The sequence below is a fragment of the Cryptomeria japonica genome, chromosome 8 (assembly GCF_030272615.1).
Source record: "Cryptomeria japonica chromosome 8, Sugi_1.0, whole genome shotgun sequence".
Lineage (NCBI taxonomy): Eukaryota > Viridiplantae > Streptophyta > Pinopsida > Cupressales > Cupressaceae > Cryptomeria > Cryptomeria japonica.
The window spans coordinates 538,727,916-538,800,004 of NC_081412.1; the positions used below are offsets into that span (position 1 = coordinate 538,727,916).

The 72,089-nt window shown below is 35.5% G+C and overlaps 3 protein-coding genes across 6 annotated transcripts; all 3 read left to right on the forward strand.

Moving 5' to 3' along the window:
• The first annotated feature begins 25,947 nt into the window (after positions 1 to 25,947).
• Positions 25,948 to 27,917, forward strand: LOC131027677 (UNC93-like protein 3). 4 transcript variants are annotated; one of them, XR_009102525.2, is made up of 4 exons: positions 25,949 to 26,549; positions 26,803 to 26,966; positions 27,283 to 27,450; positions 27,668 to 27,845. XR_009102525.2 is itself a non-coding variant. In XM_057957758.2 (3 exons), the coding sequence occupies exons 1-3, from the start codon at positions 26,964 to 26,966 to the stop codon at positions 27,858 to 27,860; spliced, it is 450 nt and encodes a 149-aa protein (XP_057813741.2). In that variant the 5' UTR covers positions 25,948 to 26,963; the 3' UTR covers positions 27,861 to 27,917. The 4 variants fall into 4 exon arrangements, 2 of the variants coding, with proteins under 2 accessions (XP_057813741.2, XP_057813742.2); XM_057957758.2 differs by having other exon boundaries at positions 25,948 to 26,966; positions 27,283 to 27,536; positions 27,668 to 27,917; XM_057957759.2 differs by having other exon boundaries at positions 27,283 to 27,845.
• Positions 27,918 to 31,246: 3,329 nt separating this feature from the next.
• LOC131027658 (TMV resistance protein N-like) lies at positions 31,247 to 33,149 on the forward strand. Its single transcript, XM_059210856.1, has 3 exons — positions 31,247 to 31,818; positions 31,915 to 32,918; positions 33,020 to 33,149. The coding sequence occupies exons 1-2, from the start codon at positions 31,536 to 31,538 to the stop codon at positions 32,850 to 32,852; spliced, it is 1,221 nt and encodes a 406-aa protein (XP_059066839.1). The 5' UTR covers positions 31,247 to 31,535; the 3' UTR covers positions 32,853 to 32,918; positions 33,020 to 33,149.
• LOC131857777 (disease resistance protein RPV1-like) lies at positions 32,883 to 34,413 on the forward strand. The gene is made up of 3 exons (XM_059210496.1): positions 32,883 to 32,918; positions 33,020 to 33,307; positions 33,404 to 34,413. Exons 1-3 carry the CDS (start codon positions 32,883 to 32,885, stop codon positions 33,998 to 34,000), a joined length of 921 nt encoding a protein of 306 aa, XP_059066479.1. The 3' UTR covers positions 34,001 to 34,413.
• The last annotated feature ends 37,676 nt before the right edge of the window (positions 34,414 to 72,089 follow it).

Below are 72,089 nucleotides of genomic sequence, written 5' to 3' on the forward strand. Positions count from 1 at the left end.
TGAACATATGTATTATATTCTAGCATAAAGTGCATCTACTACTCCATATCCCTAATCCTTGATCCCTTTCCTTTACCTTTTTCATACTATTTAGTGGTATCGAATTTTCCCTCACTTTTATCCCACTTCTTCCATCAATATTTGGTATCTCTTTCACTGATCCTTGCTCTTATTTGCATGTTTTTTCTTTCAAACTTATAAGATTAGTTATACAATCTTCCCTAAAGTAAATTAGTATGTGGTAAGCCTAAAACCTACTTCCCAAATACTCGATGCAACATAGGCTTTTATAGATTCTACCAACCAAATAAACCTCACCACAAGATAATCCTTTAATGACAAAGCTAATGCCATATGCTGATAGTGGAATTTTCTTATGTGTCATCTACTCACTTTCTTGAATTAATCACAACATGATACATGTCTTACATGCACCTAATCACCCAAAGCAAGTGGAAAAGTGCATGTTTTGATGTGATTAAATTTGATCTTCGTATCCAAGCAATGATTTCCATAGGGATGCCTTTCTAAAAATTAAAAGAGTGACCAATCAAAAGGCTTCCATATCCAAGAAAACTCTATCAATATCCAAGCAAACTATGTCCCTTTTCACAACACAACAATACATATTTAGTTTATAGGAAATCTACACTCAATTTATATAGATTTTCTTTCAAGTACCACCCTCATCAATGATCTAGATTACTTTGATAAGATTCTTTTATTCCTTAGTCCTATGCAACACATTATCCCTTGGAAAAGGACTTTATATTGAGCCATGATATCGCCATGAATGCCTCTCTAAAAATTCTAAAGGTTGGTTGGATCTATCCTTATTAAGTTTAGAAAAATAAAAAGAGTAAACTAATAGAGATTAATGATGAAAACCTATAAGTGCACTAAAACCTATAAGTCATGTAAAATTACTCTATTAGAATATAAAATAAGATAGAGGTCATTGTAGATATTAAAAAGAAAGATGTCGTAGCATTACATGTCTTATACTACCACTTGATAAATTAATGTACTAACAAAAGCAGAGTTAATGATGAATACATTAAATCAATTAAATATTTATGGAAAAAGTTGAAAGAAAGAGAGAAAGAATACGTATTGGTGAGATGATCAAGATATGTTTTGAAGATAATTTAATGATCATGATAGAAAAGAAGGAAGAAGAAAAAATGTTGAAACAATCCTAGGACTGATAGGAAGGATAATGAAAAATGTTCAAAAAAGTGTTAGAAGCATCAAGAGAGATGAAATATATAAAAACCATAGTAATGAGATAGATATATCCTCAATGGACATGTAAATCATGAATATTAAATAAATAGAGTGGTTTATAATGTAAATTAAATTTATTGTGAAAAATATAACTAAAATGATTTATGCCAATTGAAAGAAAATAAGACAACAATGAAATTAGAGAAGTTTGACCTTATTTGTAGAGATATCGTAGGTGGGGTTTCCATGAGGAAGAAGAGGAAGTAAATAAGGGAGGAAATAAATTTGTTAATTGCTGAAAAGTCAAGATAATATCTAGCAATAGAATAAACTTAGAAGTCACCAAAAAACTATATTTTTCCAAGGAAACATTCGAGATAATAGATGCTCAAAGGATACTAGAAAACATCTCTTTACATTAGACAATCATTAGAGTACGGTTGACATTAATGATAATTAGAATCAATGATATGATTTTGTTAAGACCCTCAATAACAAGGCACTAATATGGTGCATTAAAGAATGTCCAAAGCTTGATATAACATAAAAATAATTGAGAGTCTTATTTTTGAAAAAAATCCATTCACCTAATGTGTGAACAAAAATAATTAAGAAAAAAATGAAGATGAAGAAAATTTGAGGAATCAAAAAAATATTCTAAACAATAATTTAATAGTGTGGTTCGAAAACTAGAAGAAACCTTGACATAAAAGTTCAATAAAATTGAGTGGTTTATCTTAAGTTTAACCCCTCATATTATAATAGAAGTAGATGAGAAGATTTCCGCTTCATATAGGGATATATTATAATAATTTATCATACTAGAATCCTAGTCAAAGATATGGGAGAATGATTTAGTGAGAAAAGATAAAAATGGTCATTTAAAATTGGAATTGAAACATAATGTTGGAATAAGAATTCCTAATGAAAGGTGAAAAAGTCAATACCTCTACCTAGCTTAGAAGAAGTAAAAATTGGTTTTAAAATTATAATATAAAAATATATCTAAGGAATGAATATTTGATCATCTAAGGCACTAAGAGAGATACCACACTAACAGGGTTAAGTTTTTTCAGAAATATAGTATGTATAAATTATAAAATATAAAGTGCGACAAACATGACAAAAAAAGGTGTTCAATTTTTCTTCATGAAGAAGATAACTATGCACCAACGGTTCATGGATTGACTAGAGAAGGATTTTGGATAGGAGTATGTATAGAGCATATCATCAAGCTATGAGAGCACTGAATGTTTATTTGGCACATGGATAGTGGGAGCTTCAATTGAGAGAAAGTATAAGACCATTTAGAAATATGCACTATGTAGTACCATAAATTCAAGGTGTAGGACCCTATATGAGCTACCGTGATAACTATAGAGAAGGAGATCGTAGGGGAAGCTACCACATTAATAATAGAGGTGTCAAAGTGAGAGGAAGGACCAAAAGGACAAAATCATATAACTATGATAAACTGGGACATTCTACTAACGAGTGCAAAATAAAAATAGGAGAAAACTCCACCAGTTATTTTTGTGGTGATAAATGACATGATATTTCTTGTTGTCCCAAATTTAGTCGCTCTATAAGAAGTGTTGGCACCATGATTAAAAACTGAATAATTGTCCAGTCTAAATTTAACACATGAGGCTAAAGTAGTAATGAATAGCTAAAGTAAAGGAGAAAATGTTAGAAAATCTAAGAAATCAAATATAGAATAGGAGAATCCTCAATGAGAAAAGATAAATTGGAAAAATAATAAAAAGGGAAAAAAGAAAAACTCAAGAAAAAGGTCATGTAGAAACTTAAGAAAAAAGATAAAAATGAATTTCAATAATTTCTAGGGGTTGGATTAACAGAAGCATATCCTAGGAAAATCTTATGAAAGTGAAGAAAAATATTTAGGTAAGGGTGAAAATGATTTGGTGAGAAGGAAATTCAAAGAGATAACTAAGAAAAACTAAAAGGAGAGGATGATAGTAAGGTAGTTTCATAGTGAAATAGGCCTATAGATTGAAAGAATTGGAAATTTGGTACAATAAGAAGATGTTATAGTTCAAGGGTTGAATATCATGAAGTTGGATACGGTTATTGGAAATAAATTTGTCAAAGATGGAATAGGGAGTTTATCTAGCTTCATCCAGTTAGTGTTACCTTCTACAAAAAGGGGGAGAGTAAGTTTAGATGACAAGGAGTAAGGCAATTCAAATACTCTACTTAATTGCTTGATTAGAGTTGGTTTAGGGATAAAATTATAAGTTTTTGATTAAATGAAAATAGGTTTTGAAGAGGCCCCAAAACCCTTTACATTAGATGAAAAGAAATATAAAACTTGAAAGCTTGGCTAGATAGATCAACCGAAAACAAAGACAGGGACTGTTGGTGTCCTTTGTAAAATTATTGGTTTTGTTGAGAAGAGAATGGGGATAACTAAATAGAGGCATTATAGGTCAAAGATGACATGGCCTTAAAATTATCTATAGATCACCTATGTATAATCATACAAAGTGGTAAAAAGCATTATAAAAAAGAGATATTTATGCAAGAATTTTTTATTACGAAGATTTGGGAAAATATCATAATAAATACCCTCTTAATATTAGAATTGAGAAGAAGATAGGAGATCTATGAAATAATGCATTGATAATAAAATATTAAATCCATCACCTTCTCATTTGCACCTTGATTACAATGCATAAAAATTGGTAAAATTGACTTACAATCCTATGTTGAGTTGAATGTGTTCCATGAAAAGATGAGAGAGATAAATGAAGGAACCCATATAATAGGTAGATAAATAATAAAACCATTTTATGCTTTCTTCTTAATGAATAGATAAAGGATTAGCTATAGACACATCATCAAAGAAATAGTCAATTCATATTGATCTATAAAGGATAGAACATGTATCTTAAGATCTCTTATCCAATGATACACATGTTAGTGTTTAATGTGATGAACTATGATACTTGTGGCTGATTTATTATACCCAAACATATTATGGTGTGAAGGAGGTTTAAAGTTCCATCTCCTAGGGGTATAAGTTGATGGGAGAATAGATAACTAGTATTGCATCACCGATATTTCATGAAGTAGGTTATAAACAATAGAGTTAAGGACATAGGTTGGGAAATCGAGGGTAGGAGATGTAAAAACAAATCACATTTTGACCTAAGAGTGTGGCAAGGGTTGTGAGGTTCATGGTAAAATAGGAGGGGGAGTGAAAGTAGTGTCGAAAGAGGATCAAACAATATAAGTGAAGGGTAAGGGTTGAAAAGGTTGCACATAGTGGTAGGAGGTAAAGTATTTTCCTAAAGGAACGTGATCATAGTTAAAAGGAAGAACGAAGAGAGACACACGTACGAACATGGTTTGGATAAGAAGGTGTAGGCATGTAAATTTAGGTGAAGGAATATTAAGTGGTAGGAAAAAGAAAATAAGTTGGCTAGAAGAGTGGGTTTAAGGTAGGAGAGCTAGACTATAAAGGGACATAATTTTAGATCATCTTTCTTATACCTTGTAATATCTCTAGTCCCTCAAGATGGGTGATGATGATATTTATTAAGGAGTAGGTGATATCATCAAGTGTGATACTTTGGAGGAGAGGCAAGAGGTAATCAATTTTGGTGAGTGACAAACTTAGCATCATCTAATAGGGATTCATTATCAAAGTGTTCATCATTGTGAGACATGTAGACTTGACATGTGGGTTGGATGTCTTTGGAGGAACGAAGGTAATGAAAAAAGGAAGAGGAAGGAAAATACATGGATGGTTAAGATAAGGGTTCCTATAAGAGATAATGTATAAGGAAGGAATATTCAAAGAAGGAAAGATAATAATTTGTATCAAAGAACTGAAAAATGATTCATCCTCATATGCTATAGGGAATTTGAGTAGAAAAATTTAGAGTTTTTTCAATGAAAATAAAGACAAACAATAGTGTGGCAAATGGACAGTAACCTAATTGTTATATAGTCTATATATTGTGACTATGTTTATTGTTTACTAAAACATAGAGTTTCATTGAATGACAACAAAATTTTAAAATCAATGTAGAATAATTAACTTCCAAACATTAGAATGAGAGTTTGGGGTTTAGAGAGAAAATATCTTTTAAGGATGAAGAGAGGAATAAATAGTGAAGGTTAGGATTCACATGAAGTTCACTACAAATATAAATAGAATATAGATAGCCTACATGATTTAAATGTAGGAAAGCCTTTTTCAATTATCTTAGGATTCAAGCAATAAATGGATTTATTTAAGTTAACACAAACACATAAAAAACCTTTACCAATTAAATAATAAATTAGTTTTCTTTCTAACTCAATTTCTTAATATGTCTCAAATGAAATTCTTAATCTAAATGAGACACTATTGAAAAATGATTTACTAGCAGCTAAATTTATGGATGAAAAAATTATTTAAAGACATTTAAAAGATTGAGAGAAAATAATAGAACCTATTGAAAAACCAAAGTTGCTTATTGAAAGAACAAAATTCATTTTTTTATATAAAGATGTTTGCAACCATACCTCTATTATAGATAACAACAAACAAAAAGAGTGCTAAAAGTTTAGAGAAATGCATAATAGAATAGGGATGTCCAATTTCTTCTAAATCAGTAATAAATGTCATCTCAAAATAGTTCGTGACCCTTGTTATGCTTCCACATTTTGCATACATTTTGTACCAGAGTAATTCCAACTACATTAGACAAAATTGCTCTATCCTTAAATATGCTGTAATGGATGTCCAAGGATCCCATTTTGGCACGGGCTAGGAGGATGCTAGAAAAGGTTGCAGAGTCCAGCTATACACTTGCGAACTGCAATTGCTTGAAAGTTCCTCAAGCCTTTTAAAAAAAATGATTTTGTGAACCCACGAGAGCACGTTTCTTTGAGGCATTATGTTCAAAAATTCACATGACTTGTCTATAATTCTGCATATCCCGCAATCACAATCATGGCACATTCAATGAGACTAAAATTTTTGGAGGCATTTTCTCACAAATCAATCTTGTGCGTATCCTGCAATCATGGCATTCCATGAGATCACATTTTTTTGAGGCGTTTTGTTAAACAGTTACTGCTCCCTGTCTATGCATCCACATTTTGCTACATATCTACCAGGTCAGTTACAACTACAGCATCTCACAGAATTCCTCTATCCTTTATCATTTGATGGATTCCATACCCTGTTCCGAAGCTCCCATTTTGGCATAGTCAGGGAGACTACTAGCAAAGGTTGCGGATTCCAGTTTTACATCTGCCGGTTGCATTCGCTTGCAAGTTCCTGAAGCCTTTTCAAAACTCCAGTTTGCATATTATCTAGAAATCATGGCATTCCATAAGACCACATTTCTTTCAGGCATTCGATCAAACTGGTTCACGTCCCTTGTTTTTGTTTCCACATTTTGCATGCACGTTCTATCAGAGCATTTCACATGGCTTCCTTGGCTGCGATGACAACATTCCATTAGAGGCTTTCTCTCTCTCTTATGTGATCGAACTCTTTACCAGCACCCACCAAACTTACGCAGCGCGGGAGCGATTTTGAATTCGGTTTGGATAATAGACTGGAATTTGGCAGTTAACTACTGACTGCAACAGTTAATAGGGCTGCTGCGGAAAACGGAAACGGACGCCGGTGAAGAGAACGGACGGATTGGAGACCCCACACGAGCCACGTAATCGTTGCAGTCAACGCTTCGAGTGTGCTCGTTAAGCCGCGCTAGAGAGATGTACTCAAATATTTGAAGCTTTGGAGACGGGAGAGGATATCAAAGAAGAAAATCTGAGTCAGCGTATGGTGACTTCTGTGTATAATGAGCTGGCACCGTCTACGCGAGAAGTGTTTTTGGATATTTGCTGTTTCTTTGCTAACTGGTGTCGTCGAGATGTAGAGTACATTTTGGCGCTCAGGACGTCACAGTTCTTCAGGAGGCGGCATTGATGAAGATTTCCAGCAAAGATGAGTTTATTGTCCATGACATCATTCGAGCAAAAGGGCGAAGCTTGTCTAAAAGCAATAGAATTCTTGATATGCAGTCCTGGAGGGAAATAGCACATGACGATCAAGTATGTTATAATTGCATTTGTAATTTTGTATACAGCTACAGGATTAATAAATAATTGCTGCATCTTTCTTTAGTAGAATTATTGAAATATGTTCCCTCTTTGCAGAAGCTCAAGCAAATCAAGGGGGTTTGGCTCGGCAAGGAGGAGTCTGAATCTAGGCATGAAGTTGATGAGAAGCAGTTGCATTCATTGAAAAATTCGTTGAGAGTTCTTTGTTTGGAAAGCCACATAAAAATATCAGGGTCAAGCCAAAAATCAACTGAATTCTAGGAACTTAGATTCCTCCGTTTGGGTGGTGACATTTCTGCTTTATGGCCAGCGAATTTGGAGTTGCTTGAGCGATTGACTGTGTTCCATGGCCCTGTCTATAAGGATGGTGTCACTTTATATCAGGCAAGTCTTCACTGCTAATTCAAATTTATTTTTCTCTTTAATAGAAGTGAATCCTACTACACCACAACCCTTGTTATTTTATTTATGATCATGTTCGAAAAACATATTGTTGGGTGCTCATAAATATACATGTTTTTACATCTCTACTATTCCAATAATTGGATAGAAGAGTGCACTTGAAGCCATTGAAAATACGTAACTAACAACTATGTCATTTCCTTGAGCTAGTCTCCTTCTACTAATACTAGCACTAATATTTTATATTTTCCTTAGAATATATTTTTTATGACCTCGATCATGATAAATTTAAGGCCAACACATCCCGTCAATTATTTGAAAGAAACTTTTTTTTTTAATGGTAAAATAAGGATATAATGAAAACTTGGTGTATTAGTTTTATTTTTTTGTCTCCATATTATGTTGACCCTCTAGATGCTGTAAAGGATTTCTTATGTGATCAGGTGGAGTGTTGACTTGATCTATTTACCATGGTAGCTCCAAAATTTGTAGGTAACAAATAGAATAGTGACAACCACATGCCTAATAAATTTCAACTTAATCATATTATGGAAGAGGTAAAGAAGGTTTTATTTGAATGCTGCAAGAATTGCAAATTATAGTCAATGCATTTCTACAATAATGGGCATGCACATCACATGGCAAAAGGGATCTTAAAAACTTTATATTTTTATTATATTGAATATATTAAAATTAAAATTAGGGTTTTAGTTAGCTTAATATAACAATAATACATATATTTTAAACCAAAAAAAATGTTTCATTTGGAGTATATGATGGGTGATACCTAACACTCATTGTAATAAGTTCAAATTAAGGGGTGATAATATATTATTTCCTCAAAATCAATGAACTAAGTCTTGAAATTCAAATTTGTTAAGTAGAAATTCATTTTGAGGGTGGAGGGACAAGAGGTTGGAGGATATTTAGTGACCTCCCATTAGTCACTAGTAGTGGGGTTACAAAAACAATATTGATAAAACTACTTGTACCAAAATGATTATTGCCAAGATTGTTTCTACATGGTAGATGGTAATAATCTCATATGGTTTATGATCAATATGGTCGTGATCTAAATTGACAAATATATACGTGATAATGAGGACTTAGTCTGAAATATTTTATGTTGTGATTGGCATTGTATGTGCCTTATCACACTTATTAAATGATTGTACTAGATATGTTTGTACCAGATCATAACTATTGGTTGTTAATGATTGGATGTATTTGTCCCCAATCATATTTTTTTGTTAAGTGATTTAAAATATTTGTCTTCAATCAGAAAAGTTGGTAATTATAATTAGATGTGTTTTTATCCCTAATTGTAATTATTTATTAAGTGATTAGATGTATTTTTGCTTAATCATAGAAGCCGATAATTGTAATTGAAAGTGTTTATCCTAAATCATAGTTTTGATTAAGTAAAAATAGGTTTTTGAAAGGAACCTGAACCTTTTACATATCAGGAAATAGATAAAGCATTAAAGCAGAAAAGAGCCAAGCCTAATCACCCCAACAAAAAAACTGATCTCATCCAAACCAAAAAGGGATCTCAAAACACATAGAGCCGCATAAAGACAACAAAAAGATAGAAAAAGGATAGCACAAAGACAAAGACAGAGACAGCTAAATATTTTTCATAATGTCTTCTACATGGACCACCATCTGCTTCATGTTGTCCACAGATGTCTTCAAATCATCCAGCTCTTGTCCCTTGATGTCACCCTAATTCCTGGTATTGGCTCTAGTCCTCTTCTCATGACCTTTTTTCTCCATCTGGTCCTTGTCGCCCTCTTTGTCTTTAATATTACCAAATCTGTTAATCAGAATATTCATATTGTCCACAGAGGCTTTAAGAATCTAGAAGTTCTATTCACCTATCCTCTTCACGGTTAGCTCCATCTTGTCGACTCTATAGCCCAAATTATTCATGGTAGTTTCTAGCCCACTCGCCTCTCTATTCTCTTCCATTTCCTTAACCTTGTTTTCAGTTGCAAGAAGTTTACCAACCATGTTTTCATAGCTTCAGCATTATTGATTGCCACTGCCAATTCTTTGACATTTTCAGAAAGAGGCTTGTCACCTATCGTGGCATTTTTTATAACATTCATATTATTCTTCAGGTTGCCAATATCTTTCACAATTCTGTTGATAGTATCACAAAATTCCTTAATACTATCATTATCCCCATGACAATCACTAGGATTTCCCCTTTTATTTTCTTGGTTGTCATTCTACAATCCTTAAGTACTCAAATCCTCATCATGACCCACATTCGGAACTTCATCCCCCTCCTTACCCTTCACATTGTCATTTTTTTCCTCCTCTGCATCCTCATTAGAAGCTATCAAAATCTATTTTTAATCTTTGTTAACTCCCCTGCTGATGTTCTTGTTCCTCTGTGTTTGTTTTCCAACTCCCTTACCTTTCATGCTTTTGATGAATTTTTCCTCAAAGGACTCATTCTCAGATTTTGAAATATCAAAATCAACCACAATCCTCTTTCTTTTCCCCTTTTTCCTCCCCTTTAGTTTCTGAGTCAAATTTGAAACCACTATACTCACTTTCTATGTCATCATCCCTGTTATTTTTACCTTTAATTGGTTTCTCTATGCATTTCCCTTTCAGCAATTTATACACTAAAACCATGAGACCCTGATGAAGAGCATGGTCGCCCTGAGGGTCTTTCTGCATTTCTTTAATGGTGTGCTCCATGGAACAAGCTAAATAATAGGCAAAGCTTACCTTTTCACCGTGGCGAAAGTGGTTGAGTAAAACGAAACGGTTCCCGTAAGCTCTCATAAATCTTGCATCTAGTGTAATGTAGGTTATGGTAGAAAACAACATGAACCTCCATGGCCTACAGATACATTTTAGGGAGTGACAGGAGTTGTCCACCTTCACCATTTTCTTCTTTTTGCCATCTGTAATTGGAAATCTATCCGTTGCCTTATCAGAAATGCTACGATCTCTATAGAACTTAATACCCTCTGTCATCATCCTCATAGCCTCTGCGATAATATCTTCATCCACCGTCATCATCTGGGTGCCCACCAAAACTTTGCCATTCTTTCAATTCTTTATAAAGTGCTTGGTGACTGTTGGGTCTTTACCACAGAGCCTCTCCATGAAAACACTTAAGCCCCCCTCCTGTAGAATCTCCCAAACCTCTTTGTTCTTCTTCCAATCCGAACATAAGGTTGGTTCAAACCTTTTTTTGTTTCCTCCCATTTTTCTGTCACAATCCCTGGAATTCCTAATCTCTGCTCTTATTTTTCTTCTCTGGTTTCTATTCTTGTTCTGAAAAACAACAAAGAATCTGTGCCCTATTAATATGATAAGACTATTAAATAAATGGTCATCACCACCACTATAAGCCTTCACTGAAAAAAGTGGGAAAAGCATTAGGAATTATGATTGATGATGCCACATTGCCTCATCTGGATACGGTCCAGATCGAACAAGGATTTTGCCTCACACGTAAGTTTACTCTCCCCATTAATAGTAATGATTTCCCAAGTTGGGCAGGCCAGGTTAGCTGCCCAGTCAGCACATGAGTTAGCTTCCCTGTACACATGTGTGAAAACACACATATCAAAGGTTTCACTTATTTTCTTCGCTGCTTTAATAGAATTGTTTATTGACCAAGAAGGCGGGAACACGTTATTCAAATAGTCTATGATATTCAAAGAGTCACCTTCACACCACACTCTAGTACAATTGTCTTCCTTTGCTCGCACCATCCCTCGATAAGCCGCCATAGCCTCAACAACATGATTAGTTTCACTTCCAATAGGAATATATTTAATGATTTTACCTTTTCCCCATTCATCCCTTAAAACTGGTCCACACCCCACATTGCTAGGGTTACCTTTTGAAGCACCATCAAAGTTGATTTGCGTCCAGCCATGAGGAGGGCTTTCCCATTTCACACCTTCTCTAGGCTTATCCCGAAGGATGTCTCTTCCCTTTAATCTCCAATTCTTTAAGATAATATGATCATCCTGATCTTGGGGATTGGCTATTCCACCTATGATGTTAATATTCTCCACTATATTTCGTTTAATTTTCTCAAAAGTTATTTGAGCCTTAGATGCCTTCTCTCTGAACACTCTCTCATTTCTCTCTTTCCATATTCCCTGACAAATATGGGGTAAAGACTGTCGCCATAACAAAATTATTATCTTATTCCTTGAGGGATGATTCCAGGAATTAAAAACCTCTTGAACAATTTCTGGTAAGACCCAACTGATATTGAAGTAGTCCAGACATCTAGCCTAGATATTAGTAGAGAAGGGACAGTGGAAGAACAAGTGGTTAATGGTTTCCTCATTCTGTATACAAAGAAAACAAACACTAGGCATACATATTCCTCTTATTCTGAGGTTATCAATAGTCAAGATTTTATCTTGAAGGGAAGTCCAGAAATATATATTGATTTTAGGAATTAGGCCCTTCACCCAGGCCTTATCCTAGCAAGGATTCTCCAAATTAGAAAACTATTGATTATAGAGAGAGGCAACAAAAAATTTACCATTAGTTGTTAGTTTCCAGATCAGTTGATCATCATCATCCACCACCACTATGGAGTTCATAATTTTGTTCAAATTATGAAGGGGGGTCCAACTTGGGATAATTCCTTCCACTGTCCTTCATTTCAGTAGTCACCCACCATAGTGCCATATTTTTCCTTACATTGATTCTAAAATTTGCCCCAATCAAGACTTTCACTCAACGAGGAATCAAGCAACCAAGAATCTTCCCAGAATTTAATGAAGTTTCCTTTCCCTACCTTCCATTTCACACCTTTGGCAATTATCTCTCTTGTTCTTGAAACATTTTTCCAGATATTAGAGCCAATTGGGATATCTTCAACATTGAAGAAACTTTCAAGGGTAGGATACTATCTTTTATACTTGTTGTCCCATATCAGTTTCCATTCTCCCTAGGTGTTATAACCTCTCCATATCTGCTTCGCCATAAGAAATTCATTCATGTCTCTTATTCTTCTAAGGCCAAGACTTCCCTTCCTTATAGGTTTACAAACCTTATCCCATGCAATCAGATTCATTCTCTTCTTCTCCTCAACCCCTATCCATAGAAAATTTCTTTGAATTTTTTCAATAGCCTCCACAAACTTGGCAGGAATTCTGAAAAGGTTGATGGCATAAAGAGGAATACTCTGAAGAGTATATTTCAAAAGCTGGACCTTACCAGCTTGGCTGAGTAGAGATATCTTTCCAACCAGCTAAATTCCTATCAAATTTATCCACAAGAGCACTCCAGAAAGTATCAGGAGGGACTTGACAGAAAGGGAGCCCAAGATAGGAAGCAGGAAGGATCACCAATTGACACCCCAAAATGTTACTTATTTTTCTCTGTCTTCTATCCAACGTGTTGATGAAATAAACAAAACTTTTAGACCAATTTATCAGTTGACCAGTAGCTGCCCCATAACTATCCAAAGATTTCTTTAAGCTCCTAGAGTCATTCACTGAAGCGTTCCCCATAATAATAGAGTCATCCACAAATTGCTGATGGGAGAAAACATGATCCACTGAAGAAGGTTTCAACCCACAAAACTTTCCCTTCTCAGCAAGCTTTCTAATGAATCTTCCCAGACATTCTGCCATGATAATAAAAAGAACTGGGGATAGAGGATCCCCCTATCTGAGACCCCTTGAGGATTTGAAAAAGGGGGAAGGATACCCATTGATTAAGACAAAGAAAGTAGCAGAAGAAACCAATTGCAAAATAAGACATATACTTCTAGAGCAAAAACCAAAATTAGAGAGAACATCCATCATAAATCTCCAGTCCAGTCTATCATAAGCTTTAGATAAGTCAAGCTTCAAAATAAATCCTTCCTTTTTAGCACTAGAGAGTGAGTGAATATTTTCATGAACCGATATTATCGAATCAAAGATTTGTCTCCCAGGGACAAAGCCACTTTGTTGGGGAGAAATGATAGATGGGAGCAGACTCAAGATTTTAGAAGTCAAAACCTTATAAATGATCTTGTACAAAGAGTTGCAAAGGTTGATAGGTCTAAAAATATCCATGGAATCATCACCCATCTTTTTGGGAATAAGGGCAATGAAAGTGCCATTTAATTCTTTCAAAATTCTTCTAGCCCCAAAGAATTCTTTTACAGCATTGGAAACATCACCTCCCACAATATGCCAATACATTTGAAAAAAGAACATGGGAAAAACATCCGAGCCTAGGGCCTTGTTACCTTCAAAGGAGTTGACAGCTTTCAAAATCTCATCATTTGAAGGAATAGCAGTGAGATATGAATTCTCATTCACATCCAAGATAGTGGGGATGTAGTCTATAAGGTCCTTTTGAGCTTGCAAGTTCATATTTTGTTCCTTAGTCAGGAGGTTGGAGAAAAACTCCAGAGCTACCTTCCTCATAGCCTCTTCATCTTCAACATTTCTAGCATTAACTTTAAGCTGGGATATCCTATTGATGGCCTTGTGTTGCAGATTGGACATATGAAAGTATTTGGTATTTCTATCCCCTTCCTTCAACCAAATATTTCTTGACCTTTGTTTCTAGAAAGTTTCTTCTTTTGCTATTATGTCATGATATTTTATGAGAATCTCATCTTCACCATCTCTAGAGACCTTTGCATAGCCATTATTATGAATCTCATCCTGGATATCTTTCAGATCTAAGAGAATGGTAGCTTTAGAAGCAAAGATGTTCCCAAAGGGCTCCTTGTTCCATCTTTTAACATTATCTTTCACAAACTTCAACTTTTTGACTACCTTGTATATAGCATTTCCTTCAATTCTAACCTGCCACCATTCCTTGATTTTTCTTTCCATATCTGGGTGTTTAATCCATATTCTCTCAAATCTATAAGGGAAGTGTCTTCTTCCCTTCTTGGCATCTGCCCTAAAAGATATATGATAATGATCTAATCCTGCCCTAATATGAGCTGATAAAGAACAAAAATAAGAATTAAACCAGTCCAAAGAAATTAAAGCTCTATCAAGCCTGACCTAAATTAAGTCTTCACCACTCCTTCTATTGGTCCAAGTATATTTCACTCCTTGCAAATCCAGGTCATGGCGAGCTTTTTTATTGATAAACTCCACCAAATCCAATCTACTGTCCAGATTGGTTTGGCTCCCTCCCTTTTTCTCATTTTCTTTCAAAGGGGTATTGAAATCCCCCATAATGATCCAACTATCTTCAGCAAACTTACTTCTAAACAAATATAAGCTTTCCCAGAAACCACTTCTACCAGTCTTGGTATTAGGGACATACACATTAGTCAATACCCATGAAGTACCCTCTTTCAAATGCTTAAATCTAATGCAATCTGGATTGTTGTCTTGAATGAACACTTCACCTTTTACATTATTTTTATTCTAGAAAGTAGAAATAGCTCTGGATGCTCCTCCTGAACTACCACCACTAACTCCTCCATTAAACATTTTCAAACATTCAACCTTATCCTTAGGCATTTTGGTTTCTTGAATCAAAAAAATATCTAGGTTTTTGTCTCTAATCATACTTTTAATTAAATCATGTTTGTGAGGATTATTCAATCCTCGAATGTTCCTAGAGATAATCTTCATGATTTTTTAGAAATACTTGCCTCAAAGATAGTTCTTTGAGTCCCATCTTCTAGATTCTTGCTTGTTTCCATGGTCCTCTTCTTTGCATTTGAATGTCTTCCAAGTGATGTATGCTGGGCTCCCACATCCCTTGGCCTACTTCTGGGATTTCTAGTGGATGTATTATTGTTGTTGTTGTTATTATTTATTTTTTTGTTCTTGTTCTTTCTTTTATCCTCCATTATTTCTTCTTCCTCCTACTTTGTCCCACTCTTTCCCAAAGCCTTTTTTATATCTACCTCATCTCCCCATCTTGGTTCATTTTCCTTCGGGCAAGTCAATTTGACCTGAACTGGGGAAGCTAATGATATCTTTGGGAGCCCTTGCTCAAAGATATTGTCAGGTTGTGCATCTTGGATCCAGTTTGCTCCATTTTCTGACTCGGATAATTTTGTTACTAAGTTAAAATTGTCTCCCTCTTCCTTATTATCTTTGGATTGACTAACTCCCTTATCCATCTGACTACTATTGTGATTCTCACTCTAAACTAAATTTTGATCTGTCTTATCCTTTTGCTTGTTTTGACTGCTGACTAGTGAGTTTCTTTCTCCATCATTTGAATCCTTTCCACTATTCTCCTGTTCTTTTTCCTGATGGGAGATCTTATCATGCTCTCCTTTCTTAGTTTCATTTCCCAATTCTCTTACTAACACCTCCTCTGTCCTTCCTACCTGGGGCTATTTCTTCTGATCTGAACAATCAGAAGGAGAAACTTTCAAAGGGTTGTCCAACTTTTTTCATACTTTAGTTTGGGAATGAGATTTGAGCACATATGATTATATGTATATTTTCTAAATAAAAAAGGATTGTAATTAATAATCATACATGTATATATTTCTAAAAATAGTTTTTGTTAGTAGAAATGTGTTACCCTATTCATAGCTTTCATGTTGTATGGATGTGTTTTTACTTGTTCGAAATTGTTGTCAGACCTTGGATAATTGTGTTAGTGCCTATGCTTGGTTGCATGTGTAGAAGTGTTTGTCCCTATCCTTGGATAAATTTTAGAATATTAGTGAGGTGAGTTCCAGTATTATTTATCTTGAGTAAATGTGTATGACCCTAGCCATACCTTATGTTTTTTATGAACTATTGAACATGCTCATCAAGTATTGTTATTCCACCTATCCCCATTTGGATACTGATGTATTGTGGGGTATTTTATGAATAATACATCATTATCATACTTTTGTTGGTGTATCATTATATTGACTATTTATTTGTATGAGTTCTAATCCTCTTTGAACTCTAAAACTATAAAGTACAGTCATGGTTGAACATGTGTACAAAACATGTCATAATTATTTATGAATCATCAAATATTGTTTCCCCAAGCTTCTCCAATATTAATTCACTTTAATAAATCCAAATACATGAACTCATGAAGAGGTGGAAGAGTCCAAGTTGAATTAGAACTCAATCCTTGACTGCTGCTTGGAAATCTGCTAGTTTGTCTCAGTCAACTTGTGGTGAATGCTAATAATGAACTATTGTGAATCAAATCAAATGGTTTAAACCCTTTTTAGATATCCTTTTAATCTATCCAGGTCATTTTTTAAATATAAATTTAGTTAAGAAATGAGTGAGATATGTTTGTTTTACTGAAACTAATATTTTGACTTTTTTTGCACTTTCAGTAAACTGCCACATCTGCCAATTGTCAACTTGCTCCTCCTTTCTTCTAGATATATGAATGACTCAAAACACTCAAAAAATAAATGGTAATCCTTCTTAAGTACTTTACATTCAATAATAACCACTTATTAGAATATGTTACATGTATTTAGCATCAACTAGCTAGACACACATATGCATATCTAACACCATTAATCCTACTTAATGCTTTACAAAACCAAGGTAATGTTTGGAAATGACTTGGAAGGAAATTATAAACATGAGTTAAAGTATCATAAAGCATGAAATAATATGGTCAATTTATAGGCTCATCAAGTTTGATAGTGACAAAGTGAAGATTGAATGGTTTGGTCAAATATTTGGTCAAATTTAGGAATCTTTTGGATGTCATATACTCTTGGCAAGAGAAATCAAACAATTAAAAGCACATTGGCTAAAGAAATGCTTTATGACAAGCGTGAAAGTGAAGGGGGCCTAGTTTAGCCTAAATAAAATTTCACTGGTTTTGTACAAGATGAAGACATGCATTAGACATATAACTTAGGTTGTAAAGTGGAAACCATTCAATAGGCCTCTTGCACAAGCGATACCTCAAACAAGCAGACAGATAAAGATTCTGGTAGCACTGACTCCCCCTTACAATGCCCTCACTTCCCAGGCATACCAAATTCTCTTACCCCAAAGATCCAAGGATCTATTATATGAGGAATTCCAGTCTCATCTTGAGTGGGTACACGAGAGGTAACTTTGGGGTATGATCTGCATCCGTTGCACTAAGAATGTGGGATATTGGGCTACTAAAACAAGGCTCTTAGTGAAATTTATGGGAGATCACCAATCCAATGATGGATTCTCGAAGCAAGTCACTTAAGGCTCTAAATAAGCTTATTGGTGTAGGGAAGGCCCCCACATACGTTGAATTCACTCAGCATTCCAACCACCTGACCAACTTATTTATATAAAAGCTCAGATATCCCCAACATATCCCAATTTGAGATAATATTATGGGGTGATGAAATCCCCAATCAAGAAATACCCCTCAATTACTAAAATGAAAAAGAGGGTCTTATTGATCACTCATTGTCTTACACCCAAGATCCATGAAGCCGAGGGGAAAGGATACTAGAGTGCAACGGTGGGTCCACCCAACACTTAATATGGTAGTGCATAAGACATAAAAGATAATTGTTTATTTTAGTCTCACATATATATGATTTTCTAGCTAGAAATACAACAAAAAATTCTACTTTATTGGAAAAACATATCTTGGACAAGCATGCTGCAAGAAAGTAGATTAGTTGTTCGGAGATTATGCCTTGGACAAGAGAAAGTACCTAAAACCACTCAAAATTTGATTAATAATAAAAAATCCTAAGGACACAGTGCAGGCGCTGATCCACAGGTGGATGCGCTGAAGAGCTTACGTATGCATTAGAGAATATCCGCGCACCTAACAAAATAGAAAGGAGGAACCTTTGAAATTTGAAAATTTATAAAACTTAAATTCAAAATTACCTAACATGCATGACCTGAACTATATTGCAGGCGTTGATGTGCATGCGCAAGCTCTGATCAACAGAAAATTAGTTAACCGACTTTGAAAATTCAAAATTTGAAAAATGTCAGGTCCACTGGCTCAACTAAGGCACTGAACCAGAGCACAGGCACTGATTCGCCTGTAAATCCGAGAATTTAACTAATAGCCTAAAGTTAAAAAATAGACTAAGAATCTAACCTAGAATTGTCTTTAAGTTCCTTTTTAGATCCCTTTTTACTGTTTTTGTGATTTTTCTGTGATTTTTGACTATTATAAGAATTAAAATTGAAAATTTAATCTTAAAACTAAGTGTCAAAAGACACTGGTGGGGATGCGCTAATGCAAGGGAGGATGTCCTGATCTACAAAACTTGCAAAACTTAACAATTAGAAAATTCAAATTTCAAATCGGAGGTGCTGAACCATGATGGTCATGCTGAAGTAATGGAGTGGATGTGATGAAGTGTAGATTGATGCACTGAAGCAACAATTTGCAAACTAAAAACACTAAAAAATCAGAAAAAGGTTAGAAATAGGGATGTGGGTCCCACCGAGTGTGCCAAAATGAAGCAAGGGAAAACCAATGCAAGGTTAGATGGTTAGTTTAAATCCAAATAAATATAAAAAATCAAGTAAAAAAATTAAACCAACATATCATATACCTTGCAAGAGAGAGTTCTCTCTTGTTCCTCTGATAGAGCCTTTGATGAAGCAAAAGATGTGCTCCTCCTTACTTTGTTTGGGTTGACTCTAATATAGGATATCTAGAATGATCTCCACTACACAACAAGGTGGGATTGGATTCAAATGATGTGCACGAGTGTGATAGATTGGATTATGAGGCAATATTTTGACATTATGATGGTGTGATGGATGATTTTGGATTCTCAAACGGACAACATAAGACTGGATGAAAGTGGATGATTTGTGACGAGAGGAGACTCCAATTTTTAAATTGGAGGAGGTCAAAATGAAGGGCCAAGATTGATTTTGGGATGAAGGGTTGAGATCGATTTGAGAGGGAGAACATGGATCGGGAGGACAAGTTGTAGGATTCAAGAGATATGTCATAAAGGCATTCCTTGTCTCCACACATTTCAAGGTTCATGGGGAAGAACTCCCAAATACATTGGGAAGAGAAAAAAGGAATATAAAATTCCTTGGGGGGAGGAAGGGTGAATTAAAAATTCCAAAATAAAAGGGTTTGTGGGAAGATTCAAAAAATTGATTTTTTTTTAAAGGATCGAGGTGATTAGGGATGTGCAAATGATTAAGGGGGTTGATTAAGTGGCTTAATGAGTTATTAGAGTGCAAGTGGGAAAGTTAGGAGGATGTGACATGGGGAGAGATAATGAGTGGGGGAAAATAAAATTGGAGAATAATGATAATCATGCTTCTAGAATAATTAATTAGGCTAAGGGAGGATTAGAGAAAGTGATTTGTAGGAATCACTTTAGTTAGGTTAATTAATTAACTAAGTGGGTTTTAGAATAAATAATGGTTGAGGTGAGTTTAGAAGAATGGGGAAATAACTAATTTATTGATAAATTAATTATTGGACTATAGTGATAAGATTGATTAAATTTGATTTAATCAACCTTAAGAAGAAGGGATTAACACATTTACACTAGTTAATTATGTTGACAGGCTTAAATTATTTAAATATCAATTGAATTAATTTTAGGTGTCTACACTATTGACAAACACTTTGGAGAGGACCTTGTAAATTGTGTTACAAAGACTTATAGGCCTAAATTATTTGGTGAAAACATCATTATCATGTTTAGGAATTAAAGACATGAAAGTAACATTGATCTGTTTAAGGAGTTTACCAGTTCTGAAGAAGTCCTTAACCGCATTCAAGACATCGACACCCACAATATCCCATTGATCTTGGAAGAAGGCAAGGGGAAACCCATCCAGCCTTGGGGCCTTGTAAAGGGAAAAGGAGAACATAGCAATCTACATCTCCTATAGGGTGACCCTTTTAGTTCGCTTAGATAAGTCCTCGGCCTTAATAACATCAATGATAACATCCAAAAGGTTGTCGAGGTCGTGGAGACCTCTTTGGCCATTAGGATTGTTTAAGCTAAGGAAATCAGTGAAAAGAGCAACCATTTCATCCTCATCCTCCATCATAATACCATCCTCTTTGAAGAGTTTCCTTATTCTATTGGTACTTTTGTTCTTCATAGTATATTGGTGGAAGAACTTAGTGTTATTATCTCCTTCATTTAGCCATTTTATCTTTGATTTGTATTTCCAAAACACCTCTTCCTTTCTGTTAAGGAGAAGCCTTTGATTTATCAAATATATTTCCTCTTTGTACTCCTTTTTAAGGCAGTCTTTTCTTCAATATTAGTTTGAATATTCCCCAGGTCAGTGATAGTGACCTTTTTTTGTTCAAATATATTGCAGGAGTATCATTTCCAACCCTTAACCTTGTGTTTGTGAAGTTTAAGCTTTTGTGCAATTTGGTACATAGGAGTGCCCAAGATTGGAGCATTCCACCACTGTTCCACAAGCATTATGAAATTAGGGTGATGAGACCACATCATCTCATACTTGAAAGGGTAATATTTATGGTCACAAGGGCCATCCATCACCAAAAGGATAGCATTATAATCTGACCCCAATCTAGGGAAGGAGCAAAGGGAGAGAGAATCAAAGTTCTCCCAATTAGTAGAAACCAACACCCTATCCAACCGAACTTGAATCAAATGGTTCCCATGATGTCGGTTAGACCAGATGAACTTAGAACAATTGAGGTTAATCTCCATCAAACTAGAGGAGGAGATGAAATCAGCAAGATCAGTCATACTGTCTGAGTAGTCCTCACTACCATCTTCTTTCTTAGAAGGGTAAAAAAGGGGAATCAAGATCTCCCACAATGATCCACAAGTCATTCTTGTAATTCCCAATGAGACAACATAGAGTGGACCATAGGTAAGTTCTAGGAGATCTAGCATTAGGGGCATAAACATTAACAAGTTACCATTGGAGATGGGACCTAAGATCTTTCATCCTGACGATCAAACAATTTTTTCAGAGTGAATCAGCTAGCCGTAAAGAAAACTAGAGTTCCAAAGAGTCGCAATTCCCCAAGAAGCACCATCAGAGTTACAATTTAGGAAGGAGGAAGTAGCCCAAAAAAGAGTTAGTAGCCTTCTAAAAATTCTCCTTATTCATTTTAGTCTCTTGAATCATTAAAATATCCACCTTTTGTTCCATTAGCCTACATCTTAACATATATTATTTTATCAGGCTATTCAAACCTTGAACATTCCATGAGAGGATTTTCATAAAAACTGAATCCAGAAAAAAGCAAGTCTACTCACCTGAATAGAGAAGAACCCAACTCAGGGGTTATTAAGTTTCTTCTTTTTATTTTCTGAGAGCCCATCTAGGGTTGTATGTTTCCCTACCGCTACCTCTCGTTCTGCATCCTTTTGTCTAGTGTCTATCTGAGAAGGTCTTCCAACCTTACTGTTGCCTTCCACATCCACTTTTTTCTTCTTTTTGTTCTTAGTGGCAAACTGTATCTACTCTTTATATTCCTTGACACCTTTAGGTAGCTATAACTTAGACTTAGTTGGCTGAGGGGTGGACGAGAATCCCAGAATGTGTATATTTTCCTTGAGGTTACCAAACCCTCCATGGTTTTTCTTTTTAAGAGAACATTTGATTTTCCTGATTAATATTCACTTTGTTTTGGGTGAGGATGTGTTCTCCTAGAGCTGTAACTGAGTTTTCATTAGTAGTAGCTTTCTCATTTTGCTCCTGTCCTTGCTTCTAGCTCAAGTCTATAAACAACTCATTGTTCCTTGAAGTCTCCATGACCAAGTGACAATCCATAAAAGGATTCATAGGCGGCAGATGGTCTTCACATGTCTCTAAAGTCACATAGGAGGATTTCATGTGGTCATTGACTTGCTTCTTCTTATCCTTAAGAAAGTTATTTTCAATCTCCTAATTGGAGGGCCCATCCATCGCCATGGGGCCTTTCTCCTAATGATTCTTTATCTTATTTCTTTGTTTCTCTTCTAAAATCTCCATATTTTTAGGGAATAGTTGTTTATGGGTGTCTTTTCTCTTATAGGCTGAACTAAGTTGTCCAAAACAGCCACAAATCTGGCAGAAGGATTTGGCATTTTCATACTATATTTGTTGAAACCAAGAGCCCAGATTAGAGAGGAGGGTAACCTTAGTAGGCAACACGATGTTAATAGAAACATTAACACACACCCCTACAAATAATATATGGGATTTGCATTATGTTATACAATCAATAGCAGGGAACTTCATGAAGGAGTTAGAAATTCCCTTGAGGATCTCTAGATTCCAGAACTCAAGCGGTAACCCTAGGAGATGAATCCACATAGGGGCCATAGCACCGAGATCAAACCAAGGATCGCGGTTAGGTTTCCATTTGCATAAGGAAAGGAAGTTGTTGTTTCCGTAGGTCCAAGGCCCATCCGTGAGAATACTGGCCATATTCGATTGATTAGTGAAGCTGAAAAGGAAGAGGCCATTAGCCATAGAACTAGAGGTGATGCTTCCTTTCAACTTCCACCTAGTAGAAACTCATTTTTTCACCAAGTCTAGAGGAGGACGAAGCACCAAAAACTTCCCAACAAAGGAAAGGCTTAGTTCAACAATAGCCAAGTTATCTAACACATCAAATACCTCCACTTGATGCTCACTAACCACAAATTTAGCCTGGGGAGAAGAATTGTTAGAAGTTATCCCCATCTTCGAAGGGCTTCCACCCAAAATTTTTTCTACATAATTCAAAGATTCAAGTTCTGCAAAAAAGATCAAAATGGTACTAGGGAGAAGCTCCTGAAAAGCAAGGTAGTCATGTGAAACAAGGTTATGAGACCCAACCTGTTAGGAAGCCCGTAAAGGCTCTCCCACAGCCTCAACCATAAAAATTAAACAAAAAGGAATCAAGTAGCACACATGGAACCGCTAGCTGGAAGCAGCTAACAGAGCAAGCTCAAGGTTCAATATCAATAATGTTAATAGTATTCTTAATATTAAAATTACACTGAAATGACTTTATCTTTACCTTCGATTTGGATGAGGTTATCTTCAAAGCCAATGCAATGGTTGTATACTTTTGACTTTGAATAGCATTTGATTAAGATTGACTACATATAGTTCACACTATTTATTATTATTATCAAGTTCAAATTTGAAAGTCCATATCAGACTTGTCTTTCCAACTATGTATAAATGACTATATGCTTATAGGCTTAATATAACTTAATATAACAGTTTAAGAGCCATGTATATATTTGAAAGAGTTTTATATTGCAATCTAAAGACTATTTAATGGCAACCAAAGAGAAAATGAAGCAATACTATATCCAATGTAAGAAAGATAGTTTATAAGTTGGTTGGTAGTTACAACCAATTGTATTAGGTGAGTAACTATTTTTTAACTACTCATTTGATGGAGAAATTTATTAATAGAAGATCAGATTGCAATGTGAGAATGATGAATGGGTCAATGAAAAATAAGAGAATGCCACATGAGTATTTTGTTGTTGCATTGTGCATAATCTAATGAAAAGTTTGATAATTGTTATTATTATGAAAGCATAAAGAAAAGAAGTCTGGTTCCACGTATATTCTGTGAAAAACACAGTTTGTTAAAACAAGATGATAATAGGTGGCATTAAAACACGTGAATACTGAAGAAATTTCTGGGAGCAATTATTGATACATTTCATCAATTTTCAGGAGTGAAGTTTCTTTGTGTTTCATGAAAAATAAATATATCATTTGATCACAGTCAACGAAAGAAGGTTCAGTAGACTATATTGGAAGAAAGTCAGCCTGCGATATGTGTATTTTAGAAAGTAGATTATTATTACTCTCTGATCCAATTATGACCGTAAGATATTGATTTCTAAGTTGTGAAAAGATTTAATGTTGCTTTCAGATCAGAAGAACTTTTTCAGTTGTGCAATGAGTACAAAATAATAGCAATCAGATTTATTGTCAGTATGTCTTCAGATTAATGAAGTGTCACAAGTTAACGATCGCAGGTTCATTTTAATGGCATTTGCTTTCAGTCTTTGACGAAATGTGTGCAGAATATCAATATTAACAAGCTGGAGATTATACTTAAAGATTTGAACAATAACTTGTTTATATTTGATATATTAAGAATGATTTATAGAGTGTAATATGTTCATCACTGGTATTATGACAATGACAATTTTCTGAGTGACAATCAACTGTGCCAAAATTAATTTTTTGCAATTTTTTTTTTCAGATATTCAAAAACAATTTTCAGTCTTGGTTTCAGTATATCATTGTGCAGTCATATAGCGACATTTGTTATAAAGATTCATTATATTAATATTTTTGTTCTATTTCAGATTGTTGGAATCAACTTGATGCATAATATGTCTTATTGATGGAATTGGATTGTATATTTGATTTGTAAATGAACATATTCTGTAATTGATTTGATTCTGGCGTTGTTGCTCCAAGATTCTTGAGTTGGTGCTTTCTTAAGAACTTCGATTGAATTGGTGTTCATATAGATAGGGGTTTGGTGACTCTTTAGAGTTGGTGTCCTTAAACTTTGTAATTGAATTTTTGATCATGAGGCTTGATTAGGACAATAGATCCTAGCAGCATTCTCATGGTAGTTTTTCCATCTCGGATTTCCACATAAATCATATGCATCTTTTCAGATTGAAACTTTTTAAAAGTTTAAGTTGTTTAAGAATTAATTAGATAAAGATTGAAGTTTAATTTACTACTAATTCACCCCTCTCAATAGTAAACCCATATTCTACACTATCTGCATAGTCATTACCACCTACTTCTAATTTTATTTTGAAAATCTACAAATTTCTAAATAAAATATATAAAATACTCTCCAATTTCATTGAATTTATGCTTCCTTTTATAAATGAAAGAAAACCATTTTTGTTTTCATTTATGTTGTTTCTTAACCTTTATGAGAATAATATATTCCCCCTTTCGGCCAGTTCATAGTTGTGCATGCCTCCGACCTTGTACGTTTTTAGTCGATAGGCTATTCCCTGTGGGGGTCCACCGCCACGAGAATTGTCTCACACCGGATTTTTTGGGTTTATCGGTGCGTATTTAATTTTTACGATATCACTTAATAATTCCCGACGGCAAATTGTCTCATGCTTCCCTTTGCCGATAGTCTTAGTGCCGGGGAAATATTGTGTTGGCCGTAAAAGATGCAGCTCGCGGAACAAAACTCGGGAAACACGTGGGTAGAGTTTGTGTTCTTATGGGTGGCAGCGGTTCCCAATCTAACACGTGGTGAAATGGTTGCTGCTATAGTGGATATGGTGCTAGCAGTCCGCATACTCCCTACGTCCCACGTGTTCACAACATCCCTTGCAACCTCGTTGGTAGTTAGCTCCCTCCCCTGCATAGCTCCTGCAAGTGCGCTTTTATTTTATTTGGCTCTGGGTTCTGCAAGTTTTTGTTTGATCGGAGTTTTTAGGGCATTCATTATTGATCCTAACATTCATACTTAATTACTGATATCATATCCCATCATCCTTGCTTGATCTATGTGAATGGATTCTCATTTATATAGCTAAATGTTAAGAGCCGAATCCATTGGAATGATCCATAGAATGTATAGGATATAGGTCAACAAATGAATAAGTAAGAAAGAGGCCATCGCAGGTTAACGTTTTTCAGTTGTCTGCTTATGTTCATGGATAACTATGCAATTACATTTGGGGTTGAAAATATCGATGATTTAAGGAAATACCCATTTGATGATTGGGTCGAATAACTATAAAATTTATTGAAGAGATGACTTCTGACAACCTTCCTCTTCTAACAGACTTGTCGACGTCTGCTGATGGTAATGTTGCAGAGCTTCAGAGGCTCAATTTTCATTCGAAGACCTCCAGCCATCATTTGAGGGACCTTCATGTTCTGAGCTTTACGTTTCTCTTTGTATTCTTGGCTTACTCTGCAGCTCAGAATTTGCAAAGTTCATTACATTTTGTGAGGAATTTTCTTTTTCTCTTTAAATTTTGCTTGAAAATTGCTTAATAATTTTTTTGACAAAAGGTGTGTGGCAATTTTGGTGTGAGAGAATTATCTTGTGCTGTTGAAAAATGTAGCGGGTTATTATTTGATCATGAAAATTAACGGATTGCCCTTTGTCCAAAAGAAAATTAGTAGGCTAGTATTTTTTGGTGATAATTTGATCTGTTATTGTTGTTTTGGTGTAGAGCTTCACGATTTTGGTTTGCAGGATGGAAACTTAGGAACTATGTCATTGGGTATTCTTTATACATCATTCACTGTATGCTCATTTATAGAAGCACCTGTAGCTAGAAGGCTCGGTTCGAAGAATTCACTTGTTCTTGGGACTTCAGGCTACTGGTTATTCATTGCAGCCAATCTGTATCCACTATGGTATGCATTTGAACTTACAGACTTTGTTTACAATCATTGGGTCTTTTATTAGTAGCTTCATAAACGTTTTTCAGCGCTAAAACACTAAAGCTTGCTTATGAATACTTCTTATAAATGCTTATAGGTTTTTACTAAGTGCATTTTTAATAAACCCACTTTGGTGAATGGTGGGTGTTCACATGCTTCAATCAAATCTATTGTTGATTGTGTTACTGATTTTTAATAAGTTGGTCCATGGGTACTTATCTTGCTCTTGTTTCTTCAAATACACACATATCAGTCATTTTGAAATCCTATGTTATACTTATCATTGCAGGAAGGCACAAGTAACTCAGGCACTACATTGTCGTTTGCAGTATTTCTTGGAAGCATGATCTTAGGAACCATTTTAGCATTCTTTTTAAGTAAACAAAGGAGGTCAAAAGCAGGGCTTGGCATACACCATCAAAATTCTTCACAATCTTCTTTCAAAAATCTACTAAAGGTGACCTTTTCTCTTCTACTTGACAAAAGGATGCTATTATTAATCCCTCTGCTTGCATACTCAGTCCTTGAACAAGAATTTGTATGGTATGCATCTGCTAGAATCTTCATGGACATTTTCTTCCCCTACAACAATACTTTGTCCATTATTGAACCTTGTCATTTTACCATCAACTTGTATTGATTACTATTTGTGGTTTGTTGTTTTGCCATTTTAGGGCCGAGTTTACAAAATTTATAGTCAAACCTGCAATTGGCGTAGCAGGAGTTGGAGGTGCTATGGCCATTTTTGGAGCAGCTGATGCTATTGTAAGTGGGCCACGTTTACCCCACAAAAAACATGGTTGTGAAAATATGTTGTGGTATTGTTTTCAATATTCAAAACCATTTGACAAAGGGCAAACACCATGAGCATTTTTAGTGTATTTTCTGCATTTAACCTTCATCATATTGAACTTGCCTTTTTGGGAGAAATAATATGTTGCTATTAATTATTAAGACAAAGGATCGACTTCCTTTGTTTTTCAACATTTAACGGGGCATTTCCATTCAAGATGAGTTGTTTCAATTTCTAATCTCTCTACATTTTTGCATAGAGGGAATTTTTGGTTCAACACTATTTAATTTTGCTTGGCTGTGCGTCAAAAAACTAACCATCAGATTATTCTCTTCGAGTGTCAATTGATTGAAGCAACAATTGAACAGATTTTAGTTTTTGGTTCGTCTCTTATGTAGTAGGGTTTCTAAAATATTTTGCAAACTCTGTCCATTCTTTTTATTGGCATCGTTAATAGTAGGGCACAATTTGTGCATAATCTTGAGGTAAGTCATGATCTCACTGGGTTTTATGTTTTGAGGTTTCTACGCCCCTGAAAACATTTTTTTCATTTTCATTTAATACAAATATTTGAATCAAATTGTATTTCAATGGTGAATAAATTTATAAGATTTAACTGATTCATTTACTTGCAGCCGCCGCCCTAACTGTTGGACTGCCAGTGCCTGGCCTTTAAAAAAAACTTCCTCGAATTTATAAATCTAATTGTGTAATGCCAACGAATATGGTTGTAATAATCACAGAAAGAGCAATGTCAGGTTACTCTGTTTCTATTTTAGATTACTGAACCGACATGGGTACTTAGATTCAGTGTTTTCTTATTTATGGTTTGTTTCCCCCTTTTGAGGGGGAACTATATCTTCATGATTTTTTAGATTCGAGCTATTTGGAAGGAGATCCAGATGCCCTTTTCACAGCTTGAAGCCACCAACTCCACTTTTTTCCCATCCTCTACAACACTCATTCAGCTATGTCTCTACAAAAAAAACAAAGAATTACATTTCAGAGAACGACGAAACAAGTTCATAACTGTATGGCATTTTCACAGACATGCTTTTTAGCTCAATTACACGAAGCTAAATATGTCCTGCATGCTTTGTCAAAGTGAAAGTCAAGAATTCTCACCTTTTTTCATTAACACAATGCTCACAGTTTTTGCTTTCTATTTTTTCCCCTACAAGGTTTTTAACCATGGTTATGGCTTATGGTTAAATAGTGTTATTTATGTGTCTCAAAACATTAGCTTTCCATTTTATGTGTGAAATATTCAATATAAGGGTTCCAGATATCTATTATATTATTGTTGAGTTGTTTATTAATAAATTATCTAATCACATTTTTGTGATTCGGTAAGTGCATCAAAATGGGGAAAGATGAAGGGGATCAAAAATTGTCTTTTTATATTGTATAGTGTGTTCAAAATTTGAAGATAAATTAGAACAAGAATTGTACTACTCTGAATCTAACTTATAAACTACTAAGCTTCCTCTAAAATGGTTAAGATTATTCTTACTAGAATACAAAATAGTGCTAAAAATGGATCCCCTTATTTTTTGTTGCATTTGGTATCTTTCAAATCATTTGATAGCAATATAGTTAAGAGTAAAATCAAATAACTTGCACAAAATAATTAAAACTACATTTTTTTAATATGTGTTTAAAAAATCATTGAGTCAAATCAAATCGAATTTCTTTTAAGTTGACTCAAATCAGATTTCAAATCAAATAGTATTTGACTGTAACATCTTTCAATACAGTTCTAAGAGATTTCCACAATCCATCATATAATCAAGAGAGCATTTCTGGATTCGATTGTGTGAAAGATTTTTGCATCAACGTTTCAGATCACACTGCGTGATCCATCATCAGGATGAAGAGAGTCAAATGATGGATCACGGAGTGTGATCCGAAACGTTGATGCAAAAATCTTTCACACAATCGAATCCAGAAATGCTCTCTTGATTATCTTTCAATACATTCTTCAGCTTCTCAATATTCTTTGCCATCTTCCTCTTCAAATGTACAGTGTAGGATTCTCTCAAGGCTCGACAGTAACACCCTCTGTAATTGCACAAGGACTCACCACAAGTTTGAAGGACTATACTTGTCTTCAAAGGAAAAATCAGGTTGAAAGCGAGAAAGAAAATTCTAGCCGCTCTTTAATTTGTGTGTAAACTGTTGCAAAGCAGAGGTTGCATGATTGTTGGAGCATGAAAATTTGTATTATCTCAAGTCACACAAAGTGAATGAGGTAAACGCTAGATTTTTTTTCTAGCGACCCTTTTTTGTTTCAGTTTGTCATATCTAAATGTTATATTGTCTGCAGGATATTTTTGAATATTAAAATATTTTCTCTTTGTGGTTTCGTCATCATGAATAATGCTACGATTGAAACAACAATACCTTTGAAAATTAACTCATGACCTTTTGAACATCTGTCATCCTAACTCACTCATCCGAGTGGCCTATATATCTGTATCTTACTCATGTATTGTGGCTAAGTAGCTTAGTCATCATCAATTAAATTTTCTACACCCAAGTACCTTGCTTTCATTATGCTAAGTCCTAGCTTTTGATTTATGTAAGGAAGCTGATAATGGCTTCTGCGTTTGGGGATTGATTTTCCTCCTCACAGTCCTCCATTATGTGGGCACAAATGAAGAAAAAATCCATGGCGGATCCAAGCGCAGAAAGAGAGCGACTATAAATAAAGGCCCTTAGATCTGAGAATATGGAGCTGCAAAGCATGGTGGAGGAGAACCATCAAAGTTTTTTTTGTCTCGACATTCCACCCAAATATTTTCCACATACCCACATATCTATTGGTGTTACACATTGAACCTTTGCCAGGTCCAACCGCTAGTGTTATTCATTGATCAAACATAGAGTTGTGTGTCTTGTCACAGGATGTTTTCTTTTAAATGATTTTGAAATGACAAAAACTTTTGTCAAATTGTTTTTAAAAATATTGTATTTTTTCACCTACTATAGTTTAATTCCTTATTCGTATCACAGCCATAAAAGGTTAGCGAATTTAAAAAAGGTGGGAGCACCAGATCAAATCATTTCTTTTGGGTATGCCTATCAAGTACATAATCTTTCTCCTCAATAATTTTGGACAGCTGTTAAAGTGTCCAAAATTCTGAAACAAAAGAGATAAGAATATCTTCGTCTGAAAACAATGACACGTAAACATGGCAAAATATTTATTCAATATCACAGAGATAGGCAGCCTACATAAAGCACTCAACGCGAACCGGAGACACCATTTCATCTCGCTTCCTTTTACTCCAAGCCTTCACAAAACCTTTAAAATTCTTGACTACAAGTTTTTAGATAAAAATGTGTAAATTTTTCTTTAACTTTCAATTTAAAATAGAAGGCTGAGGGAATTTTATTTAAAAAGTGACTTTAGGTTGCCGTTGCATCAGTGTTATACCCATTAGAGCTGTTAAAGCTTCAGGAATTTATGAAAAGCCGGGGCATATATCCAAATCTTCTTTCGAATTTATGAAATGTGGTGGACGGCCATTAAATAAAATGTTCCTCAGTTTTCTTTCGACAGCTGTTAAAGCGTCCTCAATTATGAAAGAATAACTTGACCGATAATAAAAGGAAAGAATATCTTTATTGAAAACAAAAAGAAGAAAGAATATCTTTATCGAGAACAAAAACACACATATATATAAAGTAAAATATATATTCAATTTCACGAGAGAGCAGATCATTTCATCGGGTTTGCATTTACCATGAGCTGCGCTTGGTCCATACAACCTGAACGGTTTTCTTCGCTCCGAACTATTCTGTCGCGGCGACCTGTTCGGACACGAACAGGTGAACGGCAATCAACGCAGCCTCCTGTTCAGCCATTGCCACCTTCAAAGCCACCTGTTCAGTCACTTCCGCCTTCAGAGCCACCTGTTCAGCAGCGCCCATCTGTTCAACCGCAGCCTTTGCAGCCGCCTATTCAAAAGCTGCTCTCTTCACAGCCATCTATTGAGCCATGGAAGCCCATTTATCCAGACTATGCAGGTATGAGCATACAAACACTACTTTTCCTATTTAAATCTCTAATTTGCATCAGCATTTAAAATTTTGCTTCTAATGTAATAATTCTTTTGTCGTCAGTTGGAATTCAAGAGCAGAAGAAAGAAGTAACGAAGTTGCTCGACATGGAAAGAGAAAGCCAGCTCTCATTGGCGGTAGTTATATATGGAGTTGGGGGCATAGGAAAGACCACGCTCGCCACTGCTGTGATTGCGGACTTAGATCTCACACAGTACAACTATTCAGGAGTTGAAATCCATGCAGACCGGTCAAGGAATGACATAAGATCATTCCAACGGCAAATATTGAAAGACGCCTTCCCAGCATATACTTATGGCAGGAATTTAATGTTCACAAACAGTGCAGAAGGTCGGGATCATCTCACCAGCGCTTTCCAAGCCCAAGGAAACAAGCCAGTATTTCTGTTTATTGACAACGCTCTTCGGGAAGAAGACTTGCAAGAGCTTTTCCCAGAAAGATTAGCAGGCCTTCCGAAGCGGAGCAGAATAGTGCTCACAACTCGAAATCTGGGTGTCACGGATATGCTCGAATACGCCGGCCTTGAACGTCGTGACTATCCTGTGGGTACTCTACCCGACCAAGATGCCCTCAAAATTTTGTTCAAGGAGGATAACATCAGAGGCAGAGAGAACATGCAAAAAGTCCTGAAAATTTCTGATGGGATTCCGTTAGTGTTAGAAATTGTTGGTGCTCGTTTGCGTAAGCAGAATTACATGGTAGAGAGATGTACTCAAATATTTGAAGCTTTGGAATCAAGAGAGGATGTCAAAGAAGAAAATCTGTGTCAGCGTATAGTGACTTCTGTGTATAATGAGCTGGTACCGTCTACGCAAGAAGCGTTTTTGGATATTTGCTGCTTCTTTGCTAACTGGAATCGTAGTGACTTGGAGTACATTGTTGGTGCTGAGGACGTCACGCTTCTTCTCGAGGCGGCATTGATGAAGACGTCCAGCAAAGATGAGTTGATTGTCCAAAACATCATTCGAGCAAAAGGGTGAAGCTTGTCTACTAGAAATAGAATTCTTGATATGGAGTCCTGGATGGAAATAGCACATGACGATCAAGTATGTTATTGCATTTGTAATTTTGTATACTGCTACAGATTAATAAATAATTGCTGCATCTTTCTTTAGTAAAATTATTGATATACGTTCCCTCTTTGCAGAAGCTCAAACAAATCAAAGGAATTTGGCTGGGCAAGGAGGAATCTGGATCTGGGTATGAAGTTGATGAGAAGCAATTACATTCTTTGAAAAACTCGTTGAGAGTTCTTTGTTTGGAAAGCCAGATAAAAATATCAGGATCAAGCCAAAAAACAGCTAAATTCAAGGAACTTAGATTCCTCCGTTTGGGTGGTGACATTTCTGCTTTATGGCCAGCGAATTTGGAGTCGCTTGACCGATTGACTATGTTCCATGGCCCTGTCTATAAGGATTGTGTCACTTTATATCAGGCAAGTCTTCACTGGTAATTCAATTTATTTTTCTTCTTAATGGATTGTTTAGATTCCGATAAAAATCCTTACAATAGAATCACAACATGGATGCAGCTGCCCAAGAACCTACGGGTGATGAGAGCCACTGCACAGTCTCACTTCGAGGGATCCAAACCCGGAAAAATTATTCCAAATTCTTCTTTAGAAGAATTGGATTTAAGAAAATTGAGAAGTCTCCAGAAGTTTCCGGAAAAGCTGGATCACCTAACTGCCCTGAAGGTCTTGATACTAGATAAGTGGGACAAAATGCAAGAGCTGCCTGATCAGGTATGTGGGCTGCGTTCATTAAAAAGACTGAGCATTTCTGGTGGAAATTCCTTGAGAAATCTGCCAAAATTGTTTCCCCAGTTAAGTTCGCTACAGGAGTTGATGTTAACAAGGTGTAAGCAATTGGAAGAATTGCCCTCGACTTTTGGAGATCTGGGTTCTCTGAAACAGTTGAATTTGGCAGAGTGTAGTAACTTAAAAGAATTGCCCTTGATCTTTGGGAAATTAAGCTCCTTGGAGGTCTTAAATTTGGATAGCTGCCCTAAATTAGAAAACTTCCCTTCCAGCTTTTGGGAACTCAGGTCTTTAACAGAATTGAGATGTAGCTGTTTGGAACTGAAAGAATTGCCTCCAAACATTGAAAAGCTTATTTCTTACTTTTAGATTTAAGTTATTGCACGAAATTGAAAAGCTTGCCTTCCGGTGTAGCAAAACTCCGCTCACTCAAAGTATTGAATCTGTTAGCTTGCTGTTACTTAGAAGAAGTGCCTTCCAACATTGGGGAACATTCATCACTAAAAAATATAGATTTAAGAGGATGTCGCAAATTGAGAGAATGTCCCGCTGCTCTTAGACGAACGAAACAAGGACTGATCGTTTGGCTGCCGGACCACCTAATGGACTAGTCCAATCACTTTGTATACCTTCAATCTCTATCATGTGCATGTAAATATGTAAGCCCGTCTTTTCATAGTGCAGAGAATGATATACGAGTCCGTGTACACTACATTATAATTCACATTTGTAAGGTGTAAAAGTTCTGAATAGATTTGTAGCGTAAAAGTTGATGTAGAGTATGTCTCATAATAATTCAAGAACTTTAAGTTATTAGATGAAAATTAAATAAATTTATTTTTAATTAGTCATTTATAGGTTGGGTGGTAGGGAAGGGGTCAAATTTGTATATATGAATATTTATTTAGTTTTTATTCATTTGAGAAAAATAATTTAATATAATTGTATATTAATATGATGCAATTACATGTAAAATTGCACTCATTTTCTTAATCTTAACCTACATTTTCTAAATCTTTATTAATTTTTTTTACACTTTTTTGTATTTTGGATCATACTCATTTATGTATATTTGTCATTAATTTCATTTAAATTTTCATTTGTCATATAGACATTAGTTTTTATCTATCATGGGTCACTCTCTCAATTTAAATATTTAAATATTCAATCTTCATATAGACATTAGTTTTTGTCTATTTTGAGTCACTCTCTTAAGTATCTAGTGCAAATATCATCTTTAACTTCATAAAATTTAAATTCAAATTAGTTGAATCTAACATGTTCCACTAACTATTTTGAGCCAACAAAATATGTGTGATTTTTCTACTTGAGCCAACAAAAGAGTCAACAAAATATGTGTCATTTTTCTGCTTGAGCCAACAAAAGAGTCAACAAAATATATGTGAGATTTTTCTATTGTGTCAATATTGAAAGGCATCCAATTTAATTATTTAATATTATGTTATATTTGAATATTCCCTCATATGACTTACATGCAAGTATAGCATCTCTTTCAAAGAAACATAACCAATCTTCAATACGTAAATTATAATGAAAACAAAAGCCAATTATTTTGGTGCATAATGATGCCTAGGTGGCAACCTACTTTATTAGATATAGAAAATATTAAGAAATTCTAAGACATTAGTTTGTCATTTTTGTTAGAGGGCATATTTTACTCTATATTTTCTCTAATAGGATTTACTTTTCTTCTTTATGAGGTGCATTGTAGTTGACTAACTTATTAGGTCTTGTTGTTGGGATTGATTCTTCTATCTCACCTAAGTTATGCTTAAGCATGGGTTTTAGTTTATGTTCATGCATATGTGGCAATTTGGGTAGGTGGAAAATTCATTAGAGAGGTCGTTCGGTTGTTGAGAAATTTGATTGAACCTTTCCCTCCAGATTTGAGAATTTAGTTGTTTAAATTCTCCCTTATATTCAAATGAAATCCTAATTCATATAGCTCTTATGTTTATGTGTTCTATTTTAATTCACGTGTTGTTTATGTTTCATTTAGTGTTTGATAAAGATAAACGGGTTTTACATGGACCCAAAACCAAGAGTTTTATAGAAATTGGCCATCAACCAACGAAACAGAAACCAACAACAAAACAGGGGAACACCCCAGTCTGAGCACAAAAGCAAAAAGAAACAATAGGCAACAAAAAAAAGCACAGACAAACACTAAATTAAGCGAGTGTACCAACTCCTTGTTCTTCTGGATGGTAACCTTGTTTCTGTTTCATTTAGTTTATTATCTCATTTACACAAATTTCACATGAGTAATAGATTATGGATATGTATTAATTTAGGTTTCCACATCATGCAAATAATGTTGAGACATAAGATATAGATGATAACATAAATAATGAAAATGAGATATATCACACAGTCGTGATTTTGGAGTTGGTGATATATATAGCTAATGCTAGATCTTTCACACCTCCTCCTACTCACCTCAAACTTCTTTTGTTTTTTAGGAGGACGTTCCAAATACTAACTAGTATGATCTATTATATATCACAAGTAATGTTATATGCACATGAACAATTTAATTGGTCATTAATATCTATGTCAATATAACATATGTAGAAAATAAATCTCTCTTTAATTTTTATACTATATATCAATAATGTTTAGATTCTATAAATTCTTTGAAGATGATAAATAGAATGTTGATTTAAAACATATGACTTGTCATTTTACAATTCATTTTTGCACCTCAAAACAATTAATTTTATTACATATTATACTATCAAATAATTTATTTGTTGTGTTAGGTGGAATGAGACTAAATAAATAAATATAATACATTGTATATTACATTAATTTATAAAATTTATACATAAAAGAAACAAGGAATATATGCACCAGGACAGGGGATATATATGTGGTGAAATCCATTCTGAAGAAAAAATAACATAATATTTAAATTATATTTTACACCAATACTAGAAATGGTGAAACCCATTTTGAAGGAACATTTAACATAATTTGAACATGTTAGAGTACACCAATACTATAATGTAATCATGTTATAATATGCACGCATTATAAGGTACTTGCAATATAGCTCTAGATCACTAAAAATTCCGAAACCACAATAAAAGTGAATTGTAATGTGCTTGAATTATAGTATCTTAGAAAAATAAAATCACACACTTTTCTGAATTTATAATACGTTCATATTATATTTTATCAAAATCATAACATGTGTATATTATAACATTCACATGTTTTATTTAAATTTTCTTTGAAATCCTATCATTGGGCTTGGGTTTAATTTCAATATTTTTCTAAAAGGATTGGGTTTACGTGTAAGGTTCCCAAAGTATTTGTTTCATAGAACATGAATTGATAAGTGAATTTCAAGCATTCTCTCTATTAGATTTGCATATTTTAAGACTTCTTCAAAAAAATTCACAACAATATTAATCTTTATATTGTCTTTATAACCATGTTTTTTCTTTACATTTAAATATTTGAGGTTTTTTATCTTCACTTGGTTTTATTGTTTAATTTTTTTTTTCCAAAAACCTGCTTATACTGTTTGTTGTATCACTTTTAATCCACTTGCTTAGATTTGAAAAAAACTAAAAAATGCTATACTAAAGAATGCTTTTTATACACATTTAAAAGAAGCTAATTTTTTTTACTACTTCCACAAAAGTTAATTGGGAGTATAATAAAAAAATAAAAATTTTGACTACTCCCACTGTGGGTGATGACCCAAAGAGATCGGTGTTGTGCAAAGAGATAAGGGTGGTCACTATTGAGGGATAAGGTGACTACGTGGAAAGATAGTAATGTTGAAGTGATAAGGTTATGGGACCCGACAAGAGCAGAGTGATAAGGAGTGGGGACGTATAAGGAGTAACATGGAGAGATAAGGGCAGTGGACAGATAAGGAGATTGATTGATGATTTAAGCTACATATAGAGGGATAAGGAGGCAATAGTTGAAGTGATGAGGAACAAGAAGATTGGTCTGATGCTAGACAAATTTGAGGATGAGGTCCCTCAAAAATTTGGTCTCACTAATTCATAGCTCCAGTCAAAAGTGATTTGGCTCCGGTCTAATGTAAGAGGATTGGCTGAAACGAGTAGTTCAACTATCAAAAAAAAAAGTTAGGGATAAAATTATGTTATGTTAGCTAATATCATTTTGAAATGATTTGTGAAATATTTGTAAAAAATTAACATTTAAAGGATAGAACAACAATTTCTATGCTATAGTTCTTTGACAAAAATTGGATCACTCTTTGTTCTTCCTTAATTTAGCCTCTAAATCTCTTATATTTTAAGGAAAACAATATTAGATTAGAAAGTAAATTTTGAGCTTTGTGAATCTTGTTATTGTCACATCTCCAAGTTTTCATAATAAATATCTCCAGTTTCTTAGTCATGATAATTTTTAATAATTTTAGAAAAAGTCATTTTTAATTCACTTATGGTCCTCCATTTTTATGTACATAACCCAAAAATTTATAATGGCTCACTATAAAAAAAAATATTTAGTGGTTATCCACATTACATTAGACATATTTTTAAATACAATAGATGAAATTTCTTAGGAGAATAAAAGATGGTTATATGTTTCAATAGGTTAGATAGAAACACTTCAAAAGAAGTTGAAATGTCAATCCTATCTTACAAAATAAAAGAAAGGAGTGGGTGGTTCTCCATCCTTAGAAGTAACATCTTCAGAAGCAACATCCTCAAGAGAAACAATGAGATGGTCACAAATAACATTCTTCCACCAAGTTGAGGAAGACTACCTATGAGCCCTATCCAATAACTCAAAAGCCAAATGTCTTGTAGAAAACAAGCACCTAGAATAAAATGGAATCCCTCAATAGTCCACCAATTGGCTCCAAGATCTATCATTAACCTATAGAATGAATTCTCCTAGTAGAACTTTGAAAATATCCACTTCAACAAGAATTCGAGTAATTGAACTACAACCAAAGGCTTTGGTTATAGGGTCCACCTTTAAGAATCTACCCAATGTATTACAAATAGCTTCATAGGATTCATCACAACAAAAGTGATAGGATATATAAGGTAGCCTTACCAATACTAGCAGAATATTAGTTGAAACTTTCAAGGGCTTCAAAAAAGAAACCCAAGGGCACACAAAAGGGATCAGATTCCCACTGCCAAGGACCATCGTCAAGCACAACATACCGATCATCTTTAGAATCAAAGAGAACCACAAAGAAACGTCTATCAAAAAAATAAATTTGTATTTTACCCTCAACTAGAGGACACCATACCACCTAAATCCAATAGTGAAAAATAGGAAGAGAAGACCAAAAATGAAAAAGCCTTCAAATTAATCCATGCTTAAAAAAACTATCCTGATAATCCAGCTATTCAATCTCAAGTGGAATCATGAGAGCAATAGCAATGATAAGGAAGTGTAGATTTAACTAATTTCCCAAAACCAATAACCTTAGCACCGGAAGATTCAACTAGGACTTTTCTAAGAAAGTTTGCATAGGAAGCATGTTGATTGGGGCCAAATAACTTAGGGGGAATAGTAGCATCCAAATTCACATGAGAGGTAGAGGAAAAACAACTAGTGGAGAAACCCTCACAAACGAAGCCCACCAACAACCACCAAATGGTTAGCATCAAGCTGAGTAAAAACCCCACCAACGGATGAATGATTCACCACCAAGTCAAGTTGGGGCAGATTTGTAGCGAAGGACAGTGTCTCACAAAGGGGTAGGAAAGAAAAAAAATTAGAAGGTAGTGGACAGCAGTGAGTAGAAGACATATTTGGAGCATTGAGTCTATTGTTATTTTTTTTTTATTAGAGTAAAACAAGTTTTATAGGGACCCAAAACCAAGACCAAAAAAACCAATCATAAGGACAAACCAGACACCAAGCCATAGCAGGCCAGTAGAAACAAAACAACACAACATAATATTGTTATTTGATAGCATATTAGTTTATATGAGATATATAATTTATGGGTTTAGTCATATAGTTTGGTGACTTTTTGTGTTGCCATTGTGTGAGTTTTGCAAAGTTCTTATGAAGAGTTTGAAGAGATAGTCACACATTGTTATTGCTTTTGTAGTTTCTATTATCTTTTATGTTGAAATATTAAAGTATATTAGTTATCTAGAGGTTTGAGTTCATGCATTGAGACCATATCTTTCATTGGGAATACAAATTGCTACTTTTGAGTATTAGTGATGAGTAATGCTATTTGTTTATCTATTCGTACTTTTTTGTACTCAAAATTTTGAGGTCGTTTTGAAACCTATTTTTTGTTTAATCAAAAACTATATTCAATAAATTAAACAACGACACTTCAATTTTTTAACATCCAATTCCAATAATGTAAGCATGCATATATATATATATATATATATGAAAGAGAATAAAAAATACGCTGTCTTTTGGAGACATATACGGTTATGCAAGCATTATCTCTTATGCTGCTTACAGCTATGAGGAGCCAAAGACCTAATATGGTCCTCAATTCTCTTTCGACAGCTGTTAAAGTGTCCTTAATGACGAACCAAAAAAGGCGATGAATAACTTCATCCTCAAACCAAGAAAAACAAGTAAACATAAGTAAAACATATACGACCTAGAGAGATAAGCAGGCTATAAAGTAGTCAATGCTTGCCTCCGAACTTGGTAATCGTCATCTCATCTCGCTTGCATTTACCCTACAATGGGCTGCTTGCATTTAAATTACTATATAAAAGTAAAATTAAAAAATAATTCTCAGATTTTTAGGAACTCTTTCATTTCAGGTTAATATCAAAAGTTTTAAAAATGTTTAAAATATATGATTTTAATATTTACTGAATGATATATTGATGAAATTTGTATATTTGTGTTAATTTTTATTTAATTTATAAGAATACTTGAATGAAACTATATATATATATATATATATATATATATATATATAATGTTATCTTCTCTAAATCTACACCTAGATGCATAGTTACCAATTCTTCCACAACTAAATCATTTGAAAGGTACCTTACTTCTATATTTTTCAGTGTCTTTCTTCATTCTTCTTACAAAGTTTGCTTCTACATCAAATTCTTCATCAGATTTGACATTGTATTCTATTTTCTTACTAGCTTAAAATGTATCTTCCTTCATGGAATTATCCAACTCAACATCTCTCATCTCAATCACAGTAAGTGCTCCATAGAATTGATCCTTTGTATGTGTCCAAATATTTACATTCTTCAATAGATAACGCCTCAGGAACAAACAATTTAGACAAGGTTCTAAGTACCTTCTTCACTACCTCGTCTTTTTCTATTTTGCCACCAATTTCTCTGATCCCATTCACTACTTCAGTTATCAAATGCATGTAGCTATCGATATTCTCATCTTTAAACATCCTTAAACTCTCAAATTTTCTTTTGAGAATTTGCAACTTTACTTACTTTATCTTGTTGTCTTCTTCATATATGTTGTTGAGCTTCTCTCAGACTTAGGAAAACTTATAGTTCATCAAGTTTAAGAGTTTTATATCAAACAATGCACTTATGATTGCATTCCCTACCTTTTCATTGTTCCCATGCATTCTAATTTCATCTAAAGTTGTAGGTGGTGTAGGTGGAGTTGTATAACAATCTACAAAAACATTTTAAACTCCATATGACATAGAGTTCATATATAATTCCATCCTCATCTTCCAAAAGGATTAGCTTGTGCCATCTTGAATTTACATCAAGAAGTTAAGATTCTTCTAGAGGAACTTGACCTTAGGACTAAGAGGGAGGGTGAATTACTTCTGAACTAATACTTAAATTTTATTACTCAGTCCAAAAAATATTTAGCCTTATTCTTATCAATAGATTTGAAATATATAACAAAAAAATACCATGAAAAAGAGAAAACCAGATTTATGTAGAAAACCCAAAAGGGAAAGACCATGATGAGACTCAACTCACAATATATGAAATGGTTACACTTGAAGGACTTGTAGGCAAGATCGTACTTTCCTAGGGAAATATTCAATGCTTGTGGTATATAGATAACTTCTCTAAAGAAAGGTATAATAAATATATGAATCAAGAGAAAATACACCTTCAACAATGCTACCTCTAGCGATCTCCTGACATGAAGTTTTCCTTGACTCTATGTCCGAAACAACCAACTCCACAATAATCACATTGCCTTCCAATTGCAACAAATAACTTATACAAATGATATATTTATGTAGGCACAATAGACACATTTGTTCATGCACACACCTTCAACATCTATTGGATCTTCTTAATATACCATCTACTTCATTGCAACATCAATTACGTTAGATATAACAAAGTACAAGCATAGGACCTATCTAATTAGCCACCAAAACATAATTGAGGTGAAAGAGCTCCAATAAAAGATCTAGAGAGGACCTAAGATAATATTAACACTTATTTCCATGTAGGTAGGAACAATTCACATGCTATGAATCATACTCCAAAGGTTGACAAAAAGTAATATGTAGATGCACCAAACAACATGCTACAAGTTAGCCCAAAACACATCTCCCAAATGAACAAGTTTAATGTGGGTCCTCACACACTAAGGTAGGATCCAAAATCCATGCAACACAAACTTCTAAGTAAGAGGAGACATCCAAACATTCACCACATGCTAGAAACCACAATAGTTGGCCAAACTAGAGCAGTTTCCCTAAAACATAGATTCCAATCACTGGTATCATCAAATAGGCCTTCTAGCAATATGCAAACTACACCAAGATGGTCCATAAATACCCAACAATATTCTCAAATACTTCCTTCACTTCTTCATTTCAAAGTCATATTGGCACAACATAACTAGTACTAAACACTACATTTCCAAGAGCCAGTCAAATACAAAACATAATATCACTGTTTGTAGACTACACTGCCATCTGATAATTTAACTAAGACATAAAAAATAGATTTTAAAAATGTTTCCCAGGCTACAACACTATAAAAATCAATGTGGATAAATGCATATCATTTTTTAGATTACTTCAGATAAATAACTAGAATATCATCCAACAATAACTATTAACCATATTAGGTGCAACACTAAGAACCTAAAGAGATAAGAGTGTAACATACATAGAGAGTAAACATTATATCTATGCAAGACTATATTTGCAAATCTATAAGAATGTGGAGTATTCTTCCAAGAACACATGAATACACACTTCTCACACAAACTTTCTCCATTAGGAATCTAAAGACTAAACTATCCCAGAAACTATACCTTCTCATTTTCTATATGCCATTTGCATGAAACCCTCATTTTGATAATTGAACAACATACTATTATTGCTATCAGTATTACTAATGGTTTCAATATAGTCAACTTAGTGCAAACATCAAACACAAGGTAGGTGGACATCCATGGGCTATGTACAACCAATATTCATCTATTCCTCTCATAAACCTCTTCGTACTAGCTAAGAAAATCATGACAACATCATAATGCAGCCTTATCATCATAACCTTAATGATCTCCTCAACCATTCATATTGATATTCATGTTAGCCACAACGCTAATACCAACAAACACTTCCTCAACAATTACAACAATGTTCTATTTAACCATTTACATCACATCATCAATGAACACAACAATCAAGGATAACATACATTACCAAACATTAGGTTGACCTCAATGACAGCACATATTTCCAACAAAGCTTATTATTTACTACATGCAGAATCAAAACCTAATTTGCTAGCTCCTATATCCATAACTAATTATCTAACTTATATTGACTCAAGAGAATGATTATATACTAGCTTAAAGTAATAGGAATGATCCATGTCGACCTTAGCTAGACTATAAGTCCAATGTCTAATGAAACTTATGTTTAAGACCAAAGTAAATAATGAAGCACCAAGGATTGATGCAGAGGGGTGTCGATCCTTCTTGGGTTTGTCTTGACCCATATCTATTATATGATTATATATGAAGGCTCTACAAGGTTCATAAGAGTTCCACATGTTTCCTCTCATAGGTCTAAGTGTAGTCTACCTAATTGGGTCAAACTTCTAGTGGAGAGATCTTCTTGAAAACATATCGACTAGACTACTACTTAGATCATTTTTTCTAGCATAACCAACTAATCCATGTTTTGATTCGTAGGATTAGATCAGGTGATGTGGTAAGATTTATTGAGATAATCTTGTATTAGTTTGACATATAATACATTAAAATATGTCTCATTATCTCAATCATCCAATCTTTTAAAAAATTTAAAGGTAGGAAATTTTTGAAAGGGTAAATTATGATGAAGGAAAATTTGAATTAATTTGTTACTACCTTTCTTTTCTTTCATTCAAGTTGAATAATTTTTTGAATTTAATAAGATTGAATAATATATTGGTGATTTTTTTTATAGCTTGTTGAGTGATAACTTATTACCTACCATTGTTGTTAATCTGTTGGATACCAATAAACCCCTTTTTATAGTATGTAATGACCCAACATTGTGTATTTATTTATCATGTGATATATCATACTTCTCAAATAGGTGTAGTATCTCTTGTACAATAGCATGATCAAGCTTGACTACAATAATGATAATGAAAACCCATAAACAACAATTATGATTAATAGATCATGAATAATAAAAATAGTATGTGTATGCATGTATACATATATGTACATAACGTAATATATGTGTTATTAAATTATTATTGTCTATGGTGAAAATTGATAACAATAATAACAATATTGAAAGGCTAAATGAATTCAACCACCAAACCCTAGCCTAACAATCAACAAAGATCCACCATAACATATGAAGATTACCTAAGACAATGCAAATCACATGAAATCACAAAGATTATACCATCACATCTCCAATAGGGTTTTGATCTCCATTCTTCCTATCTCCATTGATCTTGCTTGATATATTTGCTCTCAGATTTTTATATGCACAAGAGTTCAACAAAGAACGGAATGTGGTTGCAAGTAGGATCGTAGTGTAGCCAATTGATCAAGTTGTTCGCATGAATAGTGATTAGGGTTTGATAATGAAGGAAGCATCTCCTTAAATAGAAGACACAATATGAAATGGAGGGATAAGATTGAGAGGTGTAAAAAGGAGGTCGGCTAGGATTAGAGGGTAGGTAAAAGAAATATCAAAATAATGAAAGAGGTACGTAGTGTATGAATTAAGAGATGAATGACATGTGTCATGTGTAGAAAAAGATAATGAATTAATTAAATAAATAAAGATTTATTTAATTAATAGAAGAAATAGGATAATTAAATAAATAAGATATCTATTTAATTTAGAAAAATGATAATTTAAATAAATAAATGTATTTATTTAAATGAGAAATAAGGCTAGAAGAGGATAAATGAATTAATTAAATAAATAAAGATTTATTTAATTAATAGAAGAAGTAGGCTAAAGTAATTAAATAAATAAAATATTTATTTAATTAGACATGACAATTTTGGGTGTCTACATTTTGCCCCTCTTTGAGACAATGCGGCTTGTCGCGTTTTTTCAAAGAAGATAAGATGAACTAATACAAAGTTGCCCCAGTATGTGAATGATATGCCCCCTCGAGAGATTGGATGAAAATGTCTGAAAAGATTGCAGACAATCTCTCGATAAGAAAGAAAGGATAGAATGGATTGACTGGATAAAGTGACAAAGTCACGGGATAATGAAGACTGACTCAGAAATGAATGCGAGGGATAGGGTAGGCTATAAGATAGACCACGCGGGAAAATACATCCTCATTGTCATCTACACCTTCACGAGATCAAAGTGCAGAGCGAGAAAAGAGCAGCAGCAGTCAGTAGCGATGGCTTTCGTACACAGATTCGACTGCGTTCAACGATTTCAGAGGCCAGCAGAGGTAGGAGAGCCAATAAGTACCACCAAACCTCCTCGTAATTTGACGCATTTGCTTTTGTCATTAATGCATGCCGAATAAAGCAATAAATGCACTTAGAAGTAGGGTACAAAAAATGCAAAAACTGGGAAACCGCGTCTGCATCGGTGTTAGGAACGTCTGTGTCCGTGTTAGGCGCGTCTATGTCCGACAGGTGCGTCTGTGTCGGTGCTAGGCACGTCTGTGTCTGGAGCCACATTTGTGCCAAATCCGGGTGCGTCTACGTCCTTCAGGGGCGTTTATGTTGCAAAGTTGCGTTTGTGAACAATATAGGCACATTTATGTGAAACAGGTGCGTCTGTGTTGTTTAGGCACGCTTGTGCAGTCTATAGGCGCGTTTGTGAGTTAGAAACGCGTTTATGTCTGAAAAAATGCAAGGTTGTGTCTTCTAGGTCAAATCGACAGTTCTGTGATGAACATACGCTGTCGATTGGATAAGCTGCTGAGAGGATACACTCGAGCAGGTCCTCTAGGAAGAATAGGATAGATCAAGGCACTTTGTGATGAACAGGGAGTACCAAGATAGAGTACTTTGTGATGAACAGGGAGTACCCAAAATATGAGTAGCACTTTGTGATGAACAAGGAGTGCAAAATGTGAGTAACACTTTGTGATGAACAGGGAGTGTCACACACGTAGTACTTTGTGATGAACAGTGAGTACTACTAGGATAGAAGCAACACTTTGTGATGAACAGTGAGTGTCACTAAGATAGATAACCATATGCATTTAGATAAAAGGTAGCATTTTGTGATGAACAGTGAATGCCACAATGACTGACATGATTGATTTGTTTGACTGCAGGAGTATTTGCCTATGCTGGAGTCACGGGAGAGATTCCCATCGACGCAGAGGTTGCGACCAGAGTTGTCGTTTCAGGATAGAGCTGCCATCGAGGAGATGGGTTTGAGACACGTGCTGTATGTGCCTGAGTTTCGGGCAAACATGGGTTTGCTGACTGCGCTGGCCGAGAGATGGCATTCAAAGACTTGCACATTCCATTTGCTGATGGGTGAGATGACAGTCACCCTTGAGGATGTTTATAGGATTCTGCATATACCGATTGATGGAGATCTGATTCCCTATGATCATGATGGAGATAGAGAGGCGTTGAGACGGGTGTTTCAGGATCCTGACCTAGAGATGAGAGCAGGACATGTGGCATGGGACACCATGACCGCGACAGGGTTAGCCTTGCCAGTTGTGATTGGAGGAGCTATCAGTGGGTTCCTATGTCCAGATAGGGTGACACGGGGGTTGGCAGTGGGCTGGGGAGGAGCACTGGAGACACTGGTGACGCAGCACACCAGATATGCGTGGGGTCCATGTGTGTTGGCCCACCTATATTATGAGCTTCACCAGTTTGTATACCATGGATCAGTGGGACTGGGCTGTGGAGTGACACTATTGTAGGTTTGGGCATACAAGCATCTGCCTATTACGCGATCGATACATTTCAGAGGGAGAGGTCATGGACGAAGTTTTGTTCATCTATATGACATGATCACTTCGCAGCCGCGGATTGGTAGGTTAGAGAATTGGTGGCGAGTGATAGATGACATTGACGTAGTCATCTGGAGGCCGTATCTGGGATGCGAGGAGTGGGAGGATGACGCAGTGGAGCTGCCTTACACTTTTCGGAGCAGGTATCTGATTGGGCGGACGCTCTATATACTGGAGAGACAGCTAGTGGATAGAGTATGTAGGCAGTATGGCAGGATCCAGAGGATGCCACGAGACTCGGGTATGTATGCCCGTACAGTTAGGGATCAGGTGCAGTTCGGGCCCTTATTGTCATATGATCAGGCACTGACACAGCTGGCAGAGATGGTGCCCCTACCCTAGGATATTTGGCCAGAGATCGAGGACACTGGGATGGATGCGGAGTATGCAGCATATTGGGCTGAGCATCCATTCCCCCGATTGATAGATCCAGGAGAGCTACTGGAGGGAGATGGAGGAGGAGATGATGATGATGATGGTGGGGGTGATGGGGGCCGAGGCCGACGGAGGCAGAGGGGAGTAGTTGGGGAGAGGAGGGTGGCACCTCGGAGGGAGGGTGGACAGGAGGGATAGACCCAGGTGGTGAGGGGTCGTGGCGGATTTCCCCTGCAGGTACCAGCAGCACAGGGTCCTAGAGCACAGGGACAGAGATAGGGACAGGTACAGGGACAGGTGCCAGTACAGGGACAAGAGCAGGGACGGAGACAGGTACAGGGACCTAGACATGTACCGAGACAGGTACTCGTTCAAGCACCAGTACCGGCACAGGGACAGGCACAGGGGCAGGCACCCGCAGAGGGAGAGCCACAGGCAGAGGCAGAGGGTGGGGATCCAGAGGAGGATGAGCTGATTGAGCTCAGGGAGATCTACCAGGGCCAGGCAGATGAGATCCAGGATCTGGAGAGGGAGAGGGACTGACTTAGGATCAGGCTCAGGGATTTTGAGCGGGAGAGGGATCAGGTGATTCAGTGCTACACGGAGGCTGAGACAGCGCTGGGGGCAGGAAGGCAGGCGGTAGAGGACGCAGGAGCAGGCTACGCATATGTCCTGCGAGCCGGAGAGGAGATTGCCTACTAGAGGGACCTTTATTATGGTGCCATGCTAGTAGATCAGTGGGCGAGGAGCTTCCATAGACCATCGCAGATAGCGACAGCTAAGGGAGGGAGCCAGAGGAGACCGGCATCGAGTGGTGGGGTCATGGGTCCTCCACCACCACCAGATAGACGGGATAGGCAGGGTGATCCTGGAGCAGGTCCTTCTAGGGCTCAGATTCCATCGAGGCTAGGTGGCTTCGAGGGAGGGAGTTCATCATAGCCATAGAGGGCTCCCTTGTATCAATATTTGTACCATTTTTATATTGTAGACACCTACGGGTGATTTCGTAGCCATATGATTTTTTTTTTTGACATCATTGTACCATGACACTTTATATATATATATGAGATGATTCATTTTTGCGGCAGCTATATGCATGTGTACCTATGTGATGAGATGTTTCTATGTGATGCTTATGATATGGATGCAAATATGTACATGATGGAATGCAATATTTTTGTTCTTTTATGTTTTATATGTGTATGCATGATGCAAATGTGAATGCATGTAATGCAGATGAATATGATAATGTAAGTGTAAATTGTGCTAATAGGTGTTGTGTGCAGGATGTGATATCTATATGTATGTATGAGATGCTTATTTGTGGTAATGCAGGTGCAAACTACATGAAATGCAAATATTTTTAGTGTGTCATTATACTCAGTCATGTGATAGTAGGCTACGCGGACTCAAGAAGGACGATGGAAGTCAATCAAGAAAGGGGGATGGAAGACAGAAGATATGAAAGTGAAAGAGCTTCTTGTGCATTATCATCATTGAGCTTTATTATGGCAAGTAGGTTATGACAATCGAGGCATATGTTCGACCCAGAAAGTCATTGTACCCGTTTGCATGGAGATAAGACAGTCACAAACAAGGAATGCCCCAGTTCATACTAGACTCACAGTGTCCTCATATCCTTGGACAAGTCATAGCATTACTAAGAGACAATCCACAGACAGCAAACAAAAATAGGTGACGATACCCCGTCCTCGCCTTTCTAGTCTAAGACATCCTGGAGATAGAATCTCTAGTCAAAGACATCCCGGAAAAGCTAAAAGACATGTCACCAAAATAAAGATGAAATCAAAAGAAAACCAAGACTCGACACCAACATCCACTGTAGTCCTCAAGTTTAGTGTCTCTTGTCACTTGTATAAGTCTTATTTGATTGTGGTCACAATGTTTACTTTCACAAAAAGGATAGATAGCACTGAACCATATGTTGTCTGAGTCTATTGAAAGATTTGATTTGTTGAAGCCCATTGTCGCTGCTGTGTCTCATCTGAAACTAACTGAATCCATGAAGTTGATACTTTATTGCGGAGAAGATGAAACTTTATTGCAGATTTGTGATGCAAATATTGCTTTATTGAGGATTGTGCGTAGATAGACTTGAAGGAAGCTAGAAGAAACTGTACTCCTCGAAACATGTGATGTTCTTAGTTCCACATCCATCACTAGATGTAGGATTTGCCTTAGCCACAGATAGGATCTAATTTATTATGGATGGAAAGGGAGCTGAAAAGGGAGGTTTATAATGAATGGCTAACCAATCTTGGGTAGAACAATAACAAGCCATGATGGGAATGGGTAAGTTTATTATGGATGAATAGGTTGTGAGTGTGTGCAATGTGAAGTGATGAAAGTGAATCCTGAAGGAGGGAGGAGCAATGTCTCTACGCATGGCGTTGGTGACCCAATTTTCACCATGGTACTTGCCCAGCGCGCCACCGAAGTGGTTTTCACCGTTCGACGTAATTATTTCTTTTTACTTTTTTGGATTTTTCAATTTTTTTGTGTCACAAGGCACCTGTTTGCTAGGTTTTCACCAAGTAACGATTTTTTTGTTTTTATAATTTTTTTTTATTTTTGAATTTTTTTGATTTTTTTTTGTATTTTTGAAATTTTTGATTTTTTTTGTATTTTTGAATTAGGATATTCCAAAGAGCTATGTGTAGAATCTGCGAAGATGCATGCTGTTGATAGGATCCTCCAAAGGTTCACCTTCTGTAGTTGAGAGCTGATATGCCCCAAATCCATATGCCACTGTAACAATGTAAGGACCAAGCCAGTTTGGTTCGAACTTGCCCTTATTCTCTCTGTCTTGCTGATTCTTGGGGTTTTCTCTGAGAACCAAGTCACCTACCTCAAATGTGTGAGGCTTGACTTTATGATTGTAACTGCATTGTTCCTTGACTAAAAGATGTGTGGCTTGATTGAATGTCTTCTTCAATGAAGGAACTGAGATAGAATTACTAGTGTGTGGACTACGCAGGCCCATATGCGTGTCACCTAAAAAAGTTTGGGCATCTCTGATAACAAAGTCCTTCAAGGAAGCTCCATTAAAGGTCCATGATGTATCGCCAAAAGGGGATGGATGTGTGGAACAAGTGGGTGAGTTATGAAGGCTTATGACTGTGAAAAGAAGTGAAAGTAGGATAGCATGATGGAGACTTAGGATCAACAAGTATTCTTTTTGACTTAAAATTTTAGAGCTTTTGCCCCCAGTTATTTTGATATTAGGGGAGATCAACTCTTGTTCTTTTTCTTTCGTAAGATTTTTATCCTTGACTTTGATTTTTGCAGAGTCCAATAGCTTTTGATTTTGATATGGACTAAAGGACTTTTCTTTATTTTTGACTTTTATATTTTTATTTTCAAAGCTTGATTTTTGATCCCCAATGAGTAAGGGCTTTTGTAATTCTTGTTGATCCAAGTTTGGAAGTGGAGTGGAAATGGAATGAGTGGATGATATGGTAAAGCTATGTGAGTTCTCAAGATGGTTGGCGATACGCTCAATAGATTCTTTGTTGGAACCACTCTTAGGACTATTGAAATCAAGAGTTGCTTGCACCGCTAGAGGAGATTTGCATTCAGACTTAGTAGCCACAACACTAAGTGGTTCACACCTAATTCCTTGGTATTGGAAGTTGCTTGTAGGTTGTTCTTGTTGACTGAATATCTTAGTAGATAGTGGGGGTTGATCAACATGAAAAATATACTCACCACATCCCATGTCTTTAAACTTGAACTTTTCTTTGATCTCTGTTTGCTTTGATGTAGAAGGTTTCAAGGATTCTGGATCCACATATGCTGAAGATGGAATAGCTTCTCAATTGGCTGGGATTGTTATTTCTGATCAAGGTTGCAGATTGTTGCAATATATGAATGGATTTGGATTCGCTTTGATGGTCACTTCAACTCCATTGTGAGGGAACTTGATACATCGATGATATGTAGATGGGACTGCGCTCATTTCATGAATCCATGGACATCCTAGCAATATGTTGTATGTGAGATCAAGGTCTAGGACTTGACAAACCACATCCTTTGTAACTGGCCCAACTCTAAGAGGTAAGGTGACTATGCCCTTGGATGAACGCTCTTCATCATCATATGCCTTTATGGTAATTTTGTTTGTAGAATTCACAGCTTTGTCGGAATATCCCAATTGTTTAATTGTGCTCAGTGTACAAATGTTTAGACTAGCTCCTCCATCTATCAAGACTCATTTGATTCTATGTTTGTGTATGAAGGCTTCGATGTGTAGCGGTGCATTATGTGGCTGACTTACGGAGGTGTCATTGGCTTCGGTGAAAGTAAGGGAGTGTGGAATGGAAAGGTATCACACCATGGCTTGAAACTGGTCCACATTCAGATCAGTAGGAACAACGGTGTCTCTCAAGATTTTGTCAAGAATAGCTTTATGAGAAGGGGATATGCGTAAGAGCTCAAGGATGGAGATGAGCGCGGGTGTCTTCCCTAACTGTTCTACAAGGTCATACTCAGGTTTGGTTGATGAAGAAGCAATATTTTTAGTGGAGGCACCTGGAAAAGTAATTTTACCTTGACAGGTTGTAACATGACATTCAGAGGTATGTTCAGAAGAAGATCCAACACCTTTTTGGACAATCTTGGGTCTCTGAGTAGGATTCTCAGGGTTTTTGTCCTTGATGATAATAGTAGAGACATAATTATCCATCAAGATGTGATTGATGGTTGAATCATAGTTATAAGGTGCTCTAGTATAGTTGGCTTGATCATCTGTGACTTTAGCTTTTCCTTTGTCATGCTTTGGGAATGGTTCCTTAAACATCTCATGTTCTTGATTAGATGAGTGTCCCTCAATCTCAATGTCACCTCTATCAATGAGATCTTGCACAATGTTCTTCAGTTGATGACAATTACCTATCTTGTGACCCTTGCTCTTATGAAATTCACAATACTCATCATCATTCCACCAATTTGGTTTGACCTTTGGTTCATATGGAGGAAAATCTGGAACTGTGATCACTTTGTTTGCCACAAGCTTTTTGAAGACTGATTCAAGTGGTTCTCCCAATGGGGTGTACTTCCTTCGTGGTCTAGAAGTTGTTTGAGTATTCACTTGATTGTTTGTAGAACTTGATCCTGAAAAGATGAACTTGGGTCGCGCTGTGTTAGCATCAACAACACCATCATTGACTGTGTTCTTGTTTTTATTCCAAAATCTTGGCATGTCTTTTCCTTTAAAGTCATCTTTGTTTTCCTTGAATATCTTAATGACTCCTTGTTCAATTAGGACCTTTTCTGTTGCTAAGCCTTTTTCAATGACATCCTTGAAGGTGGACAAACAAGCTTTCCTTAGATCATAGCCAATGTCCTTGTTAACGTTTTGAGTGAACATTTCTACCATTTGTTTCTGTGGAATTTCACAAGAGCATCTACTAGCTAGATTTCTCCATCTTTGTAAAAATGATGCAAAAGATTCTCCTTATTTTTGCTTGGTATTGCACAAAGTAGTGACTAAGATATCTATCTCTATATTGTAGGAGAAATGCTGAATAAATGCCTCTGCTAAGTCACCCCATGACTTAATACCAGATGGTAGTTGAGAGAACCATTCCATAGCTTGATCGCCTAAACTTTGTGGGAACAATCTCATCAAATATGTTTCTTCTATCGCTACCTCAATGCAAGCTGTGAAAAATTGTCTTATGTGTGCCTTGGGGTCCCCTTTTCCTCTATACTTGTCAAATTTTGGCGTCACAAAGTGTGCAGGAAATGGAGGCATTGGAATGCTCTTGTCAAATGGATAAGGACATATGTCTCTCATTGTGTATGTTGGTTTTGGTGTATTCATGTCCTCCATTTTCTTTTGTAAATCTCTGATTTGTTGCTCCAAATTGCTCTTAGGTGGAGATCGACTTCTTGTAGCATATCCCATGTTTGAGACACCAATTGGAGGAGGAGCATATTGCATATATGGATGATATTGATCATACACATGTTCATATGGAGGAGGTCTATATTGATGCGGCATATATGAAGCACTTGGTATAGCTTCATGTTGAGGAACCCCATATCTATTTTGTGCATGTATACCATATTCTACAGGCATGTCATGTTCTATTGCGTTGCCCCCAAATTTGACATGAGGTTTCCTTGTGTCCAAATTTTGAGCATGCCTTTGAATGTCCAATTGTTTTGGTTGATCCATAGCTTGAGCATGTGATTGAGCATATCTGTCTACATAAGACTTCCATAATGGTCTTCAAAGGTAAGTATCATATGTTTGAGCATGTGTATGTGGGACTTCGGGTTTTTCAAGCAAAGCTGATGGTGATTCAGGTACCATATGTGGTCCTCTATTTCCTCCACTATTAGGTCTCCTTTGATCCATGTTGGAGTGAGTTTGTTGCAAGGGTCAGTTTTCCATAAGTTGAGACATGTCAAAGTCATGAGGTATTTTAGCTCCACTTTGTGCCATCATGTGTAAGAAGTATTGTCTATCCCTCCTCATTATTTCTTCAACCAATCTATTGAAATGAGGATTCATAATGGATTCTTCTACATCAGCTGAATGTATTGAAAAGTTGTCCACATTGTCATTGTGTGTAGCATTGTTGTTTGTAGTGTCTACGTTTTCCCCATTTGGAATGTTTCTATAAACATCCATGTCAGGCAATGTAGTGTGCTCAGGATTGAAAAATAAATCATTGTCATACTCATAAGAACTCATGTTTGCGGACTCTTAAGCTTCTTTAGCTTTTCTCCTAGATTTTTGAAGACGGGTTTCAACCATGAACTAGGTATTGACCAAGATGTGAGAGACTAGATGAAAATGGAAAGAGTATGGAAGACCAAGAGTTGTATGGAGTGTAAATGAATCTGAGGTGTACTTGCAATGTCCAAAGTGTAAGACCAAGTATGTGTGTAGTAGAGTAGGCGTGACTTCCAAAGAGAGGATAGTTTCTCTTGATGAGGTAAGCTGACCTTGACTCTAAGTAAGGCCAAATGAGACCCAAAGGTAAGAAACCTTGATGAGGGACCACTTAGCAAAGTGTAGTTGTATGTAGTGTGTTGACAAAGTATGATGAGGACAAGCAAGTGACCTTTTGACTCAAGTTTAGACAATTGTGAATGTAAAATGAGATGTGAAGGAATGATGGACTGTATGAGACCCAAAGACAGGTTGAATGCTAGATGAAACCTGAAGAAACAACCTAGGAAGGTCAAGTATTCCGAAACTGATTTCTCTTGTTTGCTGGACTGTAAAAATTTTTAATTCTGGACACAAACGCTTCTGTATACTTCACAGATGCAATTCCCAGACACAGACGTGTCTCTGTTCGACACAGACGCTACGAGACACACAGATGCTATTATGCCCTTTATAGACATGCTTAGATGACTCAGACGCAGTTAAAACAGACACAGATGCATTTCTGTAAACTTTGTGCAATTTTTCCAATCTGTGAAGTTGTTTTGTTGTGACCAAATCCGACTATTTGACTATTTTTCGTGACAAGAGGACACAATGTTGATGAGGACTCAATGTTTGCAAGTGTTTAGACTCCAAAAGTGTGTTGTTTGATGTAAAGTTGTTTTGCATACACTTGAAGATACAAAAGACACAATGTTTTTCTATTTGGTCTTGAATGTTTGAATGTTTAACATAAGACAAGCACAATTCTTATGGCTGGCCAAGACAATAGTTGTTGATCCCACATAGGGTTTTACCCCCGAGGCTACGCTATTCAGAGTGGATACTTAGATGCTTGACCTCACTGGCTCCACCCTCGGCACTCACTTCTCGGGTCAGCCAAGCATTAGTCCCCATGAAAACTCCCCATGGCGAACTTTGTATCTCTACTAAGAACTGTATGTGTGTGGGCCGCTACCAGAGGTCTGACCTCCTGCCCCAACAACTAGAAGGATTTGGGCTTCTAAAACAAAAAGGTGCTAGTAAGGGCATCCGCTCATGTGGCCATACATGCGGCATTTTCAGCTCTATAAATACAGAAGGCTCCCAGCCGGTAGGGGTTACACCCTACAAATGATCAAATAAATTTGATCAAACAGGTTTATGGGGAGACATAGTGTCGGTATGAACTAATCAACACACGTTATTCATAGTTTTCACCATGAATACATTTGATTATAGTGGTTCGGATGAGGTGGGTTTTCCATGCTACCACTTGGGTCGTTCTCTTCTCACTAGTAGTCCTAATGACCACACGGGAAGACAGGCCCTCTAAAGATTGAACAAAAAGAGCCTATTGCTCAAGACACAAAAGACAATGATTCAATTTTAGTGCACCAATGGAAGTGTTTGCTAATATATGAAAACAAGGCACACAAAAAAATTTCAAAACCCTAGCCAAGGACCTACAACAAAATTTGTTAGTAGTTTGGGTTGTTTGACATAATCACCCCTTCCTGCAAACACACAAGTTAGGTAAATTTTAAAAACCCAAAAGACATTGTGAAAGAGGGGCCTTTAACAAAAATGTTTTGCTTCCAAGACAAGCTGCACAAACTTAGTTAGCTAGATCTAAAAGGGTTAGTCCAAAAATAAACCAGATCTGAAACCCTAAGTGCGAAATCCGAAAATTGAATCAATGAAAATTTGAAAATTTTGAAATAGTAAAAACACAGACGTTGTTACCCATGACACAGACTCGTCTGGATAACACAGGCACAGTTCTGTGATGTATAGACGTGGCCAAAAATCACAGATGCCCTTCTTTGACACAGACGCGGGTGGAAACAACACAGACGCGACTCTAAAACACAGACGCTCCTTTCTGAAACCTGCAAAATAAAATTTGTTGAAAACACAGACGCGATTCCAGATTCCGCAGACGCGCCTGAAAATCAAAGACGCGATCCGAAAGTTCGCAGACGCGGAAAAACCTAAAATGTCATTGAAAAATGTCCGATCTGCAACTTCAAAAACGCAAAATCTGCAACAAAAAGGTTAAATGCAAAGGGACAAGTGTCCCACGGGGCGTGCCAAAATGTCTATGGTGAAAATGGATAACAATAATAACAATATTGAAAGGCTAAATGAATTCAACCACCAAACCCTAGCCTAACAATCAACAAAGATCCACCATAACATATGAAGATTACCTAAGACAATGCAAATCACATGAAATCACAAAGATTATACCATCACATGTCCAATAGGGTTTTGATCTCCATTCTTCTTATCTCCATTGATCTTGCTTGATATATTTGCTCTCAGATTTTTATATGCACAAGAGTTCAACAAAGAACGAAATGTGGTTGCAAGTAGGATCGTAGTGTAGCCAATTGATCAAGTTGTTAGCATGAATAGTGATTAGGGTTTGATAATGAAGGAAGCATCTCCTTAAATAGAAGACACAATATGAAATGGAGGGATAAGATTGAGAGGTGTAAAAAGGAGGTCGGCTAGGATTAGAGGGTAGGTAAAAGAAATACCAAAATAATGAAAGAGGTAGGTAGTGTATGAATTAAGAGATGAATGACATGTGTCATGTGTAGAAAAAGATAATGAATTAATTAAATAAATAAAGATTTATTTAATTAATAGAAGAAATAGGATAGTTAAATAAATAAGATATTTATTTAATTTAGAAAAAAGATAATTTAAATAAATAAATGTATTTATTTAAATGAGAAATAAGGCTAGAAGATGATAAATGAATTAATTAAATAAATAAAGTTTTATTTAATTAATAGAAGAAGTAGGCTAAAGTAATTAAATAAATAAAATATTTATTTAATTAGACATGACAATTTTGGGTGTCTACAATTATATATATTTTTTATTAAATAAATTGAGAAAGGGTCTAAACCCTTACATAGAAACCAATCGATGAAAAAGAGGGGTCTCATGAGCTGTGAGATAGCCTAGCATTAAGGACCAAAGAAAAAAAACTAGAACTAGACAAAAAAATAAAAGGAACAAAAAACCAAAAATATAGACCCCAAGAAATACCTACTAATTTCCTAACAAACTGAGGCCTTTCATAGCCTACTACTCATGATTGAGAACACTCAACTACTCTAACAAAGACAACATTTTGACATTTTTAATCTCCTTGGTAGGAGTAGCATCCATGGAATCAACATTAACTTTAACTTTTTTAGCAAATTTCTCCAACACGTCGATATCAACCTCAATTTTTGTAAAATTGTTTCAATCCTATACTTGAAACAAATAAAAATCTACATAATCATCCTATGAACATTTATAAGGTCATTTTTTTGGAGTTTAGATGAAATAACTATAAAGTAACTATTTTCTAGAGGTTAAGATAGTAGAACTTATTTCAAAGTGATTTTGCAATTCTTTTAAGATATTCTTAAATTTCATCAATATTTAGAGCATATTATATATGAATGAATTTTGTGAACGAAAAAGTAGTACACAAGTTATAAAATTAAATCTAAATGTTAAAGGATCAATCCATGAACATGCAAATAATATACTAGAGTAGATTCATGCTAGATATAAATGTAGATCTTACATAAAATTCAATGCCACACATAGATACAATTATCGTATTTCTAGTTCTTAAACAATCTATATTATAAAATTAAAATGGAATTATCTTTGCCCAAGTCAAAATTTATTTGTAAATTAAATGAATAAAATGTACTCATCTAGAAATTTGATTCAAATATGATGACATATGGCTATATGTAATTCATTGGTATGGTGGAGCAGAAGCTAAATTGGCTCCAAAACAACCAAATCGTACATTTGTTATTGACCGCTTGGAAAATTGCAGCCATAGCTTGCAAAATCAATAGTGTATAATGTGCAACTAACTTTCGTGTTATGCACTTTCTATGCAAACAAACCGTTTTTCTGGAGCTAGAATAGCTACGTCTATTGTTGGAGAATTAAGGTTGATAAGATAAATGCTTTTGAATCTATAAAATCATTATGTTACACTTTCACAACTAAATAGTAATTTACAAAATGTGTATTTGATTAGAGTTTGTATATATAAATTTTACAATTAATATGATATTTGGTAAATTTTGGTGCTTATCTTTTAGTTTGTTTAGATGCCTTTTTCCTATCTAACACATGTTGTTTAGGAACATGTACCAAGAAGTTTTGTAAGTATTGTAATCTTGCTTGGTCAAACTTATAAGAGATCAAATTAATGACTTTTGAAAAGACAAAAATAATAAAAAATCATATTAATGTTTTTTTAAATGTAGATGCAAGAAAATAATACACTAATAAATATTAAAATTTTATATGAATAATATTTAAATATATATCGAATCCCTAAATGCTTGATCCTAATTAAAAAGGAATAGAATTAAGATCAATGTATAACTGCTAACTCCAAAAATAACAAATAAAATATTAATTAACCTTAAATTTATGTTAAAAATTTAAATATTCTAAATCAGTCCTACAAATTATAAATCTAAATCTACACCAGCAAACGATAAACTAAAAATGGTGACTGAGCCCCAGAAATAAGAATAAATAGAGACGGGCCTTGGGTCGAAAATGCTTGAGTACCTCGGATTCTTTGCTTCACAAAATAAGCTTTCTTGAATACGATATGGAATGATAGGCAGATGAGTGGTGTTTCTTCGAGGAAAAGATGATGGAATATATCTTCGAGGAAAATATGAATGGGCGTGAAGGAAACGCAGACATTGCTTAATAAATTGGAGTTTAACACTTGAACATCTTTAGGTCCACAAGATTCCCCATATGAAGGAAATTTTCATATACTAGGGATTTTATTCTTTCCTGAAATAATTTGAACGAAATGATTGGGAACACTATAATACATTGTATTGTATTTCAAAAGGATAAGAAGCAAACAATTGATACTTTTTGTTAGCATTGGGCAATGAGTTGAGTTATAATGGGATTAAAAAGCAAATGCAGTGGACTCTCCCGTCTCTCTATTCTTTGCTTGGTAAATGAGTTTCCTTTTATTATATGAAATGAAATGACATGACAAGCAAATAAGTATGGTTTTCCTTTTGCGTGGGAGGGGGTCCTGATTCCCTGGTTTAACTCGCATCAATGATTAAAGAAAAATGATGCGAAAATAACTTTTGAAAAAGATGAATGGAAGGAAGCAGACGATTGAATTAATTGTCATAAGAATCTTTGTGAAACAGAATGAAATTACGTGAAAGAAATTCAGACATATGCTTTTGACTGCTCCCCTCAGCGCAGCCTGAAAACCTTAGTGAACATGCCGAATCCCCTCGTAGTTTGGTGCCAATGGAAATTTTAGAAACCAAATTACTGAAAGGAAGTCTAAGTGCAGAATAATGCTTCCAAATACTAAATCTAATAGGAGAGGCAATGCAGAAATTTCTTACAAACATTTAAACAATTGCAAATTAGATAAATACATATAAAATCAGATTTAACAAATGAAACCACAACACCAAATATATGTGGGAAAACCCTTTGGGGAAAAAACCCACGGTCCAAAAGCCAGGCTCAATTGAATTATCAGCAACAACAACAATTACAATACAATGCATACAGCCAATGCTCTTCAGGAGTACCTTCGATAGAGATTTCAAGAATAATTCCAGCAGCATTACAAAGCCTTCAACTTGTCTCATCCAAAACCACTAAGGCATTAACATATTTATAGAGCTCATCACAAAGTGGTATGTGCACATGGTTTTTTAAAACCAACTTCAAAGCCCAAGAGGTAAGTTGTGTCACAAGCAATACCTTGCTAATCCAATGGCATGTTGCACATAGCAACTTCCGAAGCAACAACACCTATATCTTCCATAACTGTCATCTTGCGAAATGCAATGTAAGAACAACATAGAAGTTACCATGACCAAATAGGTGTGTTCCTTACCTCACACCACTTGTCAAAAGTGAACTCAAATCATAAGTACAAACTGCCAAAATATAACTCTCCATGACTCTTCCACTGAACTAGAAACTACCATAATCATAATAGGAAATTTTATCATAATCTCAAGATAGCAACATATGGCACTAGTTCTCAAAACTTCAAGACTTCCAAAGTAGAAAAATAAAACAAATAACTAAATTAGCAAGTTTGGACTCTAAGGTTGAGACACCTTAATCCTAACATTCTCCCACTTGTCGAAGACCTATCAAGAGTCAAAACACTCTGTCAACTGCCCAAGGCCCATAGAGTTGGCACACCATCTAAACTTCTCAGTGCTCACTGGGTTTGTCAGTGCATCTACAACATTCGCCAAAGTTTAAAGTTTCTCCAACTTCACCTTTCCATCTTCCACCATATCATGAACAAAATGAAACTTTACATCAATATGCCTTGTTCTAGCATAGAAAGTAGGATTCTTCACTAAACATATAGCACTCTGGCTATCACAACAGATAGTAATTTGTTCTGCATGAAAACCAATATTTGAGCACAATCTCTTAAGCCAAATTGGATTCTTTACAAGCATTAGTAGTTGCCATATACTTTGCTTTGGTAGTGGACAAAGAGACTAGAGCTTGTCACTTGCTCATCCAACTCACTGCACCACCAAACATTGTGTACACATATTCACTAGTGGATCTGTTAATCAGAAGATGTAGTGGTTAGTGCCTGAACCCTGAAATTTTGTTCAAGCCTAGCACCACATAACATACTCCTAACCCTCTACATCAACATTTTGTTCATCCTCTCTGTAACTCAATTTTGTTGTGGTGTATATGGAGTTGTCTTATGTCTTTCAATCTTGTAGTCCTTACAGAGCTTGTTAAACTCAGTAGAACAAAACACACCACCATTATCCATCCTCAAACACTTAAATTTTCTACCAGCCTGATTTTCAACCAAGGACTTAAATTCCTTAAATCCACTGAAAGCTTCAGATTTACTTCTAAGGAAATAAACAAATGTCCTTCTAGGATAGTCATCTATGAAAGAAACAAAGTATATAGATCTATTTAATGAAGGCACATTAACTAGACCAAAAATATCATAAGTATATATTGGTGATTTTCTTTATAGCTTGTTGAGTAATAACTTATTAGCTACCATTGTTGTTAATCTATTGGATACCAATAAACCCCTTTTTATAGTATGTAATGACCCAACATTGTGTATATATTTATCATGTGATATATCATACTTCTCAAATAGGTCTAGTATCGCTTGTACAACAATATGATCAAGCTTGAATACAATAATGATAATGAAACCCCATAAACCACAATTATGATTAATAGATCATGAATAAACTTGAATACCTTTTCATATCATATGAATAATTTTGATGGATAATATAAAATAATAAAAAAAAATATGTATGTATGTATGTATACATATATGTACATAACATAATGTATAGGTGATTAAATTATTCCATTTCTTTTTATTAAATAAATTGAGAAAGATTGATAATATTTAAATCACTTTACAAGGTGTAGCGCTCTGCAACTGGCATGAATGTAGGAAGGTTTTCTATTTACCCTCCTTGGTTTTTAGACCTGGCTTGCTAGCACTCATGTGTTTCCCTTGGTGTCCTGCATCATATCTATGTGTGATTGATGTCTTGCCCCTATCGCCTCCTTGGTGTTTGATTGGTTTGTTCAATGGTTTCCTTGTTTGTGTTTCTTTCCCTTCACTTCTTTTTTTCTGTGGTCTTTTTTCTCTCTGCATGATTTACAATAGTTTATCCTAGGCTTAGATGGTCGTGACCCTTCCCTGAGGCCACTTGTGTGAAGGTAGATGGGTAGTGTTAATGATGGCGAGCCCAGTTGCAAGAATGATGAGGAGCATATCATTAATAATAGTCAGAGTTTGGAGAATGAGATTGTTAATCCGCAGAATGGAAAGCATGAAAATCTCTCATACAAAGTAGTGGTCTCAGAGCAATCGGCCACGGTTTTCCCTCTTTCTAATAATTTCAATGGAATATTTTGTAGGTAGGAACACATGGATACAGAGAACGGCCTGGGAGGGCCCTCAACGGATGTAGATAGACTCAAAATTGGTGGTGGCAGTGTGACCGATGACCCCGGAGGGGGAGGAAATGGTAAGTCTCATCCTCTCGAGTTGAAGACTCTTTCCTTGTCGCCAAATAAAGATATGATAAAAGCCATTAGATCTAAGCAATCATGTTTAAGAAGTATTGCAATTTTATTTGCCTGTATGGATAGAGAGTCTTTTCCTTCGCAGAAATTTTTTGATGATTGGATTGCAAATGTATGGAGTGAGATATTAGGTATTCATGTTACTTTTTGCAAACTGATTCAAAAGGGATTATTTGTGATTTTTTTGAAATCCCATAATATGCAAAATAGGGTTTTGAAGAATTTTTTTTGGAATCTGGGGCACTCTTTGTTTAGGGCATTTCCTTATTCCCCTAAAGTGAATGCCGAGTAGGTTATTTTCCATTCCTCTCCTAATTGGGTTGAAATTAAGAACCTTCTGCTCGGATTTTGGCCATTCATTCCTTAGATTCTGAAACTGTTGGGCTCAGTTCTGCAAGTCGAGGAATCGAGAACCACTCTCCCTCACCTGAATGTTGGGACTCTTGTAGCTCTTGATCCTGAGGTTGTCTTTCCTCACATTATCTCTCTTGATTTTGAAGACGAGAGCTTTGCTTTGGAATTGTCCATGTTGGGAAATTTAAGGGCCTATTTTTTTTGCAAAATTAATGAGCATATGAGGAAATATTGCCCTTCTGTGAAAAATTCTCACAGTGCTAATTTTAACATTGCTTCTAAAGGCAATTCGTGAAGTGATACTAGTAAAGTGCATAAATATGTTAATAAAAATAAAGAAGGTAATAACTTACCAGTGGATATCGCATGTGATAGTGGCATTGAGAAGGTCAATTTGGGTCTTGATTGCCCGACTGATTATAGTAATGGTAGCAAATTTGTTAGTCTCTCCAATCCTCTATTTGAGGACGAGTATGAGGTTTTCCAAACCTCAGACATGGCTACTCCCTCCAAAATCCTTGTCGGGTGTCACCCAGTATAGGCTAATCTTCCTAATTGTGATGAAGTGAAGATTGATAATCTCTTCCCCCCCAAGACTAAATGCACAACAACTTTCCCTTGCAAGTATTAAGGAGAAAACTGGTTTAATAAGGAATGCCTTCCAAGTCTCTTTGAGTTGAATATGAGTAACTCCTTACCTAGTATCATGAATTCCATGGTGGATGTATCTTCTGATAAACAGATTGTGCCCTTTGGTGTTGATGGTATGGTTATCAACAATTCTGAGCAGTTTATAGAGGTTGTTAGTAAAAATGTTAGAAAGAAAAGGAAAACATCAGACATACAATCTCTCTAAAGAAAATACTAAAAAAGGCAATGAAGTGCTAGAATGTTTTAATAGGTTGTACAAGAATTAAAAACCCTTCACAAAAATAGATTTATGATGATGAACATACATAGTTGGAATGTTAGGGGCTTGTCGATGTCTGATAGAAAACATGTGGTTAGGAAATGGTGCAACAGTATCAAGGAAAAAGACATTATTTTCCTTCAAGAAATCAAAGGGGTATGGTTCCATGCCTATACTATGTTGGAAATTTTGTGGGGTTAGGCCATAGGGGTCCACTACAATAATGATAGGGGTAAAGGTGGTATTGCCATTTTGGTTGGTCCTCAGTGGGTAGATAAGATCATTGCTAATGGTGCTTATCCTTGCCAAAGGGATCTGTGGATCACTTTTAAAGAGAAAGACTGTTTCTTTGGTATTTGCAATATATATTCTGCTAATGATTACAAAGATAGAGCCATTTTTTAGGATTGGTTGACAACCGGTCCCCTGAATGCCCATTGGAGTTTTGTGGGTGATTTTAACATGATAGAACATGATGAGGAAAAAAGTGGTGGAAATAAGCATTGTTGGAAGGGTAATGAACACTTCTTTTAGGCTAAGTTCAAGAGGAGATTTAATCTGGTAGATCCTCTAGATAGGAAAAAGGGCTCCTTTTCTGGTATTTGGTTCACATGGTGTAATAATTAAAGTGGTAAGAAGAGAATGTACTGTATATTGGATAGATGCTATGAAGATGCTTCACTTTTTTCTTTCTCCTCACAAGGGGGGCAAACCCCTATTTGTGTTTCTCTTGCTAGTATTTCAGATTATTCTCCTATCTCTGTCATTATAAATCTAGACCTTGATCCCTCCTCCGTGATCGGGCCTATAAGGGAGAATAGATTTAAACTTAATGTCTCTTTTCTTAACGATGAGGACACTAGTGATGTTATTAATATGGTCTCCCAATTGACCAAGTTTTGTATTCCTGATCTCAAACCTAGGGAGCAATGGAAGGCTCTCATTGTTACTTGGATGAAAATGTTCCAGATCATCGGTAAGAAATATGCTATAGATAGGTCTAGGGAGGAGTCTTATCTTTAGAATAGTCTCAATGGTATAGAGAAGGAGCTTCAGAGGAAGGGGCATGACTTCACCCTAGAGGGAGAGTTATCTCTGGTCAAAAATTTCTTAAGAAAACTACAACACTTCAAGATCCAAGGACAAAAGGTAAGAGATAAAATGAACTGGCTTAAAGGTGGTGAAAAGGGAACCAACTACTTCTCCAATCTTATTAGAGGCAAGAATAGAAGGGAACTTATTGAATATATTCAAGTCAACAACTCTCTCACCAATGATCCAGTGTCCATTAAGGAGGCTTTCTTTAGTTTCTACAGTGGCCTCTTTTCTTCTGAACATGGTGTTCTGAATTAGGAGGCTCTTGAGAAGTGTTTGTTGTTAATCCCTAAGAAAATTTCTTCTGAGGAGGCTAAGGATCTAGGCCATAAGATCTCACTTGAGGAGATTAAAGGTGCTATCAGCTCACTGGCCAATGGTAAGTCCCTAAGGTTCGATGGGTTACCTACTGAATTCTATAAGATGCACTGGGAATGGATAAGCTTGGAACCATTTTCTCTATATGAAGATGCATTTAATTAGGGATCTCTTGGAGAAAACATCAATATAGGTGTCATCAAATTTCTACCTAAAGGTGGGGATAAGACTCTGGTTAAAAACTGGAGACCTATTACCTTACTAAATATCTCCTACAAGATTGTTGCAAAAGTATTAGCAAGGAGGATTGTTGGGTTATTGAACAACTTCATCTCTGCCACTCAGAATGGATTCATTAAAGGTAGATATATATTGGAAAATTTGGTTACTAGTAGGGAGGCAATGCATTGGGCTAAATCAATGCCCAATTTGTTGATGACATTGATTTATTTTTGGTTTTGCATGAGGAAAACTTTGATAATGTTATGAATAGATTAGAGTTTTTTTCTGCCTGGCCTATGGGGAAAAGGTAGCTCCTCACAAATCTATAGTTCTTCATTGCTCTGATGTTCCTCCAAGTTGGGTCTCCTACAAAGGTTGGCAGTGGGCTGGACCGAGTTCTATTGTTAGATATCTTGGTATTCCCTTTGCTATTAACCCTTCTATTCAAGATATGTGGCTTTGGTTATATTCTAAAATTGAGAGGAAGCATTTAAAATGGTAGACCCACCTTCTCTCCTTTGCTGGAAGAGTGCAAATTGTGCAAAAGGTTCTTTACTCTCACCATATCTACTGTGCCTCTGCATGGGTGTTTTCTAACTATCAAACCAACAAGCTTGAGAAGATCATGAGGGACTTTCTATAATCTGATAAGATGGGTCATAATAAGAGACATCGTGTGAATTGGAATTGGTGTTGCAGACCAAGGATTATGGGTGGATTGGGTATCAAAGATATCAGGGCCCATGGCATTGCCTTAGCCTCTAGATGGATTGTGAAATATTTGTATGGTAATGAACCATGGGAAGTGTTGATAAAAAACAATATTGAAAGGTCGACTATTAAAAAAGGCAAATAGTGGAAGAATATCCCTTTATGTGATATTGTATTGGGGGATTATAACATGAAGGTGTTTGGTTCTAATGTATTTGATTCACTATGGAAGGCATGGTCACAGGTAAGGAGTTTACTCCCTTCTAAATATGCTACAAGTAATTCTCCTTCATATGCTGTTATGGACATATCTATCTGGTGGGGGGTTAACTTAAATAAAAAACCTCTTTCTTTGACTCAAAGTTTCTTTGCTAAAATGTGGAATCAAAAAAGTATTTCTCTAATTAGCAATGTACTATTTGACAATCGACTAGGGTCTTGGACTGAGATTAGCTCTAAATATGGGATTCCTCCCTCACAAAAGAAAACATATTCTCTTAATGTTAAAGCTATTGGTTATTTTTTCCCTAGCAAGATTTTGGATACTGATTCTTTTTTGAAACAACTAAAATTACTAGTACATTTGGGCCTAATTTTCGATGGATAATTATCGGTAGTCCGACGACACCAAGTCCAACTTCCGACCAATTTAGCCGTAAAAAATTCATCATCGGGCTTCCCGACGATGCCATTTGCATTAGAATTCTGATGACGTTATGAACTCTTCCGATGATGGCTATATTTGTTCCCTCGGCTAAAATTTTTGACGGATTACGGTCAGAATTTTGATGGATGCTATGTTTTCTCCTCGACAATTGTCCGACAAGGAACTCATGTCGGATATACAACATCCTTGTTAGATGTTTCTTTAGTTGTCATTGGAATTTTGATGGTATCAGATGTTGTGGGTCAGGTGACTTTGTCATCAGTGCATGAAAGCATTGAATGAGTTCTACTTAAAAAAATTTGGATAAAACATTTTTTGTTTATTTGATTCAGTGTTATTTGCAAAAAAAGGTTATCAGTGATGTTTCCTTTCTCCAAGAATTGTCTAGGATCTTTCTGTCAGATAATATGTAACATCCAATGACTAAATATTTTCTTTACAAATGCTTATTTTATTTAATTATAGTCTAAGCATGAATTATAATTTATATCTATGTGGAAGGAGAAGACACAAGTTGAAGACTCGTGTGTAGGTAAATTTCATAAAAGAAAGCAAGCAGGCAATATCTTGAATGACATTGAAACAAGCTCATCGGCTGCCTAGAAGAGAGAAATTGGAGAAAAGCAGAGGAAAGTGTTAAAGGGTGAAATAAATAGAGATTATACAATACAAACAAACAATGTCTGGAGTGTGTGATGTGACGTCTCTAATTATGTCCAGAGGGACTAACTAGTTTTGGAGTTCCTGGGAAACCTATTGGGCTAGGCTTAGAGGAAATCCATGTGTTCATGCAAGGACCACCTTTTTTCTATTATGAGAATGATGCTTTTGCACCAAAGGATATTTGAAGGGAAATATCTAAAAATTTCTATAGTGTGGAACTAGAGTTGGTGGACTCGAAATACTTTTCAGCTTCCAGAAGACCAAGAGATTATATACACAATCTCCCAATAGAAGGGCGATTTCAAGCACTACCTCTCCCCCCCATGACTATTTAGGAAGCACTTCCTCAGAAAAAGGACTATTGGCCTCCATGGGATCAAAGAAAAAAAATTGAAGCATAGACTGTAGATGATGTGGTGGTGTCCTTTACGAAGAACTCTGCACTATAATTGAACATTCACGAGGGAAACTACAAGATAGTGAACAAAAATACATTCTTAAAAAGTGGGAAGAATGGATCTTGGTTTGGGTGGGGCTAGGTTAGGTTGCTCCTCTAGAGGTTGACGAGATAGAAATCATATTAGGATTTGAAAAAGATCACACCACACTCGTGGAACTTCATGTGTGACTGATCGATTTGTGTTGTTTGGGTGATGCATTCCAAATAGATACAGTTGCATACCATTTATCTGTCTTGATTAAAGCCTTTTATTCTGATGGCATTATAGATACAAATTTTTTAGGTGTGAATAATGTTTTCAAGTATGAATAAGTTTTTTTGGTAATGAAGAGATTTTCTAGGGGCTATGAATAATGGTTTAAGCCTTGTGTAGTTTTTCAGGCTTTTTTTGCTTTCCTAAAGGAATAGTTTCATGAAAATAGACATCAGTTGGGAATACGATATCCAAATTTTAAAAAATAAATAGCCATTGGAATGTTGATTCTATGATATAAAACATCTTTAAAACATGTACCTTGGTAATTGCAGCTACAACATGTGACAAAATTCCTCTATTATTTATCCTATGATAGATGTTCATACCTTGTTCAAAAACTTCCAATTTCTGTGAGGCAATCTGTCAAACAGTCGACGTGCCATTTCAAAGCTCCCATTTTCACATAGGCTAGGGGATGTTGACAGAGCTTTACACCTGCGCCCAGGCCAATGGAGAATTAGAAACATCACTATTTGTAGGTGCAAAATAGATGGGTGACTGATACTAATGAATGAAATAAAGAAGGGGAATGAAGCCTATTGGTCTTTAGTCGAACAAAATGACCATTGGGATTGCACAAAATAGACCTTTTAAAATGATTTAGAAACTTTCAATACTGTGAAGACATGAACAAGGAATTCAAAATGCTAAAATTCCTCACAAAAATGGCGTCTCATGGAATGCACGATATGCAAAAAGTAGATTTGTTGAAAATCTTTTTGAAACCTTAAGGCAAATGCAAATGGTAGGTGTAGAACTGAAATCCACAACCATTTCCAGCACCCTCTTCATACACGTTTGATTTTGGAACATTGGAATAGGGTCAAGGCATCAATCAAAACATTAAGGTAGATTTTCAGATGTTGTAGTTGTGAATGCCCTGGTAGATATGTCTGCAAAATGTGGGAGCATAAAACAAAACATATGAACTATTTTTTTTTAAAAAAAATATTCCCCAAAAAGGATGTCGATTCATACGATATATGACTCATGCCCAGGAGAATGCCCTATTCCATGAGCCAACATTGCTCCCATTTTTGCATAGGTTGGAGGATGTTGACAGATCCTTACACCTACCCTATTCCATGAGCTGACATTGCTCCCATTTTCACAAACCCTATTCCATGAGCCGAGAATGCTTGTAGCTAGCATTAATTGGTCAGAATGGTTCACGCTTCACGCTTACTCTGGGCAGAAGTACACTGCTAGGGCGACAATGTGAGAATGGGAAGAGGTCGTGAAAATAATTTGAAATATCTTTATCTTTTTTTTTTTTTAAAGTAATGCTTGCGGTCGTCAGAATTTCAATGAACGCAGGCACTTTTTGTAAAAAAGAACAAATGTCATTGTCAATTCCTTCTCCGTTCAAAACATATATTGAATTATTGTCAGAATTTTGATGAATGCAGGCAATTTAAAATAAAAAATTAAATTTGTTCACAATATACCTTCTCCGTTGGAATTTTAGGCCAAATGTATTAGTGAATGGTTGGATGGCTCTTCTTTTTGGACATTTCTACTAAGTAGATTTACATGATGTTGAAGGATGATTACTCAATCTTTAGTCGAGTCAATCAGTGTTGGGGTCTTGACTGGCCTAAGTCTAGGTGGCAATTTGTTTTTGATTTTTGTTGGCATTCGCCCATTGATCCTAAGAAATCTTGTTTTAGATGGCTTCTTCTTTTGAAAAAGTTAGTTGTTGGTTTTTTTTTATCTACTGAGGGTCGTAAACCTATTAAGTGTGTAGTGTGTAATGTCCATGAGTCTTTTGAGCATTTATTTTTTGAATGTGATTTTTCCTGTGGTGTATGGTCCATTGGCCTCGTCCTTCTTGGAGTCAAATCCTTGTTGGGTTTGTGGACTCTTTTGATCTTAGGTTGAACCGGTTCAGGTCTGTTTTGTCTTGTGAAGTCCCGTGGTTTATCTGGAAAGAAATAAATGGAGAGGTTTTTCAAAACAAGAGGAGGAGGATTACTGGGTTCAATGGTAAACTCGCACATGTTTACATTATGTCTCAAGTTTCTGCCTTTTTGGAGATCTCTACAGACAGGTTCATGATTCTGGTCTGGGAGGGTGTTCTTCATATTTGCAAGGTAGATATCTAGTTTGTTCAATACTTCAAGAAACACATGGATATGTTACACTGAAAGGAGATTGAAGCATTGGCATAGTATATGCAAAGGCTCAAGATTGAAGATGCAAATGATCCTTCAACTAGGACTAGGGAGAATGTTTTAGGAGCTCATTGACCAGTGTGTTTTGTTTTTTCTATATGTATACTAACACAGAAGACAATTTTGTTATACAAAACCTCTTATATATTGGACATGATGTAAAACCAAGTGATCTAACATAGGGCTATGGCCTTTTTTTCAAATACATGTAAAAATGATACTTTAGGTAGTAAAATACCTGTAAAATGTAGGACACCAGTCTGATGACATCTTCGGAATGGATATGATGTATATGTTTTGAACTATTTTAATATGAAAAAATAAACTGAGAAGGGTCTAAAACTTTACATAGAATCCAATCTATGAAAAAGAGGGGTCCCATGAGCTGTGAGATAGCCTAGCATTAAGGATCAAGGAAAAAAAACTAAAACTAGACAAAAAAATAAAAGGAACAAAACACCAAAAATATAGACCCTAGGAAACACCTACTAATTTCCTAACAAACTGAGGGCTTTCATAGCCTACTACTCATGATTGAGAGCACTCAACTACTCCAACAAAGACAACCTTTTGACATTTGTAATCTCCTAGGTAGGAGTAGCATCCACAAAATCAACATTAACATTAACTTTTTTAGCAAATTTCTCCAACACATCGACATCAACCTCTATTATTGTAAAATTGTTTCAATCCTATACTTGAAACAAATACAAATCTACATAATCATTTATAAGGCCATTTTTTGGTGATATATTGGCCCTTTTTTTTAACAATATATGAACATTTATAAGACCATTTGGTCAAACTTATAAGAGATCAAATTAATGACTTTTAAAAAGACAAAAATAATAAAAAATCCTATTAATGATTTTTTAAATGTAGATGCAAGAAAATAATACAGTAATAAATATTAAAATTTTATATGAATAATATTTAAATATATACTGAATCCCTAAATGCTTGATCTTATTTAAAAAAGAATAGAATTAAGATCAATGTTTAACAGCTAACTCTTAAAATAACAAATAAAATATTAATTAATCTTAAATTTATGTTAAAAATTTAAATATTCTAAATCAGTCCTACAAATTATAAATCTAAATCTACACTAGCAAATGACAAACTAAAAATGGTGACCAAACCACAGAAATAAGAATAAATGCAGACGGGTCTTGGGTCAAAAATTCTTGTGTATCTTGGATTCTTTGCTTCACAAAATAAGCTTTCTTGAATACGATATGAAATGACAGGCAGATGAGTGGTGTTTCTTTCGCGTGAGAAGGGTGCCCACTCTATTCCTAATCTTTAGGTCGACAAGATTCCCCATATGAAGAAAACTTTCGTATACTAGGGATTTTATTCTTTCCTAAAATATTGTGAATGAAATGATTGGGAACACTGTGATGCATTGTATTGTATTTCAAAAGGGTCCTGATTCCCTGGCTTAACGTGCATCAATGATTAAAGAAAAATGATGAGAAGATAACTTTTGAAAAAGCTGGATGGAAGGGAGCAGATGAATGGGTTAATTGTCGTAAGAATCTTTGTGAAACAGAATAAAATTACGTGAAAGATATTCAGACATATGCTTATGACCGCTCCCCTCAGCGCAGCCTCTTCATAACCTACCTTGAAAACCTTAGTGAATATGCTGAAGCTCCTCGTAGTTTGGGGCCAATGGAAATTTTAGAAACCAAACTACTACCTTATAATAGAAGTAATTCTACTCCAAATATTAAAGGAAAAAAAGCTAAAACCCCCCATGTCAATGAAA

Bases quoted from the DNA above. Each gene is read 5' to 3' on its own strand.
- LOC131027677 (XM_057957758.2), top strand. The intron at 27,537-27,667 runs GTATGCATCTGC...TTGCCATTTTAG, and splicing joins CTTGAACAAGAATTTGTATG to GGCCGAGTTTACAAAATTTA.
- LOC131027658 (XM_059210856.1), top strand. From the start codon at position 31,536: ATGAGCTGCGCTTGGTCCATACAACCTGAACGGTTTTCTTCGCTCCGA. The intron at 31,819-31,914 runs GTATGAGCATAC...TTTTGTCGTCAG, and splicing joins CATTTATCCAGACTATGCAG to TTGGAATTCAAGAGCAGAAG.
- LOC131857777 (XM_059210496.1), top strand. From the start codon at position 32,883: ATGGAGTCCTGGATGGAAATAGCACATGACGATCAA. The intron at 32,919-33,019 runs GTATGTTATTGC...CCCTCTTTGCAG, and splicing joins AAATAGCACATGACGATCAA to AAGCTCAAACAAATCAAAGG. The intron at 33,308-33,403 runs GCAAGTCTTCAC...ACATGGATGCAG, and splicing joins ATTGTGTCACTTTATATCAG to CTGCCCAAGAACCTACGGGT.